This window comes from Chroicocephalus ridibundus, chromosome 2 (assembly GCF_963924245.1).
Source record: "Chroicocephalus ridibundus chromosome 2, bChrRid1.1, whole genome shotgun sequence".
In the NCBI taxonomy this organism is placed as follows: Eukaryota; Metazoa; Chordata; class Aves; order Charadriiformes; family Laridae; genus Chroicocephalus; species Chroicocephalus ridibundus.
This window is the reverse complement of record NC_086285.1, coordinates 70,748,460-70,820,548: the sequence shown is the minus strand read 5'-3', so window position 1 is coordinate 70,820,548 and position 72,089 is coordinate 70,748,460.

Sequence of the window (72,089 nt, the reverse complement as noted above, 5' to 3'; positions counted from 1 at the left end):
AACTAGCATCCCTAAGAGGAAGGGCACGTGGTTTTTGGTCTGTAGTATTCCAGTGCGACACACGAAAACCAGGTCTCCTGGATATCAGATATACTGCATGGGAGGAATGTGAAAGGGGGCCTGCATTGTAGAAGAAAGGGAGAAAAACATGCATGCACACGCAAACCCATGGTCTTTTTCTTCTCTGTTATTATTTAACAGGATTTTTCTGAACATACAGCTCCCCAGCAAGCCCTCTTACAGTTCTCAGAAGCTAAAAGACAGGTAGGCAGCAAGGAGCAATGTGCAGGCAAAATGATCAGGCGAACAAAAGCTGTGCATCTTGCTAGTTACATGATTTGTGCAAAAAGGCACGCTTCTTAAAATTTATCTCATTTTCTGCACCTACAGATTTTTTTGACACAGAGAAGAGGGTGATTAATCCCAAATATCATCTGAAACAGGATAAGCAGAAGGGGACTGGGCATGTATATGTCACCGGTAGTGTATACTGTCTCATATATATTAAATATGAGACAATGTAATAAAAATAAACAATACAGTATTGTGTCAGTTGCAACTCAGACAGTAACAAAATATTGCCACATTTTTTCTTACAAAGCTGGCTGTGGTGGCTGGAAAGACCCCTAAAGCATATAAAGCTCTTATCTTCCTACATTTCCCTAAAGAATAATAGATCAGTCAGTGCTCTGATGCTGTTTTAATAATGTACAATTTACAATTCATTTGGTTACCAAGCACTCACAGTATAATTAATTTCATAGACCCTTTCTACACATCCGCATGGTTTACGACAGTACAGAGGGGAGGTGGGGAAACTATGTCCCCCCTACTGTCATAGGAAAGTGCTTGGATGGCGTGTCACCTAGCTGGTCTGCAGGCAGTCCTGCCGCTCTAGGGGTGATGTGGCTCCATTTCCCCTTCCCTTCTGCCCCCAGCTGTCGCCTGCCTTTCCCATTCCCGTACATGAACACCTCCATGGGGGATGATGACCCGGGGATGAGCCCAGCTCAGCCCGCAGCACCCTGGTAGCATCATGCCAGAGCTGCCCCATCCCTGCAGGATGCAGCGGGCGTGTGTCCCAGTCCACTGGCCCCCAGACGTGTGGCAAGCACTGGAGCAAAAGCTAAGGTGAACCAAGCGGAAGTCTCAAGGACAAAAGGCAGGTGACAAGCCTTCTGTGCCTCTCCCTTTACCCTCGTGGCTGGGGACAGAGGATTCCGGCAGGAACATGCGTAGTGCTTCGGTCAGGAGTGACTGCCCATCCGAGGCTGTCGGTGCATGAGCCCAAGCCGAATAGCATTTCACAGAATCAAGACATAGAAACTGGAGGGAAAGACTCCAGAAGCCAGCAGAATACACATTGTTGGAGGTTGTATTTCCACAGTCCCATTATTTTTCCCTTTGTGGGGAATCTGTACAGTTGCCTGAGAGACTTAAATAATGGACTCTGTCTGCAATGAATGGAGCTGCTGTTCTGTGATGTCTCGCACATCAAAGCAATTTTTTCAAATCTACGTTTACCTCTTTGATAAAGACAACACTGGGAGGAATTCAGCGACTACAGAGAACCTGCGGGTCTGCGCATCCACCCAGAGCTTGCTTTGACAGCAGCGTATGAATCGCTATTCAAGTGCGGGTTTTGTTTCCATTATCAAGTAAACAGGGGTTTCCTTTTCTGAATTTTCCAAACATGCTTTTCCTTTTTGAAGCTCACAATTCCTATACAAGTACAGTGTATGTATACACATATATGGATACTCATGTGCGTGTGTACAAATATATATATGACCACATATGCCTGAGGGTTGAGCTCCCAGTTTGTGACGGTTCAGCACACAATCCTGCATACAAACACATGAGTACTCACACTGAAGTGCAGATTAAAGCTAGACTTACTAACTTTCTACAACTAGAGATTCAGTTTCATTCTTTTTTCCTAGATGTGAAAAGCTGTGGAAGGTACTGTTTTCTTCTGGGGACTAAAGAACATCGGAAGTCAGAGCAGTAAATGTTTGATTAACCCCTACGGGGGGGCCTGTGTGATTTTCACAAGGCATTAACTGTAAGAGGTACACCTTCTCTCACGCTGTCTCTGCAGCGGGCTATTCAGTCTTCTGGCATTCAGCCTATTGATTTGGTTTCCCGATCTCTAACTTGAACAAAGATGTGGTGAGGCAGAGGCCATGAAATACTGCTTTCACATCTTGTTTCTGTATAGGATTTGGCAGCCAGTTTGACACCGTATTGAAGACCTGCAGCTCTTATTTGTCACAGCCATAGAAACTTGACTCTTCTGTGAATCGGGGCATACCTGTAAACATAAGCGTAACCAAAAAGTATGATTAAGGACATCATGTATGTGTCTGTAAATACAACAGCAACAAATGTTATTATTATTATCAGTTATTCTTATTTGCAACTTAGTCATAATTAAAAGCTTGAGTGGTTCACGTACTGCAAGGTTCCCTTCACAACAGGACTCCAGATCTCTCCCCCGCAGCCAGGTTTGCAGGGGGTTCAAAGCAATGCCCGTGTTGCATGGCAGGGCTGATGGAGTCCTGGCCCCGCAGGAGAGCGCTGGCCTTTCTTCTGCTCGAGAGAAAGCACCCAGGAAAACCTGATGCGAACTCTTCTGAATATGTGGGAAGTAGTGAACCCGAAAAACCCTGCTTTTAACCTTTGAATATCAAAGGGTCAAAATCTAGTCTTCAATCCAGGTGAATTTTTGCCTACGGGCAAGGAATAAATGAATGTTTGTTTAATTATCTATTATCTGCTTTTTTACCCGTTTCATGTCTCTCCCATACAATAGTTCTCTTAGCATCATTTCTCTTTTCAGTTCAAAAATATTTTGGTTTGATTTAATGTTGCTCAAGAAATGAACACAACCGCGTTCATAAAATTCTTGCACGCACCAACCTCATTGCAAGACAAAACTGTCTACTTTGAATTTCTAGGTCTGTATCTATCACAGAAAAAGAAAAGCACAGCATTGCTAGGAGGCATTATTTGCTTTATTTCAGCATTTTTTTCAATACTGAAATCGAACAAAAATTTCTCGGACATTAAAGTAAAGTTGACAATGTTTAAACCTGCAATGGCTGAGCAGCATTGCAGAAATGATAGCATTTATCAGAAATGCATAGAAAGACATTTTGAAATTTGATCACCTAGTATTCTTTTCTCTGAAAAAAAATAATAAAATATCTGGCAATCAAATCCAAACAACAGCTAAACCAAATTTATTTCTTTTATGATTATTGGCGGAAGTCTTTTCTTGTTTCTTAGTCCGTATTGAATATGAGGTGGAAATGAGATGGCCTCTGCAGTGGAGAAGTCAGGGGTCCAGGCTGGTGTCCACATCATCCCTAGTGAGTCCTGTCAGACACCTTCCCTTGGATTCACTCCTTGTGAACCCACAGGGACTATTGACGGTAGAAGGTTAAATGTGCTTTGACGTCGAGGCCAGCTGGCACAAGATGGCCCACATCCATTCTCCTAATCCTCCTTTCCTCCCAAAATGCCTGTTGGGAATGGTCCCTGGCTACGTTAACACCTGAGCTGTGTCCAGGGATGTACTTGACCCAAGCCAAAACCATGGCAGGGACCGCTCTAACAATTTAACAATCTGGAAAATTGAGCTCCAGCACCTGGGGACGTTCCCTGGCGCTGTTTCCTTGACTGTCTGCACGTGGCCACACAGAGCGAACCGATTCGATAAAATACCAACATGAATGCCCTTTCAGTGCAGCGCTGCACATTGAAATGCACGACAGCAAACACTTTCAACGTGCCGGCCAAAATGTTATACTGAAGTTTTGCAAATCAACTTGTAAGGGTTGCGATCATTTTGAAAAGAGAGCCTAAAATCTGCCAAAAAAGGAGTCAGATCCCCAAGTCGAAGCGAAGTCAAGATAATACTTAAGTGGCTTATTCATGAAAAGCTACCACTTGACTTTCCACAATGAACTTGCCAACGTAAGGCTTCATGGAAGGAATGCAAAACAACCAGGCGAAGCTCAGAGAAAAAAAGTGTATTTTCGGTCAAGGACAAAATAATCATGTCATCTTGAGACGTGACAGGCCAACTTACATAGCTTTGATTTTACCAGCGTAACTACCTGGCACTTTCTGTGATCAAGATGCCCACAGCTGTAATCTAATGTGATCTGGAGCTTATTCACTGATCACAGCTGTGTAATTTCAGGTAACATGCTTCCCTTGTTTAGTTTTGTTTAACATTGTTAAATATATAGTCAGACCATCTGCACAGTATTTTTTTAAATTGGAAATTACAACCATAACTTCCTTTTTATATATCAATAAACTAAATAGCAAAATTTCAAAGGGATCCTTCTCTACCAAACACTGAAGCAGAATGTTTGTCCCACGCCACACCATTGCCTAATTGCACACTAATTGGACAAACGTGATTAAATATTTCAAGATCTTTACTAATTGCCTCTATTTTAGCTTTAAAATTTGCTTGCCACCAACAAATTTAATGACACTGGTGTCTAGTCATCAGCAAAAAGCCCAAGAGTTGCTCTTTAAAATGTACCTAGTCAGAATATTTACTGATTGTGCATTGTTGTTTCCAATGTAGCTTAATTAGAAATCCAATCAGTTCTCTAAGTCTAATTATACTTGATTTGTAGATTCAGACTATGATACATGATGAAGCTAAGCAGCTAACAGAAAACGTGCTTGAAATGTAACAATAAGAGAAATATTTTTAATGCATGCCTTGTTATCATTGTAGAAACTCCAAGTAATATATGAGATCAAACACAAAGGAAAATACAGAGATTTATGACTCAATAGATTTTAAAAAAAGCCCATGTTTTATCCTGCAGCAATATAACTGGTGTATGTCTAGTGTTTAAAAATATTTCCTTTGTTTGTTTACTGATTTGTTTGGACAAAATAGCAGCATATATTATGTGGATACTTTGGTGTCTGTGCTCGGTTGCACGTCTCTTACGACAGGGTTTTTTGCCCTATATTTTAAATGGCATTATGTATCAGAAGCTGGAAGCTGGGTTAGAGGTGGTTACTAAGGCAGCACTTCCCTTTAGCTGCGTCCCTACATCTTCAATGCACCCTTAATTTGCTCTTCTCTGCGAGAAATATCCTTTAGGGGCCAAGGGCCAGATGTTTCTTTTTATTCCATGCTGTGCAGGGAAACACATCTGCTCCGCTATTATTTTTTACCTCAGTCCCACAGTCTGAACATTGCAGCTGCATCCTCGCACCCGTGTTGTAGGATCAAACTAATAGCGTGTCACTTTTTGTAGGCAAGGCATTGTCTACAGTGTCCTTTTATTAGTATTTTTGTGTAGTGGCAAACATTTTGATCATGCGTAAGTAATGAGCAGCACAAACATTTTCTAAAGAACAGGGAAAACTTGGAGCAAGCAGAGGAGGGGGAAGGAAGTCCATCAGCAAGTCACCCTAAGACCCATGGTTGCTTCCTTCTGTTTCCAAGAAAGGAATCAATACACTTTTCCATTTAGTAAACGGTAGAGCTACCCAGGGTAAGAGCCTTTTTCAAAGCTACCTCTCTAGCTTGGTGGCTTTTAACATCATCTTCTGCAGACTTCTTGGGGACCACTTGTTGCTCCTAAAAAGTTCACTAAAGGAGACAAAGCTTGCTGTCTGGGAACTTCGGGTTGCTGTAGAAGACGCTCTTTCTCCACTAGAAAATTTTTAGGAGTCTACAAATTAGAAACAGTTAAAAACCATTTAGGTTATCTCCTATGGAAAAAAGCCACCGCTACAGCTGTGAAGGAAAGCATTATGGTCCCAGACTCCATGTGAGGAGAGGAGGAGCAAGGCAGATAGCAACTGACCGTTGGGGCAGCATCTTCTGGAGGCTGCAGCAGAAGGTGATTCAGACATGCTGACCCTTTGCTTTTAAGGGGACTCCTAGGGCCTTTATGCAGCTCAGGATTTTCTCTCCTTGCCTTTTTTATTCTAAATCTCTTCTTAAATCGAAAACCAGTCCTTCGCTGCAAAGAAAAAGCATAACCAACTGGCAAGTCTTTGTGTGGGGCCTACAGAAGACAAATGTTGAGAGCTCACCCTGCTAATTGCTGCAGTTCTCGAAGAAGCTAATTAATAAAGCAGTTCATGAATAAAAGCTGTTCCCCAAGTTGTGGTAACACCACTGAGAATACGAGGGATGGGGAGAGGGAGGAAGGGAAGGCAAGAGGGCAAAAATAAGGAAGTAAACATGAGGTTAGTGTTAACTTCAGCTCACTAAGAAATGCAGTGCGTAAAGTAAGCAGCCACTGAGAAAAAATTTTTTAAAAAAGTTCTTGGGGAAGCCATATGGCTTAGCTATGGGCAATGCAATCATGCTACTACATGGTATCATGGTTTTAAACGTTTCGGGTGCCACCCCAATGGGCTAGGCTACCCTGGGGCAGATGACAGCTCACTAGAAGCTCGGTCAGCTGTGGAGCCATGAGCTGGCCGGAGGGACAGCCCAGCCTCCTCCATGGCCCTCCAGCTCTGGGCCTGGTGGCTAAACTGCCTGGCCATGCTGCATTGACAGTCTGCCACTGGTTTTTGGGGTCTCTTTTGGGAAACAGATCAAATGGTTTTGCTTGGTGGCAGTGTGACCTGTTGAATGCAGCATGAAAGGAGACGGTGGCCTCCTCCCCAGCCTTACCAGCACCACGGTACGGCCTTGGCGCTTTCTGCCCGAAAGCCAATACTCGCCATCTTCCCAGAGCGCTTGAGCTCTGTAGATGAAGAGCACTGAACAGCAGCTGGCTATTATTTTCAGGCTTCCAGCATATTTTGTACCACATACAATGAGATAAATTTTAAATTATTTTTTTTAAGTAACCACTGCGACAGTGTTCTTTAAAGAACAAAAACCGTGAAGGAGTTGCTATTAAGAACTTGGCTCTGCTTTAGCGGCGATGTTTGAAATATTTTTCTATGTTGTTCTACTTAATTTATTGAGTCTGAGGGCTGGGTTCCCCCTCCCCTCTCTTTTCTTCTCTGCCCTTAAAATTGACGGCAGCAAGGACAAAATTTTTAAAAACAGTGAAATAAAATATTTCAGACACATCCCCCACACAAACCAGTGTTCAATATTTTATCTTCCTTTACTTTCTTTTTTTCATCTGTGTGCAATCAGCCTTGAAAATTTCCTTTGCCTTCAATTCTTTTACCTTTGATGGTATTCAGATTGCAGGCTCTGCCTTGGCCCCTCATGCCACACAGTCTTCTATTTATATTATTAAAATGCAGCACTTGCTTTTTCATTTTACTCTGTTTACAGGGTATTGCTTTTATTGATTAATGTCTCAGACTCAAGTAAAATGCTAATCACACAGGGAAAAAATTGTAAAAAACTCAATATGCTGATCTGTGGTGCTTGGCATTGGAAGTCACTCACTAACTTAGCTCTGATTTAAGCTTCAAATTGGAAGCGGCTCCACCCCACTAATGCGGTGGCTGAAAACCTGGACCTCTGTGGCCAAGGTGCACAACACGTTCCCATTTGTGCTCACATCATGGGGCACGTGAGTCCCAGAGACGAAAGACTAGAAAAATTGCATATTTAGCTTAATTTGCCTATAAGCATGGGTTTTGGATTCATTTATATTTATCTCTTTTCTGCCAAAATGGTGGCTGCCACATACTCCCTCCTTAGGACAAGCCTGACATACACATGTGTGTGTTCTGGCAGCCGTGACAATAAATAGCAAGCTGGCTCGGAGAAACAAATCAAACCCAGAAATAAATAAATAAATAAAAACAACTAAAGAAGCAGAAAATCACTCTCTGCAACTCGTGCAACACCAGCAGGTGACTGGACACTGCCACGTTGCTTCTGCAACGCCAACTGCTGAGCGCTTAAGAAGCAGTACGACAGGCTCAAGGTCTCTCAGCATCAAGAGCAAGACTGAGTTTTGTTGCTTCAAAGAGGAGGCAAGGTCTCCTTCGCTGCCCCAAGGAGAGCAGGCTTTTGACTACCGTTTCTGTGAGGAGCTCTTCCACAGCCCCTTCACCCCTTCCTAAGCAACAACACCCAGCAGCAAGACCATCTTTGGCACCCGAGCAAATCGCAGGCAAAGAACGCATAGGCGTGAACGAGAGCTGCCCCTTGCCCACTGCCGGCAGGGGAAGCAGCAAGCACTGCGGCCTCCGTCTCACAAAGTTGCGTTTCTGCACACACCTGGATGCTTCTCGCACGCAGCCCACAAGAAGCTGATAAAACTGACTGCGTGCAAAGTGCCGAGGTGTCAGTCTCGGCAAGTTCGGGACCCGTAGGATTGAGTCCCAAATTATGATAAGCTCTCAAAAGTATTTTAAATCTGTCCTTCTTCCCCTCAGAATGTGCTTACACTATGTACTTAATTGGGAATAAATGCTTAAATTATATTCCCCTCAGTGAGATATAAGCAAGAGCTTCAACTCAAATGCGGGTGTATGTCCTAACTTAAAGAGTGATGCTTTCCTGAAGCAGGATGTAAACTGTGACCCACATAAACAACGTAACACATTTAATCATCAAAAATCCTTCCTGGTGGTGCAGTGTTATGGTGAGTGGTTTTTCTCTGCTTGAAATCTTCACGTGTAATCTATATATCCTGTAGAAACAAAGCTAAGATGACTTTAGAAAGTGTTCAGAGCCTGGAAGAGGTTAATTGATGCTTTTATTTTTCTCCAAACCAGAGCGCTTTCTTTTTTTAAAAATGTTTTATACTTTTCCCATTATACTCTCTTTTTTCCCCTCTTTTCCTCTTATTAATAAGGTCTGGCCCTCTTTAACATGCAACAAGAGCCTAATGAGCCATGCAGGCTTCTGTAATTTCTTCACTGTTGAAAATGCCTGACACTAATCTATGCCATTTATACTAATAAGAGGTGTATCAGCTGATATTTGGTGCAATGAAAACATTTTAAATATACTTTATTGAATTGCAGGTAGCAATTTCTCACAAAGTTTACTCTGCTGTGGAAAGAGATGCCCTGCAAGGATGACAGAGCTGTGTGTGTTGCACAGAAGACACAGCTGAAAAAAAAATCTGATGCCCAGTGATATATTAGCTTTATATTTTATGTAAACATGTCAAAGAGATACTGCAGGAAAATCATATCCTCCATTTTTTCCCTGTGCACTATATTTGCAGTTTACATTAACAATGAAGTGCTGACCTAAAATATGATGTCACATTTTATACTAAGTGGACATTAATTAATGCTAAATTGCAGGAGAACTCGTCAGGAGTTTATGCTTTACATATGTATGCATACCCAACAATTCAGCGTGATTAATGATGTTCCCGTGAGCAGCCGGGATTTTCACGTGGAAAAACAGGGGGAAGGGTAAACGCATTCCTTAGAAATGTTTTTCCCTTGGTCTTAATTGTGAGCTTTACATGTGCAATTCTCCACCGTCTCGTCCATAGCACTTAACTCTGATAGACCTCCACTAATTCCAGTTGCAGAAGTGCTGGTGTAGCTACGATAGATGAAGGATTTAAGTGAGGCAAGGTTCGTTGGGAGGGGCTGTATGTCTCATTAGAGCTGCAGATGCAGCTGGAAAAAATAGACAAGCTTTTGGGCACAATATCTTTTTCTCAGGCTTGAAGCAAAGGCTGCAAATGGCTTTCCATGTCAGGCCCGAAGAAAGGATCTGTGCCTGAAACTTTTTTTCCCGGTTAAATCAGTCAATCTAATGAAAAACACTCCCTTCCCTTTCAAATCTCTCTTTATACACATATTTTAGATGGGCAGAAAGTGTTATCATCTCTGCTTCAAAGATCCTGAAAAAGAGAAACAGGGTTGGGCTGGGCTGAAACCCAGGCGTGCTGGCTGCCCGGGTGGGAGAAGCCCAGCTTCCTTCCTCTGCCTGCTCTGCTGCCTGCTACATGAAGACAAAAACATCCAAGAGAGGAGACCGCAATGATTCACGTTTCTGAAGATGTGCCCCAGGCACATAGTTACCCTGTGGTTTTGGAAATATAAATTCATACCTCCAGTGTAATAGGAAATACAAGCGCACACTGTGGTATCCGATTTAAGCCTCCTCCTATCTGCCAAGTGCGGGAAATAGAGCTGTTGACTCCCCAGAGGCTGCAAACTCACTCTTTTTGAGAAAGAAGGAATAACGGAGGGGAATAGCAGTCCTGGGAGAATGGATATGGCACAAAAATCCCCAAAGCGCCCAGCCCCAGCATATGGAGATGTGGTGCGTGGCCAGTGGCCCTTTGCAGCATATGGATCATGTGGTCCAGCTGTGGGGGATACCATAAGGTGGTCTGCAGCTAGATTTAGAAACTAGATGGGAGTTTTTCTCATCTGAGCAGGATGTGACCTCTTAATGATACTGGTGTCAAGGTGTCCCCCCTATTTTTAGCAAGCCCTGCCTAGAGGTCACCTCTCCCTGGCACACTGTTGTCCTCCAAGTTTCTTTGTTTGCCAACATGTCTAACTCTGTCTAGAGAGGTGTGAAGAGGCATCCCAACACCACTGTCAAAAGGCACATCTCCTGAGCTGCAAGGAGGGCTTTGAAGCTCACTGACTGAGAGGTGAGGAGGCTTGGTGAGGTCCTTCATGGCTGTGACAAAAGAGAAGAAAAATCATCATTATACTGAATAAGGCTGTGGGCATCTCCAGGCCAGGTTTCCTTTCCAATAGGACCTGCAGTTCTACTGGAAGCTGTGTGAAGCACTGTAATGGACAGCTGCAGGATCTACTGCTCCTTCTGGGCACTGATGAAGCACTGTCCCTCAATGCACAAGCGTAGATGTCCTTCAGGAATATCCTTCCACCTAAGGCGGGACCCCCGTGGGTGTTCTTGATTTCTGCCCACAGGACCAGACCTCAGTCAGGTCTCGTACATCCTTCCTTCAGAGAGGTCCTGGGGAGGGGAACTCCAACAACTTGTTACGTCGTGGGAAAAGAAAAGGCCTTATCTCTGTCCTTTGTAATCATAGGGTATTTTTACAAACCCAAGCATACTCACGTTTGTAATTTGGGGAGAATTGTTAACAGCAGCACTTGTTTTTCAGCTGCTTTGTTGTTCTTTGAACGTGCCCTCCTCTTGTGCTCATTTTCTCTATAAGGTAACCATCATAACCATGGCGATCATCTTCCTCTGGATAACTCTAGGTGCACTTTTTATTTTTAATTAAATACTTTAATTAAATATTTTGTTACACATTTTAATTACATATTTTCAATAATTTTAAAATATAAAATTGCATTTTTACCCATCTCCTAGTCTGGAGGAAGTGTGACAGCATCCAGGGGAGTCCAAAAAATTGCAGTTATATTGTAAGGTCTGCATTATTGTTTCTTTCTGTCCTTTGTACTCTATAGCTTGAGCACAGATTTGCCCTGCCCCCATTCCTCAGACTCTCTCCAAAACAGCAGTCAGACCTTTTTCCTTGCTTATCAAGGCTAATTTAGAACCCAGCAACTCACTCGAGTAGTTCAAGTATTTCTTTTAAAGTGTATTGCTTTGTATTTTTTAAAACTGGATTTTGTGTGCCACTGGCCTATCTGTTCGCCTTGACTCCTCTGAAATTGCCCGCTGTCTCCCTAGCCTAGATGGCAGCCAGTAATTTCTCACTTGCTACTTTCTCCATCACCCCTGTGCTGTCTGGCTGCGGATCCTAGATCGTGCCTGAGAGACCAGCTGTGGCCCAAGGTCCTCCTCGCTGTCAACGCTGTATGAATACACAGCAAGAAGACAACCCCTGCCCTGCACACTTGTATTCCTTGGCCATATCTACGTGGCCAGTGTCCCCTTGCGCCCAGGCCACATGGAAGGACTGGGCACTTCCTTTGCCAGCAGCGCTGGCCCACGTGGGCCAGCTCGGAGCAGGCTCGTGGCTCCCCACACCTGACCCGCGGGCCCTCCACAGCAGACAAAAGGATAATAACAAATGCAGGCGAGCAGCCTAGCAGGCAGGAAATTCAGCTCACCGCTTGCCATGGCACTCCAAATTGCTGATATTTTCCACTCGGTACATTCCCTTAAATATTCAGTGTCGGTCATGGTAATCTGTGTTGTAATGATCCCTCTCCTATTGCTCGCTTTTCCTGACGTTGCTGTAGCAATCCTGCTACTTCACCGGCGCTTAGAAAATGGATCTGTAGCCTCTCTTCCCTTCCTTGAATCCAGAGAAATGCCCTTTGATTTATCCTTTCAGCTTTTGTAGCGCCGGGGACAGAATGAATTGTGGGCTGTCTGGATCTGTAACTCATCCCCTGGACAATTACTGGACACACACATCCCAGCACCACTCTCCTCTTAACCTTCACCAGCCTAAGTGTGTTAACTCCCCAAAGATTATCAGGCTGTCTGAAGGTGTGATTGAAATGAGCTTGGCTCCTCTCGAGAAGCCAGTGCCCTAGCCTACTAAATCACCGGCTCTAATCTTGAGCACTTAAGCAAAACCAAACAAAATAATCTTCCAGGAAACACTAATAGCGCAATGTCAATACCCACATCATGTGTGTCAACTGCCCTATTAATTATTATCATTACCTGCCTTCATACATTGAATGCAACTGCGGTTCTAGCACTGGGGGAAACCAGCAATAATTGGGAAAAAGCCTACAGAAACGCATTTGCGTATGTGTACGTTTCCCCTCTCTCCCTGCATGCACATGTGTCTGTTCACCTACGCTACCTTGCACACCTGTATGTAGGCACGCGTGTATTTTGTATGCACACGTATACACTCTGTGCAACCTACTGATTTAGCCAAACGTGGCACACAAGAGGTACGCACCTTTTTTCCTGAGCAGATTAGTTTGCAAATGTTGCTCTATATTCTTTGCCTGTTGTTCAAATACATGCGAGCATACACTCCGCGAGGATATGTCTTATGCCCTGTGTCTCGACGTTTTCCGACAGATGTTGGCTAATGCGGTTGTAGAAGGTTCACTGTGGATGCAGTGAGCCCAATAAATCTTCCTCTTAAATGCAGACACTCCACCATCCCAGCATCTTATACCTATAATACATTTTAATTACTTGGCTATTCAAATTATACTAAATTAGATCTGCACGGAGCTGCATCACGGATTTCTCAATTTACATTTAATCCACGGCAAACAAAATAAAAAAAAAATAAAGGGCAGGCGCACTTTTTATTGGAACTTGCAGGAGCTACTGAAGTCTGATACCTTTAAAATTATTAAGTGACAAAGATTACTAGCACTAAGGTTCTACTTTGCTTCCCCATTAGCCATTTAGGTGACAGCTGCTGTATTACACATAAAGATGAACCATTCCTTGAGGGATGATAGTGGTTCCGCTGTGACACTACTGGCATAAAGCATTATCAGACCATAGCTGTGCTTAGAGCCATCACAGTCTCCTAGGCACCTATCAGTACCCTCATTATCTGCATCACAGAGTGTCTAGAAAGAACACTGCCAGGCTTCACAGCTTTGCAGCTCATTTGAGAAGCGGAAATTAAACGTCCCATGAGAAAAAACAGGCACATTGTAACAGCACCAGTGCTGTACACCAATAACATGTTGACTGCTGTTGCGCTGACTTCTGTCTCATTAATTTAATAGGCTCCTAGATTGGGGATGGGAAGGTGGAGAGGCAGCCTTTACAAGCAGATTACTGAGCAGGGCTCTCGGCGCTGATTGCGAATCCAGATTGGAGTGAGAACTGACACTGAGCACCGCCGCGCTTCAGACACCCGCCCTGACTCCTGCAGCTGCCCCGTGGTGACATAAACCAGAGAGAGGCGGCAAAATTAGCTCGTCACATCCGTAATCTGGGCTTAGATTACCCTCGGCCCCTGTGTGAAGTAAAGGAAAGCAGCACAGGTGCTTTCGGAGGCATCGACAGTAGCTGCGTGCGTGCGTGGGGGGAGGTGGGGGGGCTAATGCGAGCATGTTAAATGGGGACCGCTGCATTCAGAGTAGGTTGTGTTAGCAGAAGCGTTCCTTCCCCAGGGCAACGTGGGTCTGCTCTTCAAAAGGGGCTGGTTTGCTTTCTTCCTCTGGAAAAGTAACGTTCACTCGTGTGGTGATGTCCAGCAAAAGTCATAGCCCTCGCAGAAGCTTCTGTAGGACCCGAGGGGAGCATACATCTTCTGGGGGCCCAGGGATGACTTGCTACCTGAATCAATACTTTTAAACAGCTCTCACTTACGCTGAAGCCAGCGAGCGCACGTCAGGGAGGAAAAATGGCTGTGGGCTTCTACTCTACTCCCTTGCCAGACTTTACATCCAAGAGCCCCTGAAGGAATGTGGAGATTTTAAAATTTTCTATTGCATTTTAGTTAGTTGCTGCAGGTGATTTCATGCATTTCTGTACATTTAGGTTGATAAAGGCATTATAGGAGATGTCGGTGGAAGCAGGACTGATCTGCAAAGGTGTGTGTTGTGAGAAGCATTCGTTAAAGTGATCTCTCTGCCAACAGTGTGCTTGGGTATTTGTGTGCATCTATGTCCTTTCTTTATTTGTGTGGATGCGTGATAAAGAGAAGATAGAAATAGAAAGAAGGTGAACTCATTTTTACAGTCTCTGTAAAGACACTTGACTCATCACACAGGAGCTGAATTCCTTGGACCCCGCTGTTCTCTCCCCTTAGGTTGTGTAGGGGTCACTCAAGTGCTCCAGGGTGCGTGCTCAGGTATGGGACAGAAAAAGGAACCTACAGTATGAGCCCTTATTTTGGCATTCAGTAATGCAGATTTTTTTTCTGGATCATATAACAAAAATGCAGAAGCTGCATTATCTGGAAACACGTACAAACCAGTCACAGCATGAAGAGCAGGTGGGAACCTTGTTTTGAAGGCCCTGTGGGGAATATTGCCAAAGGAATTGCGCTTTGTGGGGCTATTAAAAAAAAAAAGACACGTGCACAAAGATGGTGTCAGGATCTGAAATATATCCCCACCACTTGGAAATGTTGCGGGTCCCTGAGTCTATACACTTTTTTGTGAGTCCCACAGCCACTAAGAAGGGAAACTTCCTTAAATGTCTCGCTTAATGTCATCCACATAAGTATACTGAGAGTTTTGAAACTGTGGAAATGAACAGGAATAAATACCGCAGGAAAACCTTTCAGGAATTTTCCCCCAGCAACTGATTCCTAGGGAGATTTCCCAAAAGTCGACAGCAGTTACAGACGTTACTCTTGCACACCTAAGATCTGATCTGGCTTAAAGAGCAATCATACGTACTTTTTTTTCTTCCCAGGTTCTTGTACATGCACTTATTGCAATAAGCGGGGTACTTTCAGCTGCTTCTACATTGTTCCTGCGTTTGTCTTTTGGGCTGATATTCTCCAGATCTCCTTGGACAGGGGCAAGAGTTTAGGTCCGGGGCAAGGGTTGGAACAGAGATTGGAAACATTGGAATCATCTAACCACTAAAAGCAAACTTTCAGGTGCTCGTCATGTGTTTAAACTCCTAAACCCAATTTTTAAAGCCCAAGAGCAGTGGATGCCTTCTCCCTCATTATTCAACAACGCATAGAAGAGATAGGCATATAGAAAGCTTTTGTGTAAATGTGCAGTGATTTGTTCATTCATGCAAGAACATGTATGGTAATACCCTGGGATCCTAGAAGATGTTGGGTTCAGTGGTATCAGAAACAGGTACTTAATAGTAAAGCCAAGGAACCTACATGAGGGGATTTGACTTGCTTGAATCTCACATTACACACTGATTTGTTGCTGATTGCTGTCCTTAACCGTGAGACTAGTTTGGTTTCAAAACCATCTCTGGGCAAAGGTAAGTGCATAGATCCCACGAAGCTGCTGCAGATTCACATGCATGGGAGTAAGAAGATAATATGTTTCCGTAAACAGATGCGCATGAATGCACCTTTCCTTCATTTACGTGTGGAATCAAAATCATCTTCTTTTTCCATATCAGTCTTTTTTTTTTTTTTTCCACGGGTGAGGTAGGACCATTTTTTAAACTAAAAAGATCACAAGAAGTTGTGTTAACTGAGTGTGACAACGAGGGCACGCTACTGTTGGGTCTCAGTCTCACTAGTAGTGAGACCACGCTTTTGCTGCTGTGTGGGTGAGTTGCAATTCACTATACCTTTTGCCACAAAAGTCTACATTTTAAGTCTTACAAAACAATTTTTCACCTAGATACACCCAGCTGGGAGAAAGATTTGACTGCAAGAAACCTGGGTAAGCCTCAATCCAGATAAAACAGCAGGAATCCCTTTGACAAAAGATCAAAGCAGCTGAGGTACATGAACGGACACAGGAGCAGAAGGCATCACCTGGGTCATTGAATTTGGTTCCTCACAGCCACGAGCCAGCTAAATCCCATAGCGGTCTGGGATCCGGGAGCATTTCCCAGATCCCCTGTCTGGGAAAAAGACATTGTCTCCTGCTGGTGATGCCTGCTTCCAGTGGAAAGGAAGCCTCAGGGCAGCAGGAGCACAGGCTCCCCATCACTGTCATCAGCTCCCCAGCCTGGCTCGCAGCCCTGGCACCCAATGCTCTGCCCACCTGCCCCTCCAGCACAGACAGCCTCCTCCACCTTGGTGCCACCCCTATGTAAGAGACCACAAGCCACGTCCCCCAGGTAGTGATCTGTGGTTGCTCCTAAGGCCTCCATCAGCTTTACCCTGCTGAAGCATCATCTTTCACTCCCTTCAGCAGTTCAAGTCGAAGGCATCTGCTGCTATCCCAGCTGCCTTGAACGGGATCTGTACAGGCAGCTTCTCAGTTGCAACACACCAGAGGGCCAGACCTCAAGTCCAGACTTCAGGAATACCCTGAGACCTGCCAAATTCACAGACAGTATCTCCACATCCAGAATCCACTCTACCTCATTGCCTATTGACTGTAAGATGGAGAACAGGAAATTCCTTTTATTCCCCTTAGGAATCTGGAAAAGCTTTTAAGTCCAGTAACTAACGTTGGACCCGTTGCACCTTTGTGTTTTAGAGTTAAGCAAGGCAAAGGTACAGGTTTGTAGAATAATGTTCCTTTTCCAGACACAGGGGAACAACCTTGTTCTAGACCCTAGAGCATGGATGTTGGAATAATAATGTGAAAATGGCAATAGATGGTCCTCTTACAATCCCAAATATGTCAAGAAACATTTGTATTAAAATACAGCGTTACCTTACCTTCTTATCTCCGTTTGCTCTGCTGTATATATCCTCCCATCAGATAATTTTGGACAATACACATGGTATAAAACTGTCTAGGAACCTGTGCTCACATGGTGGACAAAGGTGCGTGGGGCAAGTGTATAGACTAAAGGCCTCATTGTGCATATCTCTGCAGCTTCCAGACCATGCCTCTGTTTAGACACCGATGTTCCCTAGCCATTCGGTGGGACTCGGATGCAAGGTATTGAGAATCATTAATTCCCGCATTGAACTCTCAGTTTATAGCTTGTCCTTGGAAGAACTGATTCATTTAAAGCAGGGGCACAGCCATTTGTTTTCTCTGCCAGCGTTTCAAACTCCAGGTCAGAAGGCTTAAGGATTTTGGAAAGAGGGGATAAAGGGTTACGTAAGTCTAACTTATTACCGTGTGCCCTCAAGATATGCAAGGTGGCTTTCACTGACGTCTGGCATCTGGTTTGAGGTGCACGAGCATTGCTGCAGCCCAATCCCCACTGATTTAGGTGGTGTTATGGAAGATTTACACAAGTATAATTGAAGGATTCTTTTTTATTTTGAAACTGTTCTGGGTCAAACCCTGGAAGAAAACATATAGGGATTAATATGAACTTATCACCCCTCCATTAATTTCCAGTGACAGACCCATTTCTTTCTATTCCAGCTCGCTATTGCTCCCAAGGTAGTAAGTTAAAAAAGCCAGCTCTGCCCATCTCAGAGGTAATTGAAGTCATGTCTTCTTCATTCTTGGTGCTTTAGGCCCCAAAGAAAATGGACCGTTATTTTGTCCACATTATCCAAGAAAACCATAGCAATTCTGATAGAAATAGAAATTGAAAATAATCTAGGCAATCTGTTTATATGGACTGCACTTTGCCTGCCTAACCAACTGGAATACAACCTGCCTAACGAGCTTGTTCTGAATGCAAGCTCCATTTTACACAGCTTGCAGTAAAAGGAGAAGATTTGCTTTACCTATTTTTGCTTTCCAGTATGTCACCTGGAGTCCCAGATATTATTTTTCTTTTTTTTTCCTTGCCCCAATGAAATGTCTCTCTCTTTGAAGAATTTCTGCTATGTGAATTATAATCTCTGCTGGGAGAATTAATCATGTTGTCAGTTTATAGCCGGTATTATTATTAATGCTATCTAATTGACTTATTTTAGAAACACATATTAAACATACGCTTTAAAAAATAACCAAAACAAATCTATGTACAAATCTTTCAGGAATGGGAAGAAAATACGGAAAAGCAACAAACTTCGTAGTCATGTCTCGCATGCTGGATTCTTCCAGACTCACAGCTGCTCGAATGCCTTCTGCCAGCTGAGTGAAGAGTTTGATGTGATAACAAAAGAGCTTCCCTGGAAAAGCCAAAAATACGTCTGTAGCGCAGCAGCTGACCAGCTCAGCAGCACGGGTCACTGCAAGCACAAACCGCCTGTTTCTCTATTCATTCCTCTAGCTCCTGACTAAATGCTGAGTCAAGTTTAAGGGCACAGACATATTCAGACCATTCATCACGAGTGCCGCAACCATTTCTGTCCCTTGATTTTGCAGGAAACCCCGGGCAACAGATACCCTGGGTCACCCATAGCTCTCTTGTAATTAAATACCACAGTGGCTGCAAAATCTGAATGCATAGAGACACCGTAGAGGGCTTCTGAATATGGTCCTTTATCTTGTTAAGTGTCTTTGGTGGCCTGGGACTCAGGACCTCTCTCTTTGCAGGGATGCCATCACTAGCTGGATTCACAGAATCACAGAATCACAGAATGGTTCAGGTTGGAAGGGACCTTAAAGATCACCTAGTTCCAACCCCCTGCCATGGGCAGGGACACCTCCCACTAGACCAGGCTGCTCAAAGCCCCATCCAGCCTGGCCTTGAACACTTCCAGGGATGGGGCATCCACAGCTTCTGTGGGCAACCTGTTCCAGTGCCTCACCGCCCTCACAGTAAAGAATTTCTTCCTGATATCCAATCTGAATCTACCCTCTTTCAGTTCAAAACCTTTACCCCTTGTCCTATCACTATGCTCCCCGATAAAGAGTCCCTCCCCATCTCTCCTGTAGGCCCCCTTTAGGTACTGGAAGGCTGCAATAAGGTCTCCCCGGAGCCTTCTCTTCTCCAGGCTGACCAACCCCAACTCTCTCAGCCTGTCCTCATAGCAGAGGTGCTCCAGCCCTCCGATCATCAATCCCTTTGACAATGAGGTGGCTCATGTGAGGCTTCCCCCATGTGACAGCCACCAAGAGTTGTTTCTTTGAGGTCCAAGCCCTAAACGCTCGCCCTTGGCCCTGCTTTTCCCTGCTGTGTCAGCCAGCATTTATGAGAGACGGTGGGAAGAACATCTTGATTGACGTCCCCCTCAGGGAAGGAGAGGGGAGAACCGTATGGTATCGGCAGTGAGTCACCCTGCTCAGATTATCTTCCCCTCATAAGATGCTAAAGATACCTCAGCGATGTTAACTCAGGATGAATAAAATTTTAGGATGATGATGAGGATGGTCTTAAGCCTTCAAAAGTGGCCACATGCATGAATTTTTCAGCCAATCAAGGGAAGTGGTGGGGAAGGGGTGTCCCCCTGGGTGACTGTCCCCGCTCCGGGACCCATGTCTGCCCCATCACGCTCCCATGCCAGGGAGCGAAGCCTGCAGAGTCAGTGCAGGGCATGCAAAGGAGATCCGCACAGAGGATAAGAGAGCTGCAGTGTGGATTGTAAAAGAAAATTATGCCCCAATAATAGAGAAACACGCAGGCCTTTCGCTCGGTTCACAGGCTGCAGTGCTCTAATATTATTAACCTGATTTATTTCAAGGAAAGGGTCACTTTATGAAGCCACTGTGTCTAAACTTTGTGCAGATAAAAGGCCGTTAACAAAAGGCAGGCTTTGGGAAAACAAGCAAAACTCGGGCTGTGCACTCAGTAAGCACATTTTCTAGTTTTCAGTCAAGAAGTCATTGGCAGTGTCAGTGCTTGAAAACTGCATGGCTCAGACATTTCTAAACCCTTTTAATCCATCACAAAGGGCTCCCTTGATTGTTGCTTTGTTTTTCTGCTGCTGCCCTACAGTATGGCTGCCAGTGTATATTCCTGATAAGCAGTGAGCTATGCAGATGCTGCTAGGTTTCCCTGCCTTCGGTACAGTGCAACCTGCCAGCTGCCTGTGTGAGGGACACAATCATGTGTCACGAACAGCCAGGAGAGGTGACACTCTGTCCTCCCCTTGTAGTCCAGGAAACTTAAAAGAATACAAGATTAATTTCCATGGGCTGCATGGTGCCACCCATAAAAGTCCCTATTGCAATAAATGGGGAGCTCTGCTTAAAAACCGAGGATGCAATTAAGCCCCCGCAATATTAATGCCATTTTAATCCCCATGGATTCAGACTTTGGCATTACTAATGCAATTAATTGTGATAAAAGAGAGAGAGCACCAGCTCCATGGGTCTGAATATACACTTCAACACACAATACATCCTGAGATGGATGGGGAAGCTACGTCTCCTCTCCTGTGACTGAAACTCCAGCACAGCCTGTCCTACTCGAAAAAGCACCACAAAAGTCTAACGGACATATTCAAAACCATCAGGATAAAGAAGAGCGCAGCAGGTAGCAGAGAGGTCTCAGCACACCAGCAAGATGACCACCTGAGGAAAACGTCGCGTGGATCCCCCAGGAGAGTGCAGGTCACACCATGTACAAGCGCCTCCTGGCTAAACTACCAGGGAAATGAAGGGGACAACACACTTTCCAGTAAGCAGAGCAATGGTCTCTCATTTTCACAGCTCTGCTTAACCTCTCTTAAATGCAGTGCATTAGGCAGCGCCCTCCTCGCTCCCCCCCTGCAAATGGGGTTTTGGAGGCCCCAGAGCTGGCCAAGCACCATGAAGTGTAATGTTAGCAGAGAAAACATCCGAAATGAGAGACCAGCCTGACGGGAGCCCCACCAGCGACTCTGTGCACTTAGCCCAAAAAGGAGCATGGATAAGGGAGGGCTACTGCTTCATCCCAGGTGCAAACCTTGATCAAGAGTCTGGGAAACAGCGGTTTTACTCAAAGCACCCCCTTCCCTTGCTGCACCCCAACAGTGAGCACATACGTATGTTCAGGATGCTCAGGTTGTCTTTATTGCTGGCTGCAAAATGTTGTGGTTTTATCTGTAGGACACGAGCATCTGCTGAGGTGGACCATGAACCAGTTATGAACCAGAGTAGATTTAGGTTAGATATTGGGAAGAAATTCTTTACTGTGAGGGTGGCGAGGCACTGGAACAGGTTGCCCGGGGAAGCTGTGGATGCCCCATCCCTGGAAGTGTTCAAGGCCAGGCTGGATGGGGCTTTGAGCAGCCTGGTCTAGTGGGAGGTGTCCCTGCCCATAGCAGGGGGTTGGAACTAGGTGACCTTTAAGGTCTTTTCCGATCCAAACCATTCTATGATTCCTTCTCCTCAGCCCTGGAAAGAGAGGTATTACGTGTTCAGCTACAAATACTTTTTTTTTTTTTTTTTTCAAATTGTGGCTACACAAAGAGAGGAAAAGCAGCGAGGTGCCCTGTATGAACCAGGGTCCTTGCAAATGTTACCCTGAGCCCTGCGACATGGCACAGCCAGCACTGTTGTACTCATATCTGAGGTGCAGGACAGAGGGCTGAGCAGGGAGCGCAGCAGGAAAGCAAACAGGAACGTATGGAAACAGGAAGAAAAGCAGAAGGTGGGGTTTAGGAGAAAATGAAATGTGATCTGCTGATTTCTGAAGATCCTGGTGAAACATGGATGGACCCTGGGTTAAGGAACATCTGTGCACGGGGAGGGCTGGGCGATACCGGGAATAAAGTCAGCAAAGGAGATGAGAGTGAACACATACCTTACATTCAAAATCCAAACGGAAAGACATTTTCATGTCACTATTTTAATTTTAGTTGTTAAATGTCCAACATTAGCAACGAGAAATAGCCACCCTATCAATTTTTAATAAATACTAATGACCTCTTAAATTAAATTTCTAACTTGAAAAATATCATCAATATCAAACATTTGGTAGACACATGAAATCTTTACAGCTATGTATTAAGGCCGCTTACTGCAATACCTGCGGTACCAACTTTTACAGACGTCGCTGGTTGGTTTGACTCCCCGCTGGCGTTTTCACAGCTCAGCCCTAGCCACCAGCCCCCTGCGGCCGCAACTTCTGTGGCGCCGCTGTTCCCACCCGGCCTAAAGCACCAACCAGCAAATACCGCAGAGGTGCTCGGGTCTGCACGGCTCTTCCCTGGCCGACATCTCACCAGCAATGACAGAAAAGGGGTGTTGAAAACCCTGACGTGGTTTTAACAATCGCCTCATGCAATCTTTTGGAATGACTGCAGAGCGAAACATCAGATTTAGGAAGAGCAGCTGGTCTTTACCTTTTTGTTACTAGCCTCAGTCTTTAGTGCCTCTTTTGTCTTGAAACAGGAGGATGTATTAAATAGGATGTAAAAATGTTCCTGGCATCCCCAGAAGCAGCACAGAGAAGCTGAAGAGCGTCAAACCCAATATCTTTTTCTTCTCTTGCCTTTGAATGCCGCTGCCTTATTTTCCAGTTTGTCTGCTAAATGTGTTTTCCCCATTATAGTCACAAGCTCTTTGAGACGGGGGCTGCATCTTCTACTATTACACTTTTCTTTCAGAGACCCAGGGCGAGGTGGGGCACTTAATATGAAGTCACAATGATATGAAACAGAACACGAAATTATTCCTGTAAAGAATGGAAAACTTGGCAGAGTAAACCCACTGAGATGTAAGATTTTCATCGGGGTTTGTTTTTCTGTTTTTGGAGGAATATTCTGTATCACAGTATTTTCCCTGGCCTGACCAATGAGTATTAGCTGGAATAAAATGGTATATTAATTTCCCTTGACAATAATTGGAGCAGCCTATGATCTTAGCAACCCTCTGGGTATATTCCTAAGGTCAGAATGAGAGTGTCACCACTGTGTTGCTCTTTTGTGCCACTCCCTGCACATCTCCAGGAAAAGCTACTAATCCACTTAAACAATTACCTTTCAGAGGAAGAGGCAGAGGGCTTTGTATGAGGATACCTAATGAAAGACTCAGCCTGTGAAATATTTGAAAAACTCGCAGAGCGAAGAAGTGGAATACAACTATTATCTGACATGCAGCACCAATGAATAAAATCGTCACCAGACTGAAACCGCTTGGTATTTTTATTCATGTCTGCACTGCAAAGTGGTTGAAGCCTAAAGCTAATGAAGGAAATAATATGCAATTCATCATGGTGTAGAGAGAGAAAGACAGACAAACATAACTCTTGTCACATCAGTGCCTTTCAAACTTCTCTTTGCAGCAGCTTTTGGGAAAGGACTGTATTCTCTGTGCCACTTACCAGCTCGCTTTCATCCCGTGAAAGAACCATCTCCCAAAACCCCGCTCAGGCTGTAAACAGGAGAGCAGAGGGCTTCCTACGGCTCGCCTTGCACATGCATACGAAATAAGGAAGGATAATCAGTAATCATGCATGACTTTAAGTTAATGGGGCATAATATTGGAGGCGAATAGTTTAAGCTGCTCTTCCACGTATTGGGGCAGTGCGTACCACAAGCTGCGCGTCCGGCGCAGACCGCTGCTGTGCCTGGTAAGGGATGATGAGGTGCAGGGACGGCGCCTGACTGTGCTGGGACCACATCGCCTTAGTCTGGCTTGCCTGGCTCTCCCAGAGAAAAGGTTGCCTCTGGGAAAAAAAAACCTCACTCTTTGGTGGCCTCTGTGGACTTTCCATCTCTGCTAGGGGTGAAAGCTCCTTCCCCTGTCTTCCCACGTTCTGCATGGTACTGGGAAAGTACTGGATGTGGGAGGAACTGCCACTCAGTCTGGGGCTGGCATTGCCTCTGCGCCATGCACGGGGGTCCTGGAAGAGCAGCCTTTGCTATTCCAGCTTTGGGACACTTAGTTTCCCTTTAATGCCATTGCTGATCTGGAGAGGGCTGCACTCAAAGTCGTGGGGAAACAGCAAAAGGAGATAACTTGCTTAAAGGAAAAACAATGTGTGATTTTGGATTTAAGAGCCCATTTAGTATATTCACTGCCAAGAACTCCCACAGAGTGGATCTACCCCAAAACCTGGGACTTCATACTTGTTTCTGGTCAGCTCAGGCACCTCACTGGGGCAGTGTGTTTTGGGCATGGGGTGACCTCGGAGGGCATGGTCCCACACACAAACCCTATAGTGCATCCCACAGGGCCAGCCTGCACCATACTGGCTGAGCTGGGGGGCCATGGGGGGTCACGGACACCTCACCCTTTCCACATGAAGCCTGGCAGGCTCATGTCGAACCCTGCAGAGAGCAGTTTGAAACAGCCTCATGTATGGTGGTGGCTTCCTCCTGCCATCACATAGCAGGGGGCACTACCCATCCCCACTCTGTGACCCCCCCCTCCCTGGGGAGGGTCCCACTTGGGGACAGTTGTTGGAACAGTGGGTTTGGTGCTGGTGGCAACTTTGCAGCAGACACACATGCTCGTTTTCAAATTTTTCTGCATCTTTTAAATAGCCGGACCTGCTGCTTGCCTGGGTATTTGGGGCACTGTCAGTGCGCTTGCAGCTGCAGATTGGCACCTCTAAAATTTTAGTCGTGATTTCAGTCAATTTGCACATTTCCAAAATGGAGCAAAACCTCATAAAGCACAGCTCTAATGCATATAATACCAATTTGCTGAATGTCAGTGTATACTGACCTTCTATTACAAACACTGGCAGATGGCCATTCCTTTAGTACTCAAGAGTTGCTTGAATAGAAAATCAAGCGATGGCTTAGCCTGCGTTTCGCCTCTGCATCAGTGCCCATAGCAACACGCAGTGGTAGCCGCCTGAATGCGATGCCTCTGCCACCACCAGCTCTTTTCCAGCACAGCAAAGCCATCGGTGATCCCATGGCTACCATGTCCAGTTCTGTCAGAGCTACAAAATAGCGAGAGGGTCCTGTTGGGAAGAAGGCAGGAGCATGTGGGCTGCCGGGCGGAAAGCCTCAGCCCAGCCACAGAGAACCGTGGGCAGGAGCTGCGGGGTCCCTCTGAAAGCCGGAGAGATGGTTGTGCCTGGAGAGGAACGGCAGCTTTGGGGTGCTAGCAGGGGAAGGAGAGCCAGCTCGGCCCAGTCTGAATGTCACGGAAAAAATTGACCATCAATGCAATCTAATAGCAGAGGGAAAAAGCTGTTTGAGAAGCTGGGGAAGGCGGGATCGGGTCAGACACTTGCTCTGCAACCTGGCATGTGTGACCAGCCTCTGCACAAGCACCAGCTTCCTCGGACTTTGTGTCCACAAAAACTTTGCAGCTATTTTCTTATAGCCCAAATTGTCTATATTTGGGGTCTTTTTCCCATCCGCCCCATGAGGCCTATTTCCAGAGCCGAGAGCCTGGCAGTGCATAGGAACAGTGTGTGTCCCCAGTACAGGTGATGCATACCTTGCATCGCTCCGAATTTGTTCCTTCCCTTTTCAGTATCCCTCAGGTCTTCCATACCAGAGCACAGGCAGCCTGCACATTTTGGAAATTATGAATGCACTTGTGGCTGCTCTTGGAAATTGAAAGTGGTGCAGTGAGTCGCCGAACGTTGCAGCATCCTGCACTCTTTTCCTCCGGGACCATGCTTTCTCCCTCCGATGGGGAGCTTCTCAGAGGTTGGAGGCCAAACTGCGTGAGGCTCCTGTGCGGCAAGGAGCAGAATTCCTGCCTCCCGGCTTGTGGGTGAAATGTGTTTGGAAAATAAACTGTGGGTTGAGGAGTTGCATTTCCACACACCGCTCTGAACCTGTGATTGAGTTTGTGAGCCTGCTGGCGGGGCCACCGCCATCTCCCAAGCGTTCTCAGTTAGTTTCAGATGCTCAGAATCTCAGGGATATTCCCTGCCAGACTCTGGCGGTTCTTTTAATAGGCTGTGAAATTTTGGAATCAAACTATTTAAGCCTTCTGACAACACAACACATCTCCAGGTGCCTTACTCCACAATAAACATCCATTGTACGGCCTTCTCCCCTTACAATGCGGATTAATTTTAACCCTCACAACAGCCTAATGGAAAGACCGTGCTGCACTCCAAATGCCAAACACTTGCTGAAAGCGTTCTTTTGTTAGCGCCTCCCGGTTTAGTCACCACCAGCTTCTGAAAAGATTCCACAGAGTTAATGTTTCCATTTCTTTTAATTCGCTCGCAGTGATGACACAGCCATAACACAGCTGTGTTCCAGCTCAAAGGAGCCGAGCGCGGATGCTGCCCACTGTTCCTCGGCCCCTGCTCCCTCCCTGGCTCGCAAGCCGGCCTGGTGCTGTTGGGAGGATGCGGTGACATTTTCCTATCTGGGGTGGAAAAGTTCTTTTAGAGGAAGCCTCTTTTTTTTTTTTTCCTTCCTTATTTCTTATTTCTTCTTCTTTTTTTTTTTTTTTTTTAATTTGACATTTTCTCTGTGAAAAGCTGACCTAATTTTCAGGGAATAATGTAAACGGTTACACACTCGAAGCATTGCGCTGGAGAGTTTATAGATAAAGCTGAACTATTTTATGGTTCAATTATCCCAAAGTACAGGGGATCCCTGTTGCATTAACACTTCACGAAGATAGTACAGTGGGGGCTTCCTTGCTCTTTTCCGTGTGAGTAAGTTAGGATTTGCCAGTAAAACCTTCACTGCAGCTTTGTTACTACAAAAGCCATTAGCACCGCTACTTGTAAAAGACACATTAAAGATATTTTCTGCAATGACTGTGTCTGGTATTAGCATTCGTACCCTTTCCCTGCCCCATTCTGCAGAAAGTTTTAAATTGCCTATTCTGATGCACAAAAGATAAGGTGGAAAAGAGTCATTCAGGGATGGGAAGAGGCAGAGAAAAGGGGACGAAGCAGTGGCACAGGGGTTGGCAGTGGCATAAACGCTGTGGCAGCGGCTGGTTGCCACTGGGCTGCCTGGGCTGGTCCTGAGGACATGTCAGGACATGGGTGTCCGGATCATCCTGACGTGAGTGGCACGCAGCAGCGAGCAGTCCCTTCCCGCTGCAGGACATGGGACAATCCACGCTGGCAGAGCCCCCTTTCCTGAGGCGTGGGCTGCGGAGGAGGCCGTAGGAGACTGCCCGTCACCCTCACACATGCCAGCACAACTTGCAAGATTGGGTTGTGATAATCTGTGTTTCATTCTGTATTACGGTGCATCAGGTTCACCCCAGCAAATGGCCAAGCTGGGGTTTTTAGCTATGGACTTAATGTAGTGTGCACTGGACTGAAAATGTGGGACAAGAGGGAACAAATTGTCTGGCCTGCTCTGCTTATTTAGGAGTTTTCTCTTTGGTGAACTGGGCTATAGAAACCGCTGAGACCATGCTTGGGTCCACTTTTCTACTGACCCAAATAGGCGCGTAATTCCGTCATAGATTTGGGGGTTTAGCATCAGCTTTTCTTACATTTCTGGGGTTTTATTCCAAAAAAGCAGTTTTTTACATTTTTTACTTCATGTATTCTGTAGGTCGATGCCTTCAGCAAGTAGAACCGTGCAAGAGGGTTTTTAGGAAAAGATGTACTACCATCATCTCCCTTGCTGGTATCTGGTATGGCTTGGATTTGGCTCCCAGTTCTCCAGCCATATCTGACTGACATAGAGATACGGCTCGTATTCTTGAAGGAATTTGTTGTTAATCCGTTGCTGGTGTGCGCTTTCATTTCTGTAAGAATCTAATTAGGTTCAGTGATTAGGAGTGCTAATGGGCATAACAATCCCACAGAAATTTACCTTTCAGAAAAAGATGGGCAGCAAAAACATCCAGCAAAAGAAGAAAAAGAAAGAGAGGAAAAGAAAAAAAACCACACTACAATTTTATGCAGGGTAAAAAAAATAAATAAATAAATAGCCACTATGCAAATGCCTCTACCTATCTATCTGAGATTGTTGTAAAGACAAATTAGTTAATTGCTGCAAAGTGCTTTGAAAATGAAAAGGGATATATAAGAGGTGATTATTATTATTCACAACAATCTGGTAGGTGAAGGCATCTGTCTATTTTGCTTTATATACCCCTAGAGCTTTCCCAAAGCAACATTACAAGAAAGGAAAAGACCCGAAATAGGAGAAGAACAATCCCGAAAGGGAGAGAAAAGGCCTGTGACATTTGTGAATAATAAAAATAATAAGCTACAGATCAGATTAAAAAAATACCATCAGGAGTATAGAGTAAGAAGTCTACACTGAGGTGCATTTGAACTGATCTTAATGGATATGGAGATCATCAGCAGTGTGCTGATACTGCTGAACTGACACAGAAAATATTAATTTAAATAGGAATATCTTACATTAAATCTATAGCTGCATTACGATGCAAGTAAGCCAACCTTCTGTGCTCTGTGCTTTGGCCCTTTTGGTATTAACCAGAATGTCTGGTTTGTGTCCAAACTCCCAAAAATGACAAAGGGCAAAGTTTTTATCCCTTTGCAGGATCTGATGCAATTCTGCAATCTAAAATGCACAAGGATGATGTAATGAGATCGGTAATGTTGACTACAACTAAATCACACGTTTGTCTCCAGAAGTTGTAGAATAGCATCCAAGCCTCTGATTACTTGTATTATGTGTTAACTCCCCCCACATCGGCAGTCACGCCAGACCCCAGGGAGCTAGTCATGTGCTTATGCTAAGCGCATGCAAAAGTGCTAGCAAGATCACTACACTAATTTTCAGCATCAGAAAGTAAAATAATGCCTATACTGAGGAAAGACTCCTGATGAGTCTGTGGGCTACAGCATTTCATAGCTGTGGAAGAATTAACTCATTTTTCCCTTTTTTTTCCCCCTTCTTCTCAATATAGCAGCTAAATTATCACTTGCCCTAGCTATGAATCACTTCAGAGCTCATTCCTTAAAGGTACACAAAATTCCCCCAGGTGTTTTGACATAATTCTATTACATCTTATTTCTGTTTAATATTAAATTCTTTCCTGCATGTTTAAATAAACCTGGAAACCTTTTTAGGGAATACAGCTTAATGGGGAACTAAGAACATGCGCACCAAATGTCACTATCTTACATACATTTTATTATTAATGGTAATTCATGCAGAACCAGCCACTTCACAAGGAGAGACTAAACACTTACCTAAAGCTAGGTGCTTCTCTCTGACCTTAATTTGTTTCTGTACTTGAACACTGGATTCCCTTTCAAAAAATAATTATTCCCATAAAGATTAAAAACCAATAACACAGTCTCTTTCTGGGTGACTAACAAGCACAGGGTTATGAGGGAATGCTAGACATAGAATCATAGAATCATAGAATCATAGAATCATAGGGTTGGAAGGGACCTCTGGAGATCATCTAGTCCAACCCCCCTGCCAGAGCAGGGTCACCTAGAGCAGGTTACACAGGAACACGTCCAGGTGGGTTTTGAATGTCTCCAGAGATGGAGACTCCACCACCTCTCTGGGCAGCCTGTTCCAGTGCTCTGCCACCCTCAGGGTAAAGAAGTTCCTCCTCATGTTTAGGTGGAACTTCCTATGTTCCAGTTTGTGCCCATTGCCTCTTGTCCTGTCCCCGGGCACCACTGAAAAGAGCCTCGCCCCATCGTCCTGACACCCACCCTTTAAGTATTTATAAGCGTTGATAAGGTCACCCCTCAGACGTCTTTTTTCCAGACTGAAGAGACCCAAATCCCTCAGCCTTTCCTCATAAGAGAGGTGTTCCAGTCCCCTAATCATCCTCGTAGCCCTCCGCTGCACCCTTTCCAGCAGTTCCCTGTCCCTCTTGAACCGGGGAGCCCAGAACTGGACACAGTACTCCAGGTGCGGTCTCACCAAGGCAGAGTAGAGGGGGAGGATGACCTCCCTTGACCTGCTGGCCACGCTCCTCTTGATGCACCCCAGGATGCCATTGGCCTTCTTGGCCACAAGGGCACATTGCTGACTCATGGTCATCCTGTTGTCCACCAGGACTCCCAGGTCTCTTTCCACAGAGCTGCTCTCCAGCAGGTCAGCACCCAACCTGTACTGGTGCATGGGGTTGTTCCTCCCCAGGTGCAGCACCCTACACTTGCCCTTGTTGAACTTCATAAGGTTTCTCTCTGCCCAGATCTCCAACCTGTCCAGGTCTCTCTGTATGGCGGCACAGCCTTCCGGTGTGTCAGCCACCCCACCCAGCTTGGTGTCATCAGCAAACTTGCTGAGGGTGCACTCTATCCCCTCATCCAGGTCATTGATGAATATGTTGAACAGGACTGGACCCAGTACTGACCCCTGGGGAACACCACTCGTCACTGGTCTCCAACTAGACTCTGTGCCCCTAATCACAACCCTCTGAGCTCTATCTTTCAACCAGTTTTCTATCCACCCCACTGTCCATTCATCTAACCCACACTTCCTAAGCTTCCCTATGAGGATGCTGTGGGAGACCGTGTCAAACGCCTTGCTTAAGTCAAGGTAGACCACATCTACCGCCCTCCCCTCATCTATCCATCTAGTCATGCCATCGTAGAAGGCTATCAGGTTAGTCAGACATGATTTCCCCCTGGTGAATCCATGCTGAGTACTTCTGATAGCTTTCCTTTCCTCCACGCGCCTTGAGATGACACCCAGAACAAGCTGTTCCATCATCTTTCCAGGGATGGAGGTGAGGCTGACTGGCCTGTAGTTCCCCGGCTCCTCCTTCTTGCCTTTCTTGAAGACTGGAGTGACATTGGCTTTCCTCCAGTCCTCAGGCACCTCGCCTGTTCTCCAGGACTTTTCAAAGATGATGGAGAGCGGCCCAGCAATGACTTCCGCCAGCTCCCTCAGCACTCTCGGGTGCATCCCATCAGGGCCCATGGACTTGTGAATATCTAGATGATCTAATTGGTCCCTCACTCGCTCCTCCTCAACCCAAGGGAAGTCGTCTTCTTTCCCTGTTACTTTATTCAATGCCTGGGACTCCTGAGGGCTGGGCCGAGCAGAAAAGACCGAAGCAAAGAAGGCATTCAGTAACTCTGCCTTCTCCACATCCTCCATCACCATGGCTCCTGCCTCATTCAGCAGTGGGCCTACAACTTCCCTGGTCTTCCTTTTGCTTCCAATATACTTGTAGAAGCTCTTTTTGTTTTGCTTGATGTCCCTAGCCAGGTCTAATTCCAAGGCGGCCTTGGCTTTCCTTGTTTCATCCCTGCACGCTCTGGTGGCATTCTTGTAATCCTCCCAAGGGGTCAGTCCCTTCTTCCACTTATTATAAACTTCCTTCTTCCACTTGAGCTTTTTCTGAAGCTCCCTGCTCAACCATGCAGGTCTCCTGCGTCCCTTGGCCGATTTCTTTCTCTTAGGGATGCACCGATCCTGAGCTTGGAGGAAGTGGTCTTTGAATATCAACCAGCTTTCTTGAGCCCCTTTACCTTTCAGAGCCCTAGCCCACGGGATCTCTCCAAGCAGTTTCTTAAAGAGGTCGAAGTTAGCCCTCCTGAAATCCAAGGTTGTAATTTTACTTCTTGTTGTTGTTTTGTGGATAGTACCCATGATCCTGAACTCAATCATTTCATGATCACTACAACCTAGGGTGCCCCCAACCTTAATGTCCTCCACCAATCCCTCTGTGTTTGTCAGTACCAGGTCCAGGAGTGCTCCTCTCCTTGTTGGCTCCTGTACCACCTGTGTCAAAAAGTTGTCATCAATGCACTGGAGGAGCCTCCTGGACTGTGCATGCCTGGCTGTGTGGTCTTCCCAGCAGATATCGGGGTGATTGAAGTCCCCCATGAGAACCAGGGCCTGCGCTTGCGAGGCTACCTTCAGTTGTCTGTAGAAAGCCTCATCAGTCTCCCCATCCTGATCAGGTGGCCTGTAATAAACACCCACAACAGTGTCCCTCATATTTGCCTGTCCCTTAATCCTCACCCATAAGCTCTCAACCCGCTCTTCATCCGCCCCTAGTGAGAGCTCGATGCATTCCAAATGCTCTCTCACATAGAGTGCAATTCCACCACCACGCCTCGCTGGTCTGTCTTTCCTGAAAAGGACATAGCCATCCATGACAGCATTCCAGTCGTGTGAGTTGTCCCACCACGTCTCAGTAATTGCAATGAGATCATGGCCCCGCAACCGCACACAGACCTCCAGCTCTTCCTGCTTATTCCCCTTTATTCCCCTTATTCCCCATACTTTCTTGGTGGCTATTCCAATAAACTAGAGGGTAAGAGGTCTCCTCCTGGGTCAGGATGTGGGTGTCCTGAGAGAAAGGAGGTGGAGGATGGGGCTTGTTTCTTCCCGTGTGCTTCATGGTGTTTTCTCCCTTGCCTGTAATACACGTTTTCTTACAGCTTCTGCTATTGGTTCACTTGGAGGGAGCAGACAACACCTTAGGTTTTCCTATGGTAAGGCGGTCTTAATTTAGGTCTCTGGTGACAGTAATTCCAGCATTTCTTCTTGATGGCCCGTTCATTTCCCCATGTGAAATAGCTGCAGACTTTAGTCCCACTCCCAGGGAAGAGGTGTCCTTCTTACAGATGACTTTTCTAACTGAGACAAGCATTCCGCATGCCCGAGGCTGGATGGGCCCAGAAGCTGAAAAGAGCGTGATCAAGAGCTCGTCAAATCCCATGGAAAAGCTCCCTCACTAGGAGGAAGGATGGGATGTCTGGAGTGGTCTTCCAGGATGAGGAGTGGGGAGCTTCTGCTGTTTGGCATCTTATGCCCAGGCGGGAGAGATTTTGATGTGGTCTCTCTCCTGATAAAATTGCACATCCATCCAGGCAGGGGCACATCTTGGGTTTTGTCTTCTGCCTGCCAGAACCGTAGACCCACAAGCACTTTTGGTAGCTCACAGTCTCTCAAAAGAGGTTTGTAATTTGCCCAGAGGAGCAGGGATTGCAGAGGGAAAAGGGATAGGTTAGCTGAAACAGGATTTCCACCCCACCACTTTCAAAGTTGGTGTTTGCTAAGGAGATTCACGCATTCTTCTGAGTGAAGAGTGAAAACACTAATTGGAGTGGTATGTGGTCTTTCCCACCAGTGGTCATGAATGATACATCACTTCAGACATACCGGCCTACACGCACAGAAGTGGAAGGTTTGGCAGTAAATCCAGATTTACCTTACCTGAAGTATTTACGCATTTAACATTGCCATAAAAGCTGGATATAGCAGTTCTTGAAGTATTTCTTCCCCCCTGCCTCTACCGTAAAGCAAAGGCAGGGATTTTTCCCAGTTAACCAGTTGGTAGTCTGAGCCCCCACATCACAGGGGACTTGGCTAAATCAGCGGCAAAGGAGGGATACCCAAATCATAGGCTCACACGGAGACTGTTTTTACACCATTTTTCCTCTACTTTTGGAAAAGATAGATGTTCCCACTGTGGGGAACAACTGCAGAGGGAAGAACATAAACTGATAAGGGTGCCAGAAAACAACAGGAAAGACAAAACAAAGATTCTTGGATTAAAACAACCCTTACATAAAAAAAAAAACAAAAAAAAAAAAACCCAAACAGAACAGTGCATGATGCCTTTTGCAGTCCTTTGGTATTACATAGCTGTTGGCATAAAAAGGAAAGCTGCCATATAAATTGAAGCTGCTTGTCAAGAGGCTGGAATATTATTCTAATAAGGCATCTACCATGATCCTTTTCAGAATCTAAAGGCATCCATCAAAGCCAGAGACAGAAAAGGATGGCTTGGAGTTTAGATTGCTAGGCACTGTTTTGGAGAAAATGCATTATGTTTTTTTTTTTCTTCCAGCGATGCAAAGCTGGAATTTGGACAAGAAAGATTCTGACACTTTCTGAGTACGGGAAGAAGTGCTTGTAGATGTGCTTTGTATTTACCATCCCATCTTTGACTGTGGCATAATCATAGAGATCTGCTCTTAGGATATTTCTTGTCTGGATAGCAATTAATGAGCACTACAAGCAAATAGTGTTGAACCGACACCGTGTGCTGACATCTATGTCTCCAAAACTTTGCCCTCCCAAGTCCAAACTATGCATTTAAGGTGATAAGTAGGTTTTTTTGTGTGAAAAAAAAAAAAAAGGAAAAACGGAGGGCTGAGCCAACACGAACGCACTAAGGACAGTGAGAACGCTCACTGAGGACATGGCACAAACAGCACAGACAAAAAAACTCTTGTGTGGCAAGTCTTCATCTAAAACACTTTGGAAACTGGGATAAGCATGACTAATTTCCCCACCAATCGCAGACAGAGCTTTTGGTTGAGCTGGGTTGCTGAGCCCCATAGACGGAGCCCGGGTCCTCATTCATCACCTGGGCTCTATGGCTGCGAAGTTTAAGCAACGTCCTGCTTCTTTCCTGTTTTTTCACCTGTGAAACTTGCCCATTCCCTGTCTGCCTCACGGTGAGATTACGAGGCTAATTTAACTGCAGCTATAAAGCTCTTCTGAGATAGTTGGAGAAAAGGTGCTGTAGCAGCCATCATGCTCTTCGTTATCATTAGAGGTGGCATTTGAGTGCCAGCTGAGTACTGCGGGAGTCGGATCCAGGCATCAGCTGTGGCTATTCGTCGTAATGACCCAGATGATGAGAGTGGCTGAATGGGGAACGATTTTGGTGACCTGCAAAGCAGCTCCATTAAAAATGCAAACTCTTGTGCAGCCAGAATTTAATTCAGTGCCTGGAGAAACCAAAATCTTCTCACATCTCTTTATGAAGAGGAAATTAATTAATACTGTTCCTTCAGCAGCACTTTTGCTAAAATAAACCAAGAGAACAAAAGGGACTGATAAAGTTTCTTGGAGGGTTTTGTCAGGAGGATGGAAGGCAGCAGGGGTGAGAGGGAGGCTTCCCACCACCCCGGAAGGATGTTGTGACTTTTTCTTCTGCTTCAGTCTCTTCACCTTTCTCCCATTCCTCTCGCTAGCGGGACAGCAGCACACAACCAGACCCATGTCTCTGGCACAAAATCTTTATGGTCACCTTGTGAAAGTGGGTGGCCCTGCTACCCACCCAACTGCAGCCCAGTTATCCCACCCACTGCCCCCCAACCCACATTTTCCAGAGTAATCTTGCACGACAGAGGCATCATGAGGAGGCAAAGAGAGGCTGGAGTTTGCTTCAGGAAAGGATACAGCAAGGGGACCCGCACCTGTGACAGAGCCAACTTGGAGGTACCTCCCCACTCCCCCATAATTTCCTCCATGGCATCTAACAGACAGAGCTGTGTGAATAAATATTTATACTAAACATAGTCAGGAATGAGAATTCATGATCTAAAATTACACAAATATTTGTGAATCTAGACACTATAACTCAAGTGGCACTTAATCTCCAAGTGCAACCGAAAATATATAACTTCTCGGTTTACTAGCAGTGTCAGCTCCCCAAGTGTGGAGCTGAATAATTTAGGGTGGAGGAGAACCAGAGAGTGGTTGAGCATGGAGTTTGCTGGGGAGGAGAAGAGCTGCCCTCCAGCTTCACTGGTGACTTTTCCTGGCCAGGCAGGCAAGGGAGGCTCCAGGTCACCTTTGGGACAACCCCCATAAATGCAGAGAAAAACCAGAACCACGCACACAAAACCAACGACCCCACAGGGAGAGGAACGGGGGGCACGCAGGGGTGCGCGGTGCTGGAGCCTTCCTGTGGCAGGGGAGGCTGCCCAACACCTGCCACTAGCGAGGCTCAAATCTGAGAACTACAGCTGTAGCATAAAGGAGGATTATCACCCATCCAAACCAAATTCAATTATCATATCTATGCTGCTTCTCTATTTCTGTAACTGGAAGGCTATTATTAGGCTCCCTCCCTCCCTCCCTCCCTCTCGCTCCCTGTTTTTAATACAACTCCAAGTAATGCTGCTGTAAAACATTCAAAAAAGTAAACATTAGCTTTAGGCCATTTGATTATCAGTTTCCCAGAACACTTTGTTCTGCCCTGCTTTACTCCATATTCCTTTAATACCCAAAAAAAAAAAAAGAAAAAAAGAAAAAAAGAGGTGGGCTGAGATGGGTTTAATGAGTCCACACTATAGCGGTTCCCCTCTCTGCCTCCAGTGCTGGCCCTGGCTCGCTCTCACGGTGGTGAAAAACACCAGTTTACGCTTGGATGGAAAAGAAGCAAGGAAGTAGGTTTTTCCCTGGAAACCAGGGATACTATATTCCCTCCTGTCCTGATTGCTAAAATATTTCTTAGCAGGCTTCCCATCTTCACCCCTCTTAATGACTAGTCCATTTTCCATGCTAGAAATGGGAAGTGATCAGAGGGTGAAAGTACCTCTCAATAGCAAAGGGCAACGTGGCCCATGACATGGGGAAACCAGTGCTCGGCAGCCAAGTGCACCAGGAGTCAACATCCAAGAAACACCTTTGGTGCCAGTGTCCCTTTCTGATGCCGCTCGTTTCCTCCACAAAGCGCACTGGTTTTCCCCCGAGGTGTCAAGATGGGGATGAGGAGCAATGTCATGCATGCTCTCCTCCTGTGGAGCTCTGTGCCCTCCGCACCGACGGCTGACACTTTGCTGTGATGATAACCTTATATATATTTTTTTGTGGAATGGTGCTATGCTTTTTCCTTGTGTTAAACAAACGCTCTGAAAAATTCCTGAGCAGGTATGGCCCCTCAAAAGTGCGGTGAAATAAAGCCTGTGAGTGCTTTTTCCATGTATGTGTGAGCTTTAGGAATGTGGGAATGAAAGCGTTAGAAAGAGCTGAGTTAATCCTTTGGGACAAGCAATATGTCTTCTGACAGCTTTTAACGTGCCCACTCGTGAATAAAACACAAAAAGGCTCAAATCCTTGCTTAGTTCTTGAGGAACTACTACAATACGAGCAATAAATCATAATATTATACCCTACCTTTTTGGTTGTAAAGGGGTGGTTTTAGCATCACGACTTGCATTTCAGAAGCTGCTGGTTGACTTAAACTCCTTTATGTCTCACACAAATCAGAGAGTTTCATAGGTAATAAAGCATTTGGAGCAAAATATAGCGATTGAAGAGGTAGGGTCTCACTTTCATAGTCTTGGGAATTAGCTAGGAGTGAAGACTGGCCTCTGTGCTACAAATTCAACCCGCAGTTAGCATCACCATTAAAGATATGCGCCAGGGATGCACTGGCTGGAGCAGGACCATAAGCCAGGTGTGCTGAGGTCTGGAGAATCAGTCTGCTTAGAGAAACATCCTTCCTCTATTTCTTACATGTGCATAATTAAGAGAGTTGGGTTCACTGACTTTGCTCGGATGAATCAGCCCACGACCCCGCGCACACGGATTGCTGCCTCTTGTAGCGGCTGGTACCAAATACTCCACATAAAGGCAGGGGTGAGCATCCTGCCTTGCAAACACAGGATCCCGCTCAGCCCTCCGCTGCAACGGGCAGATCTAAGTGGATTTTGGTGGCTGTGTGTTGAAACTGGGAAGCTGAAGATTTAGTTATTCCCTGCTTCATTCTGCTCAGCTGCAAATATTGTACAAATATTGTAGCCAGCCTTTTTAAAAATGAATTTTAAAAGCTTTTGGACAAGGTTCTTATTTACATCATTCTGATTGTGTAAAGGGACAGAAACGAGCCAAGTTTTTTAATTATCGACTGATGTAGCAGTGAATCCGGCATTATATGTGGAAGTATTTCCTCTCTGGTTTTTTTTGGTGAAGTGCAATGGTAACACCACGTAATATTAATGTGAGTTGCATGACCACTGTACCACACACCAGAGTAAGACCTTCTGGGACGTTAAATGACTTCTGCGGTAGGTGCTTGCCACCCTGTTCACGTCTGTAAGCCAGGATAAGGCATGGGGTTTAGCCATACGTTGTTCATTAAATACTGTGAGAGTTGCTTCATTTCCTTTGTTTCACTACCACTGATTAAAAATTTATCAGCGATGCTGCGCAAAGGTAAAGTGACAGGCACTTTACTCGAGAGCCACCTTCAAAATGAGAGGCACAGAGAGAGGCTGGGGAGGGTCTGGGGTGGAGGGGGAAGTGGGATGGGGACCGGGACCTCAGCAGCAGCGGAAAACACCCAAGGGAGACACAGAAACCATCTCTTGGAGAGGGGGGAAGAGAGAGAAAGGTTTTGGAGGAGGAATGAAATAACTTAGAAATGAGCATTGTGAGCTGACCTGCCCTGGGAGATGGGGGCTGGGGTGGGCATCACCGCAGGGGCTGGGGCACCTGTGCTGGTCCTGCCCTTCTCCCCCACCGCTGCCATCCGGGGGAGGACATCGCCCGGACACCCCTCCGCCAGCATCGGCAACCTGGGATCCGAGTGAGGTTGGCTGACATGGTCTGGGCGAGGAAGAGCCTGCCCCCGGGATGTTGGGTGAATTTATGGTCTTTTCCTTAAATCTCAGCGCTATTTTAATTTCGTGCAACAGGAGAGCAACCGGAGTGGCCTAACAGCTGGCACAGTTTTTCACTTCAGCTGTTTAATGGGGTGGCTGCGGCTTGGTTTCCACCGGCGAAAACTAGGCTGAGGCCAGAATCAAACCATCCCTGTAAGCAACAGCTTCAGGTCACCCTCGAGCATCCCTGCCACGGGGAGAGCTCGGCCCCGCTCGAGCTGCTCCTCCTACACGCTCCTCACCATGCTGAAGCATGCCAGTTACCTGTTAATGCAAAAAGAAAAAAAAAAATCAAAAGGAAAAAGAAAAAAGAAGGAAAATAAAAGGAAAATAAAAAAGGAAAAAAAAAAGCAAAAGAGCTCAGCACTGTTGTTTTGTCATGGTGTTTATCGTCGTCCAGTTTCCTCGCTGAGAGCAACAAGCGATCACGAAATCGATAATTCTCTGCGGTATTTTCTCAGCAGCGTTTCCCGCAGAATGCGAATGTCTCTTTTCTTGCAGGCAGATGGACAGAGCCTGCAGGATCACATTTACTGGAGAGAAACCAGCTTTGAAAAGTTTCGACAGCCGGCATGGTATCTGGTCCATCTCTATCGAAATGAGTTCATTATCATTCATTTTTTGCCAACTGCCAATCAGTTCTTAAATCACTCTTCAAATTAGGATGTTGCAAAAAAAAAAAATAAAAAAATTCTCTGCAGATACAGTTTCAACATTTACAGGAATATTTCAGAAGTATTGTTCCAACAGCTGATGCTATATAATTAATGTATAAAGTAAAACAAAGAGACAACAGACCTTCTAAAAAAGTGGGTTTTTTCATTATGTGGGTGCAAAAAGCAAGCAGGAAAAGATCCCAAATTCCTTCACCTACTCATTTATTAATTAATTGTATTTCAGAAAAGATAAATTTATTATTTGGGGAGACTGGTCCTCACTGCCCATGCATTAGTGGGGTTTTTCTTCAAGGTCTGCACAGTTTTTCTGCAGAGATTCTGATTTTGCACTCGGAAATGTATCATCTTCCTAGTGCTGGTCCCCTTAAACAAGTGTTTTTCAACGTATAGTGAAGAGACCCGCATTCAGACTGTCATACTGTTCTACCAGATTAAGGTATTTGCATATTTTCCTGGAAAATAAACTCATTGTCACAGAGGATTAATAGGAAATAAAGTCATCAGGAAAACGCCTCTTTTTGGTGCAGATTTTAGCATGCAAGCCCATGTCTTTCACCTATTTATAATTGGTCTGTGTTTGCTGATTTTGCTGTTGTTGGAACACAAAGTTTTGTCACTTTTTTCCCCTTTGACGGTAGGAAATACCTCAGCAAAACATCGGAATATCACCTTTTACGGTCCTTCCCGTGAAAACAATAGTGCGGCAAAATCACAGCCCATCAGCTTTCTAAAGTATCCTGACACCTCAGAAAGAAAGATGCCAGAAATGTGATGCTATTCTGAAATGGTACAACCTGACCTTTTGCCTGAGAGAAAGGAGGGAGAAACAAACAAAATAAAAGCAAAAAAAACCCACCTTAAAATATTTGTAACTAAGTGCCTTAAAGATAGACTTCAAGTCCAGCAAAAGCAGCAATCCCTATGGACGTGTGGTCTCTGGCTTTATTATTCCATGCAGACATTAAGGCAGACAAGGCTTTCAGTGCACGGTTAAGGTGTGGTACTCGTTCTTTGCTTTTTACAAAACTGAACAACGCGAATAGCAGATCTATCCCTGCATGGTGTACAGGGACGGGAATTATTTCCTGGTGGACACTTGCCGTTGCCCAGCATCCTGGTGCCTCACACGGGGCACTGCAATTGCGACTGCAATTTTCTGGCCGTGCCTAAATTAATCTTCCGAGCTCGTGCATGTGGGATGAGTAGCATCGTTGATTTTGGGGGTGAACGTGTGCACATATACACAGAGGCATCAGCATTTTCCCTGACAGGAGCCTAATTTCTCAGTTTTGCCCAGACTGGACTGGCTTTCTGAGCCACAACAGGACACGAGTCACAGCACAACTTTAAGTTAAGCAACATGAACCATGTGCCAGCATAGGATGTGAAGATGTGAAAACGCTTAAAGAGAAATTGATTTTATAAGGAATGCCGATGCCTCACTGAAGTTGCTGTGATAGATGGCTGAAATGACTACCTGGGCTGCTTTAGATGCTAGAAGTATTGCTAGCAGCTGAAAATTTTAATCCCCAAATAAATGAGGTTCAAACGGCCTTCTTCCCAAGTGAGCAGCTTCATGCATTTTGCTTTTTGTTGGCTTCCTTCTCCCCCCACCCTAAATTTATGTCCTGTGGTCTCTGCGATATCTTTCTTCTTCTTCCGCAAACCTCTGTTTTTTTCTCGTCAAGAAAAATAAAAGGAGGTAAACAGTTAAAATGCAGAGAAAAGTATAAAAATCAGGAGGAAAGGGTTGTTTATTTTTTCCCAGACAGCTCAATACAGTTTGGAAGAAAAAACACCAAAACACATATTCTTTTAAAATACTTAAGAGAAAAAAACAAAAACAAAAACAAAAACAAAAACCCATTGCTTTTCAATCAGCTCTAACATTTGCACCGGTTAACAAGAGCATTTGCAAATGTGTTTAAAAGGCATAAATGCAGGTTAACGTTGCGTCTCCACGGTGTTGGCGTTTCCGAAGTTGCCACGCGAGTCGCGGTCTCTTTGCCACGCACATTTTGCAACAAGACAAAACGTTTTCTCCCCACCCTGTGGTTTTCCTTCAGGTGTCACATCCTTCTCCTTTGTCTTAATCCAGCACTACCTGCGCTCGCCTCGTGGCACGCCGCCTCAGTGCCATCCATAGCGTCGTCTTTATTTCCTCGTTTGTGCTAATAAGGAACGTTTAGGAGCGGCTCCGACTCAGGCGCTGCATTAATGAAGCTCTAACGTTTGTGAGGAGAGGTTCAGCGATGTTGACAAGTGACTTAGCTGATCAGAGAAGCGCGGTTGGGTTGGAGGGAACCTGTGTTCTCAAAATGTGGGAGGTGAATTATCTCGGTATTCAAAAAAATAAACAGAGACAAGTTTGATGAGTTTAAATTCACAGAAGAGCTTTTTAATATTTCCTGAGGTCCTAATCAAAGAAGCATCTTAACTGGTCCCAAAGGGAAATGAAAGATGAAAGGAGCTGACACTGATGCCCACTCTACCTTGCTTGGCTGCTACTATCTTTTCTTTCTTCCTTTTTCACGTTACTAAAAATATCTCGACGGGTGAGAATTAGCAGTAGGATATTAATGCAAAGTCACAAACAAAAATCCATTGCAAAATGGAACATACCTTTAAAATTTTTAACATCTAGTAAATTAAAATCGGGGAAACTGACATGGATCGGATGAAAGAAGATACAGCACCTCTAGCTTATGCCAACTAAAAATAAGAATTATTAATGAAGCTAGGCTTTCTTCTGCTGTGCACATTAATTATTTATGATAATAATACTCCGCACTGCCATATTAAAGAATTTTCTTCACCCAGCTTCCCAGAAAACTCCATCTTCTGAAACCCTCAACATGTTAAAAACCGCAAAAGAATGAATTCCTTTCAGTGTATTTATTATACTGGAAGATGAATATAGTCTTGGGTTATTAAACTGGAATGAAAAACACATCTTATTAGAACTTACATGGTGATTTTTATTCTCACTAGTTTCATATAAACTTAATGATGCAGACTGCATTTTTATGCTCATCTATTTTAAAATGGTGCCTGGAGCAAAAAAAGCTTCCATTAATGCCAGTTTGGTATTTCAAATACAATTTGATGTAATTTACTTCAAATATATGTGAACAGAGAAGGATAATGTTGAGAGCATTTTCTGGATTCAGATCTGGGTTAGCTCATGGCAGTGATTTGTTAAAACACAAGTTTTATGCAACAGAAAAAAAAGAAAAAGAAAACTAAACAGTTTTTTAAAAAATAGGGTAAAATTAATATCTTTATACAAAGGTGGTTTTTTAAAAATTATTTTGAATTAGCAGAGTTTAAATAATTAGTCCTGAAAATAACATCTTTATTATTTATAAATCAACAACAAATGAAACTCATTTAACATGACTATGGGACCATGTTTATTTAGAGCTGTTGTATTTGTTGCGATCAGCCTACAATAGACTGTGATTGATTTTTTTTACATGTACACATTTATTTATTTAGAATCCAAGCTTTACATAACTGTATCTTTTGCAGCACCGTATGAATATCTCCATCCCTTTTGGCCCTATTCTTGCAAGGCTTGTATTTTTTATTTTGTGCTATTTGCCTCTTACCGCTATTGGAGTTCAGTTTTCTCCTTTCAGGAGTTACACTGGCAGAGGCACTTGTGCTCGAATGCACGCAGCAGCGTCTGCAGGACTGGGTCCTGGGGTACGACAGGGGCAGAGGTCTCATGCAAGGAAAAAGGTTTTTACAGCCGAGGAATTCACAGCCGAAAAACACCCGTTGTGGTAAAAATGTGTGGTTAAAAATGATAAGGGGTGTGTGTGTGTGTGAGAGTGGGTGTGTGGGTGTGTGGGTGTGTGTCTGTGTGCAATGTTATTCACAGATATAAATTCACAGATGTGTTACCTGCATATGCACAGAGTGTCACACTTGCAGTGGATGTTGCTGTCTCAGGGAATAGCATCCTGAAATGGAATCCATTACCGTGGGGGCAAGGCACTGGTGTTGCTTTCTTCCTGCACTGTTGGGATACCCTGGCAGGTGTTTGCGTCCCCTGCTACACTGGGACACCTGTTATTTCCATAAGCAAGGAGAAAGCATAGTCACTGCCTCCCTGCTTTTATTGAATTTCTACATGTGGGGGGTTTTTTCTGGTTTGTTTTTTTTTTTTTTTTTCCTGGTTGCTTTCAGGGAGGGAGGGTGAACCTGAGATCAAATAAGAGGCTTAAGGGTAACATTATAAAAGCACTGGCGAGCTGTAGGCACATAACTCCTGTGCCGAGTCTTTGTGCCTAATTCCTCCAGGGCATTTGTTAAAGCTTACTCCTCATTATGAATTTCCCAGGCCTTTTCCACACTCCATGCTCCTGAGGATAAATACTCCCCCTGCCAGAGCTCCCTGCGTGGTAGCCTGGCAGCTGGTGGTCACGGCTCTACCCTCTTTCCATGGCCTGCTGTGGAAGACCCCACAAAATTTAGGCAGCACGAGTTTGCCCTGAGCAGGGCTTCTGGGACCACTGATGGGCTGCCATCCTGTGCAGGACAGTGCCTCGGAAAGAGGGGCAAAGGGTGAGCTCCACAGGGCCAGGCAGCTGGAGAAGACAGCCCACCCCCCCCCACCTTCTGCTTGTGAGGCTGGAGAGAGCCCACCCCAGGGCTAGGGCTCTCTTCCCAGGTGGATCAGAGCATTTTCTGGGTTATTTCCACCAAGGATAAAATCCAAGGATAAAAAGGACATTTGTAAAGGAATCCAATGGGAAAATGTTCCTAATTGTTTTTCAGGCAAGGACTGGACAAAGAACTGTTTCCCGAGAAAATGTGTCACAACATAATTTCACAAAGCAACACTAGCTTTATGAATGGGTTCATAAGTTTCAGTGTACGCATCCAAATTGTTACAAGGAAGATGAATGCCTAAGAAAATTAATGAGCATATTTAGCGTCTAGTAATGGACTCTGTTCCTGCTGCCTGTGACAATGAAGAGAACCCCGCACGTGATCTCACAAGTTATACCATTACAAAGATTAAAAATCATCAGCATTTCAAAATTCCATGTTAGAAAATGTTGAGGTTTTTTTTAAAAAAATCCAGATGTTAGAGCTCTCAAGCCAGCCAACTCCGTGACCTGAAATGCACATCTTCAGTTGTGCAGTTCTTCTGTGCCATACCTATACAATGGCAGAGGCACAGCCTGGGCCAGAGAGATGTTTGTTGTACATTGGAAAGGAGAGGCATTAAGACGCATCATACTATTAAAAAAAAGAAATACTGCCTGCTTGTTCAGTTTAAGATTTCATTTCTGTAGAAACTGTGTGTCCCTTGTGACACAAGGGTGCCCCTCATGAGTCAGTGACAGCACCTACAGGCAGGGAGCTGGGGCTGGGTCCCGTGCTGGGTCCCATCCTTTGTTTGCTTCTGCCCCTGACAGTGAGGGCAAGTCCCAGATCAACAAGTAACCACTGAATTCTGCATTCAGTGATTGCAGAGTCTTTTGGAAGCCAAAAGGAGGTCACAGCTTGGGTGACAATGCCGGTGGAGGCCAGCTGTATGAAAGGCAATCAGGTGTTAGTACCTCACATTGAAAACCGGGTAGTCGGCTTGAGGGATATTTTGGCCTTTCCCAGTTTCCGACTCTCTGTATCTGATATAACAAACAGGATGACCTCTGCAGCACACTCTTCTCAAGTTGGTATTAGACAGACACAGATACTGAAAGCAGGAGACCTCTCCTTTCATCTTCTCTGAAATGGTCAGGTTTTAGGATTGCTCTTGGAGAAAACTTTCTCTACGGTGAACCTGAACTCATCATCACTTCTATGTCTGATATTTAGAAGACACCTATTCAGGCAGGGCAGACTAACAGGTACTTGAAGATGCTGAGCCTTTCGGCTACCATGAGTTACACTTCAGATATTTGGGTCCCATAACATGTAAAATACCTATTTTTTTTAACAAACAGGAAGAGAAAACCAGATAAAACACTGCAGCCATGAAAACAGCCTAGCACAGTTCCACCTTAGATCAGCTGTTCCTGAATTAGATCATAAATGTAACGGGTCAGTTGTCTCAACTGTCTCAAATGAACTTCATTGCACTGTCTCACGCAAGCTAAAGTTCTGGTGCAATATCTATGCCAATACCACAAATACTTGGTGGGTGTTTCCAGTACACTCCACAGCTAGCACCTGCTGGGCCGTGGAACAAAACAAGCCCACTGACATTCAGCTGATTTCCATAAAAATTAAGGCAATGCTAAAGGAAACAAAAAAGCCATGTAGCATGTAAATAAATAAATAATATTTTTCCTTATTTGCCAATACGAGGGGAAGTGTCCATAATTAGAACGTAAGAATGCTCTACAAAACCATCCGTATACAAAACACTTTGTCCTTCCATATACTTTGCTAGCTTACTCTGATCCTATGCATTGTCCCATCCTTCCAATGAACACCTCCATTGCCTGCCAGCCTGGTGGCAGCAGGTGCACAAGCAGTTGCTCAGGCCCATATTGATGCTTTTGTCCCCTGGAAGGTGCCAACCACATCCCCAGCTGGCATGGGGATGAGAGGCGTAAGAGGCTCTGTGCACGAGGCCGTTCTGAGCTTGAAGCAAGTGGGACACTCATGCCCATATGTGAAGATTAATCTTGCAGTCTGGACTCATCTTCTCTTTTTCCACCTCCTCTCCCCTAGCTGTGATGTTTTCAAATGAACTGGAGAGCAGAGGGCACTTGCCCTTGGACCTCAGCAGAATCCAATGTCAAAGTATAGAAAAAGAGTTGAAACCTGTGGCACTTCCTTCTGCCTGTATCGTTAAATCCTGTACAAGGAAGGGAAGAAGGTGACATTCGGGTACTGGAATATGGGTAGAAGTCTCTTCCTCTTTCCTGGAAGACAATTGAGAAGTAGGTGAAGTGAGAAGTAGCAACGTATCACTGCTAATTTACAGCACTTGAATATTCTGGTAAAAAAAAAATATCTAATTTGTGATTTACTTATTTAGATGAAATTTTAGTTCAACTATAATGTCTTCACCTTCCCAACAGTAGTTATATATGGCATGCAGCGTAGATAGAATGAACCTCTTGCAAATGTAGAAATGAGTTAAAAAAATGGATGTTCTGTCCACCCTACTTTACTACCGCTGTGATTTAGTAAAAGACTAGTTGCTGTCAGATCCAGTAATTTGAGACTCATCTTACAACGAAGTATATATGCTGATGAAAAGCTGCTTTAGCAGCAGAGAGACTGCTAATTGTTTGATTATACAGGTCTTCACATTAATGAAGCACTATTCCATGGATTTGGAGCATGGCGTGCAACCAAATTACCACCCCAGCACTCAAGCTGTGAAATCTGATTATTCATTAGCCAGTCAGTGAGTGGTACAAACATCTTTTCTTTTTTCAAACCGTCAAAGGAGAGTGACTGCTTTTTTCCCCCCCACTCTTCCCTTTAAGAATATGAGGTTTTGGACTTTTATCAACGGTAGGAGCTTACTCAAGATTTTAAGGATAAGCGTGTTATATAAAGGGGGCTCCTGTTTTCTCCAAACTCTGCTCTTCTTGTATAATTTATCCTCCATGTTTACTTAGTCCTGGCCTCCCCTGAGCCTGTCACTAACTGACAATTGTGGTGCACTTAATAAATTGAGAGTAGACTATATCCTCCCTAATTGACAAGAGTTACTAAAAGGCAAGAAATCAAAGTGAGGAAAGCTCACAGTGCATCTGCCTCTACCATGCAGACCTGACTGAAGACGGATAGCGAAGAAAGTAATTTCTAAACTTCTTTTATTATTATCTCTTTATAAACCTTGATTATTTTTTTAAAAGGGAAAATTCCTCTCTTGTGTAAAGGATGTGATGGAGAAAAAAAATCATTAGATACTACTAGCAGAAAGGAGACTCTCTCTCTTTCTTTCTTTCTCTTTCTTTCTTTCTTTCTTTCTTTCTTTCTTTCTTTCTTTCTTTCTTTCTTTCTTTCTTTCTTTCTTTCTTTCTTTCTTTCTTTCTTTCTTTCTTTCTTTCTTTCTTTCTTTCTTTCTTTCTTTCTTTCTTTCTTTCTTTCTTTCTTTCTTTCTTTCTCCCTTGAATTTCCCTGCCCACAGCAAACCTAACCTAAGGGAGATTCCAGCTACGGCCAGTCTGTTTTGTACAGTGAATGTAGCTGGGATCAGTTACAAAATGAGATGAGTGGAAATCCTTCCTCACATAGTGGAGAAGTACTGACATCTCCAGCAAATGGGATTATCTGTAATGAGATTACATACAAAGAGATTAAGATGTGAACTGACACTCCTAGGAGATACAAAAGAGGCTCCTGAGACAACAGAGAAATGAGGTGTCAGAAGCAGAAGGTGGAATTGCTTCCTTGAGAAGGTTTTTCATGATAATGATAATGATCTTACCCGTATAATAGTGCCTTTCATCCAGGAAGATCCCCAAAGAGCTGTACAAATGCCGTACACCAGTTCTTTTCAGACCATCATGGAAATGCTTCCGCCTCTGGTCTGAGTACAGCAGCTGTTTAACCACATACAACCTGACCTCATAGCAGCACTGGGCAGGGACTATTAAGATAAAGGCTGATTCCAGGGAAAATTTAGGACACCAAAATATAGCTATATAAATCTCAAGTCTGGACATAAGGTCATTCCACAAAACTGTATTTTGGTTTTTGGTTTCCATTTCTTTGGTGTTTCACCTCCTTGTTTTTCACCATTTACATTGACATGTTTAAATAAGAATATTGAATTAGTTTCTTAAATATATTAAAAATGTACCATTTCTCTTTTTCAAAAATTGTGTGGAAAAATTAAGAGACCAAAGCAAGTGGGAAAGAACAAAGCTGTTGGAAGTATTGTTGCGTTGAAGCTTTATCTCTGTGTTCAGGTGCATCTGAAAGCGCAGTGCATCAATTGGCTATTGTCAAGCAGATGATGGACACATTAGACCTACTCATGTCTGTTGACTGACACAGTTTTAAAAACGTGGCATCTCATATTTGATTGACAAGGTTGTGATGGAAGTCACCACAGGCCAGTGCAAACAGAGGAGAGAGCGCTTACATAGAGTAACCTATGACTCAGTCTGGGGTGGTTCATTTTTCGACTCCCAAACCATCACATTACCTACTGAGCCTTTTAAATTCTCTACTTGAAGCTGGCTGGCAACAACTTTGTATGAAAAGCCTCAGAAGACAGACAGTAGGTGTTGTCCAGAAGAAAAAAGGGATAGAAAAAATCCCCTCCTGTGCAAGCTCATAGCTCATCAGAAGAAATATCTGTACTTCAGGCATGGCTTGACGACGTTAGAGAAGCGTATGCAGTCCTCAGATACAGCTCCCCTCTCTCTCAGTGCTAAATTACCATCGTTGTTCTTAGTAGATTTTATTATTTTTCTTGTCACTCTTATAAATGGAGTTTAACAAGAAAACAAAATGTATTGAGACAATATGGTCTATATGGCTTTGCAGCTAAACAAGTCTCCCTGTCAGATTCTTTCAACTCTCTGGCAATGAGGATAATGAAACGTTTTGCTTGCTCCTCCGCTCTCGTGTTTGCTCTGCCAGGCAAACCACCGCCAACAACACCCGAAGGACAACTTGCTTTCAGAGAGGGGGCTTAGCACTAGCCCGGGGTATTACTCTTCTCATTCCAGTCTCCAAGCCTTAAGTCAAGTTTACTAATTCATCGGTTGCCATGTACCAGAAGTGCTAACTGCTCACAACAGACCCCAATGCTGCATCCTCCGGCACCATGTCTCTTTTCTGCGAAGGAGGTCTGGGTCCTGGCCCTGCCTGGGCTGGTCTGACAGCCTTGTCGTGACTCCCGCCCGGCAAACCGCGTGGTTCCAAGTAAAGCTCTCCGTGGTTCGGTGTCCCTGTCTGCAGCATGGATAATAACGCTACTTATCCTGGTAGGGGTGGCTTTTATTTTTCTGTCAGTCACAGTGCACAAAAGAAAAATACGAATCTTTGTACCATCCCTCAGGCATCACAGGCTGTTAAAACCAATACAAGTTACAACTGGTTTACCTGCTGCTACTGCCATTGGTAAACCTACCACCAAGATCCTGAGGGCACTGTACACATGGGAGATCTCGTCTCCTTTGCTCTTCCACATTTGAACTGTGTCATCTCACCCTGGATGAAAACCCACATCCTTATTGATGCTAACAATGCTTTCCTCATAAATGAAGTTATTCTCTCTTCTTTTGTTTTTCCATACTGAAGTCTTCAGACACTCACATTAGGCCTCTAAAGACACTTGCCAGTATGATCATGTAGCTCTAGGTGTTTGGGGCTTTTTCCTGTAACTTTATAATATTGTATGGGCAAAAGCACTAGGTTGACTTGTCCTGGAATAAAGCTGCTTTGAATGATGTAGCTTGGTTTACATGCGCAGCACATCCAGACTCCTGCTACAACATCGCTTGTTTGCTGCCCCAGGCTGTGGCTACCTGAGGAATGTTTTTCTCACCTGACCATCCTACTAGGTCCACCCTAGGACACGGCACAGGGTGATGTCTGTCTATAAGCTTCCTCATGCTTTGGAACCTCTCCAGGAGGAATCGGACCAGACACCTGCCTCTTGCCTTATCCAGTTTGGTAAGGATCTGAGACAGGGTGCATATGGCAGCCCTGCCTCTCAGCCAGCTCAGGTGCACCATCAGCTGTCCTGCCCTGGCTCAGCACTGCTCCCACCCTGCCCCAGAGTGTCCCCTGCCAGTTCCAGCACCATCCAGCCAGATTGATTGTCTTCTGTGTCCCTTTCTGTACCAAGAGGCATGTCAAGGAAAGGAGAGCTGAGGCTCACCAGGTGCTTCTGAATTAAAAAGCTGCCAGGGCTGCTCACCTGGGTGTGAACGCTGCTGCTGCTGCTTCTGCTGTCAGTAAGCAGCTATTCCTGGCAAAACCCACCATGTCCCAGCATGGACAAGAATCCATTACCCACTGAAGAGGGTCCTGCTTACCACTCTTGCTCTGCAGCATTCAACGATTTTGATCTCTGTCTGGGCTACCGACAAGTGCTTCCAGTCCAAAGCAAGAAACCCAGCAGCTTTCATCACCCGCACAGAAGCTTTCATTTTAAAAATAATGCCTTTCAATGTCAGCTTGGCCAACAGCTGCTTCTAGAAGATTAGAGCTTTTCTCTGCCTTCTCTGGCAACCCAGATGGATTTGTTTGCCTAGTTTACATTGCACTGCATTGTTCAGCTATCTGTAAGCGTGATCAGCGCTGGCTTCCAATATTTCAAAGCCTGTGGCATCATCATCATCTAATACCAATTATGGGGGGAAAAAAGCCTCTTCCAAGTAGCAGCTGTTGAGTTTGGGAGGGGCAGTGGGGTACCCTTTGTGCCTGCACATTTAATCAGCAAGATGAGAGGTATTGGCGCTCACATGACATAGCACTTTCAGGACAAGATACTGCATCTAATCTATTCCCAGGATTTTCCTGGGTACCTGTCCCAACAGCGCCTGCAATGATGTTTCTGTATCATCACTGCTTCCCAGGAATATCCCAAGATGGCCAGAGGAATGTTTCCCGACTGGCTTCATGTGTTTGTCGTGTCAGCTCCACACCGCCCTACGCGATGTCCTCCTGACAGTAAGTGGGCTGATGCATGATTGCCTGAGAAAAGAAAAGTTACATTGGATTTATTAGCAACCTTTGTGTGCTTCAACTTCACCCTCTGACCAGTCTTACAGTATGATGAGCATGTGCTTAGATGTCTCCTTTCACACATTCAAGGAGGACAAACAAGCACAGACTGCCAGATCCCCCCAAAACTTCCATGCTTTTGTGCCTGCAGCTCAGCAGCTAAGTCAGTGTATTAAGCACCACCACCAGTGGTCTGGTTTTTTGGAGCTGCTGAGGACCCACAAGTCCTGTAGGCATCACGTACAGATTCTCCCTGCCCAGCTTCTTTCCCAAAATTTTTCACAGCTCTGTTATTATCTTGCTTCTTTCCTAGCCTGCATTAACTTGCAAGTGTTGACATATGTACTTCACTGTACAGCACGAAGTCCAGTCACTCTGCAGAAACAGTCCATGACAGATCCAAATGCCTAGAACAATACAGATTTTCCTTTACTTCAGCTTATGCCACAACAAAGCTCTTCATGAGTCATTTGGCAGAGACATTGCTCAGTCAAGAAAACATTCCTTAACTTGGGGACAATAAACAGCCCTATTACATATGCTGCCACTTCTTTCCTTTGTTTTATTTATAAGACCTTTAACACAAGAATATCAGCTTCCCTGTGATTCTTCATATTTCTCATTATTTACAGGTATTAGGAATAGTTCATTCCACCTGCAAATCAACTGTTTGCATGCATATACATGCAAGACACTATTTTGAACAGGCAGACACAAGCTGTGAGGGACACACTTGAACACTGGAGATGCAGACCATAAATAAGTGCAGCCCACTAAGAGATTATCATTTTGGATAGGAACCAATGTTCAATCTGGGGGAACATTTGCACCGCCAGATGTCATAAAACTTGTTATTCCACATTCCTTATGCTGGAAAGTGCTACATCTGGCTCAGGAACACATCAAAGGCTATGTCTACACAGCATTTTGCAGGCGGACTCGGGCTCGATCTGACTGCACTCCAAGCCGGTCAGGACCCATGTGGCCACAACAGTGTGGTGCCAAACCCCAGGGAATCAGCCCAGATGAGAAAAAGTGTATATGAGAACAGTCAGAGTTCAGAGCAAGTGTGCCTCCCTGCAAAAATGGCTGTAGATATATAGGCTCAAATTTTCAGGAAACCTCGATGGCGTTTTAGACTTAAACTTCTCCATCTACATGGCTGGTAGCAAAAAGTAATGAAGTTTCTTTTCATAGATCAATAAATTTCTCTAAACCCCTTTGCTACAGTGACAAAAGATGCTTTTATGAAAAGCCAGGAGAGCTTGACAGACAGACACCTACTTCATGAGAGCTCATTCAGGAAGACCCACAGAATCACAGAACAGTTTGGGTTGTAAGGGACCCTTAAAGGTCATCTAGTCCACCCCCCCTGCAATGAGCTGGGGCGTCTTCAACTAGATCAGGTTGCTCAGAGCCCCGTCCAACCTGACCTTGAATATTTCCAGGGATGGGGCATCTACCACCCCTCTGGGCAACCTGTGCCAGTGTTTCACCACCCTCATGGTAAAAAATACGTTCCTTCTATCTAGACTAAATCTACCCTCTTTTAGTTTAAAACCATTACCATGTCCTATTGCAACAGGCCCTGCTAAAAAGTTTGTCCCTATCTTTCTGATAAGCCCCCTTTAAGTACTGAAAGGCCCCAATAAGGTGGTCATGGCATGGATCATAGCCGCCTGTGACATACAACCTCAGTTCAAAGCAGCGGAAAGAATTAGCATCTTTGAAACTCTTTGTCCAGGAGCTCTCAATTTTTTGCATGCTGAAGCTTTTCACTTTTTTGAAGCAGATTATATCTTCAGAAGTTCGGATAGTATTCCAGGTTGGTTGCCGAAAAATTATCAACAGCTGACACATGAGAAGTTGGTCTGTGATGAGCCAGAATAAATTTGGTGCGGACGCTCTGATCTTCACCATAGCAAAATTACTATTAGCTTTCTTTAAAAAAGAGTATATTCCAAAACTCAGTCTCATTCATTTAATGAAAGAGTGAAAAGTTATGTTTTATACAAGCTCAGTTATCTTATAATATCAGGCAGACTGCATTTATTTATCACCTATTTCCATGTGCTTGTAAGGCAGTTTGAGTTTTCCTTTTCCCCAGTTAACTGCATTTGGACAGAAGTCAAAAGTTTATTTAAAACATGAGAGAAGCACTGAAGAAGCACAGAAGCAAAATAGTGTCATGTCCTTGATTTTGTCATGTGTTGAAGCAGCTGCCAGCCCTGGAGCAGATGGGAAACCTCAGCTTCTGATGCTATTTCATTAGGTCTGCTCATGTTGGGAATGGGCTCCAACAGCTTGAGATCCACCTGATCTTTGATGATTCTTCTCCAATGCTCCCTTCATGGAGGGATGAACCTTATCCTCCATTTCCATGATGCCGTGCAATGCCGAAGTTAAGACTCAATGGCCTTGGTGACTATTAGGCAGGTATTCTTTATTGCAGCGCCGGCACACAGGGGATTGCTCCACCTAATGTGCACGCCGACTGATTTAGAAGTACAGATGCCCAAATGCATGCTAGGCATTTTGTAAGTTGCTTGCAGAAAAACAACGGCCCTGGCCCAAAACCTGCTTTCTGTGTGAATGCAGATCATGAAACACCAACCAGATAGGTGACAGTTTTCTTCAAACATCCTGGATTTCCACAGCAATGAAACATAGCTATTTCTGGTCTCCTTCTAAGGAAGTCAACAGTGTGATCTCCCCACCTGAGTTTAGGAGTGGACTTTTGCCTGGTGAAATAAGCTTGGTGTGTGGGTTTGTTTATGCAGACTTGAGCATAACTCGTTTCCTCGGGTGAGAGCCGTTTGCCCAGACTTAGACAGTACAAATGCATGTGATTTACAATGAATTCAGTGGGAAGTCAGCATCTGGATCTGCAGTATTTCAAATTATTGCTTCATACTGAGAATGACGTGCCTCAGCTTTTAAAGTGTTTCATGTGAGATACCCAAAGGAAATTTTGAGCCTACAGAGTTATCATTACTGAGCTACTGCGACTACTATCTGTCTTAACATTTCACTGTAATGAAGTAATATTTAAGTTACCACCAAGTAGGATCTTGCAATACCTCCTTAAGCCAAAGGGCGGGTGAGCACCAGAGACGGTTCCAAATTTTGTCACTCCAGGGGTGGATTTTGCAAGTGGCCCGTTTCTCCTCAATCCCAACCATCCTGCCACACTGGATAATATAACTTGCACCTCTCTCTGGCATGCGCTGTCCATCAGCTGTCATAAAACTTGGGGCGACATTTTATTGATCAAACCTTTTGGAAATGTGCCATTCCCAAGTAAAGCCTCAGCGTGATAGAGGTAGCAGAAAGCAAATAGTTATTCCAAGGCAAAGCAGTTCCATTTTTTAGTCATGGAGTCACCATTAATGTACTACTGTCACCTTTCACCTATATTGCAAATTTAAAGCCCCTAAAACAGCAACTGACAAAACATTATCGTAGAGGAGGACTGTTCAGATCTCTCTGGGTGACACTAAACAGTCCGTGTCTATGTTACACCGCTGGGAGCCTTCTTCTAGGGCAGATGTACAGTAATTGCTACCAGTCCCAGCAAAATCCCAGTAAGCACTGAAGATGAAAACAGGCAAGGGAGAGGGAGACCTTTGAAGAAACAAAGGCTACAGCAAGGGAATTTGGCCATGCTTTACAGTCATCTTCTGGCATTTATCTCCAAAATGAGAGGAGCACTGCAAGACACCGGGGTCCAGGCAAGGGGCACGAAGGGAGCTACGGTGCTTCCCAGCCCGGTACCAGCAATAAAATACTGAACCTGGAGTTCCTGAAATAAACGTGCCTTAAAAATGGTGGAGATTTCCTCTTCTTTGAGGGATGAGGACTTCTCTGGGCAACCAGAAACCCTCTCATGATGTGAAAGACCTCTTGAGGCCATGGAAGACCTCTTGAGTTCTAGGAAGAGGAAAGGGTATTTTTGCTTCTGCTTGTGAGGAGAGATAAGGAAAGACTACTTGAAAGGCACTCTTTACTTGTGTCTGGCAAGTAAGGAGTGAGATCTGCTTGAACAGTCCTAAGCAGAAGACAGCTCTAGTCATACAATACCACATTATAAGTCCATCTGCTTCACAGAAAGTTATGTTCAGTAGGTATTTACAGATCTAATTTCTCTCTTTAGTTCTTTTTCATCAGGATAAATGTGATGAACTTTAAGACGCAGGAAGTTGGGAGAGTGAGGACAAAAGAAATATAGATGAATTTCAAGGTAAAAAAGTACACTCTATCCTCAATTCACTTAGCTTAAGTACTCTATGAATATCTGAACAGCTGGTGATTTTGCATATTGTATCATCTGTGCTGTGGTATGGAGGTAGAGGGATATGTATAATAACAACAGGCTTTGGGGCTTAACTGAGAATTGCCCAGGATTTTGTTGATATAAACCAGCTCTCTCAGTATAAGGGTAGATTTTATACCCAAGTTTTCACTTTTCGCGTTTGAATTTTCATTACAATGCTGATTATTATAATTTCCTAAAAAAAACCCAAAAACAAAACAGCAAAACCAAAACACAAAAAAGGCAAGTCATCTCTCCAATAGAAACAAGAACAATGCCTTTTACTGGAGTTTCATGAATGCACTTCAATGTCACTTGAAAGTCTCCTGAATAGTCGAGCTGCTTGGTTTCTATGAAACAGCCCAGGAGTCTCTCTCTCTGTCCAGCTCACGCAGCTAAGTTAAGCTCTTATTAAACTCAGTTGTTATTTTTCTAACAGATTCTTAATTACTGTTTTTTGAAGCAACAATCATCCCACGCTTCGCATTCGCTTTGTTTCTCCACCTCTTCGTGCGGTGCAAGCATGTGGGCAAAGCGTGGGAGGCTCCAAGAGCCCAAGCAATTGAAAATTGATGCGGCGCTTTAAAATAAAGGAATGATCCTTATTATAAAAGGGGAAAAACAAAGTAGCACACTGAGATAAACAAAGACGCACAGACAATGCAAGGAAAATAATATTAGCAGATGTTGAGCCAGCCGTTAATGATCTGTTTTATATTTAAATCTATTGCTTGAATGCTGGAGCCAGAACACCAAGGAGCGAGAAAGAAGCCTGGCAGCAGCCACGCACTTCGCTTTTATTGCTCTGACTCCAAGCATTGATGTTGCCTTTTTAAGTTATCAATATAATTTTTTTTCCATGCGAGTTGAGTGTTGATGGAAAAGCAGAGCTGATGCCACTGAGAGGGAAGGGGTCTCCTTACACACCCGGCAAGCAAACCTCCCCATGCACCCAGACCCCTGCAGCTTCTTGGAGGACAGTGCTTGAGGCTTGTTCACTTGTAGGACCCGGACTGAACCCTTCATGCACACCTCTCCTGTGAGGACAGGCTGAGAGAGTTGTGGTTTTTCAGCCTGGAGAAGGGAAGGCTCCGAGGAGACCTTACAGCGGCCTTCCAGTACTTAAAGGGGGCCTACAGGAAGGATGGGGAGGGACTCTTCAGGAGAGAGTAGAGTGATAGGATGAGGGGTAACGGTTTTAAACTGAAAGAGGGGAGATTCAGATTAGATATTAGAAAGAAATTCTTTACTGTGGGGATGGTGAGACGCTGGAAGAAGTTGCCCAGGGAAGTTGTGGATGCCCCATCCCTGGAAGTGTTCAAGGCCAGGCTGGATGGGGCTTTGAGCAGCCTGGTCTAGTGGGAGGTGTCCCTGCCCATGGCAGGGGGTTGGAACTAGGTGGTCTTTAAGGTCCCTTCCAACTCCAACTATTCTATGATTCTATGTCATGAAGGAGCCGCAGAGATCAGATAAAGCTTGAAAGAGGCAGATGAGCCTGTGAAAATGAGAGAGAAAAGACTCCACATTCAGGTTGTAACCAACCTCCTAAACTGCACAGTGTCTGCACTTCATCAGGGACACCTGCGCTGCACACCTCGGGGTCATTTTGAGTAAAACTGCAGGCCCTCAGCACTCCCTGCAAGGAGAGGCAGCTGGGCGAGCTGCCGCTCGATTGCCATGTGAAGATGACAGCGTGGTGACCTGCCCGTGAGGAAAACCTGCCTGGTGCTCTCAGCACTGTCCATACGGCAGAGGGATGTCCTCTTGCCACCAGGAGCAGTGACAGCTTCCCTCTGCTCATGCTGAGCACGGGCTCGTTCACCGCACGGCCAGACCAGAACTTAGTCCCCCGTTGCTTTCTGACCACCCCACCTGCCTGGCCAGCAGCCACTGCTTGCCAAAGCCAAGCCCTCCCCGCTGCTCCTGTAAACCTGCCCTGCACCAACAAGCCCAAGATATTCTCCAAGTCATAATCCAAGGCCTAAAACCAAGGCGTTGCTGAAGAGGTGATACGTCATGTCTGCAACGAGCAGCTCCATGGAGTTATTTTGGCATGTGGGGCAGGTTGGCACAGAGCACATCCCCGCTTTCAAGACCCGTACAGCTTGTGCCGGGTAACAGGCGCCACAGCTGCGTTTTATACTGGTTCCTCCCCACAAAGGATACCTCAGTTTTCAGCAATTTACCACTCCAGACATGTTTGTTGCAAAGCAACGTGATGGATAAAAGCTCGAGGGAGAAAAGCTCCCTCGTTCACCATTCAGTCAGGGTCAAACATTCAATTGCAAACCTGCAAGCATCTACACAAGAACAAAATGTCGTAATATCATCTCAAGATCAAACTTCAGCTAATTTAGGCAGCATCAGAGAGAGCTGGGTCTCTTTTGATGCTGGAGCAAGATCCTCCCCCCAAGATGGATCCTATCCCCAACACCACCCACACCCCTGTGGGGTCGAAACCAGGTGCGTGGGTCTGGACAGGGCTACAGCACCCTTTGCTCAAGTCCCAGCCTGAGCTGTGGCGACCTGGGACCTGCTGCATCCTGCAGCGTGCCCCAGCTGTTTGGACTAGACATGTCCGATGGACGTGGTCAGCTTGGCTGCTCTTCCAGGCCTGGGCTTCTTGGTCTATGCCAGAGTTCCTTGCTTTAAGTTTCCTTTTGCTTTGCATGAGATGGCTGCCCTGTCCTCACCCACCCTGTCTCCTGGAGCAGCTCCTAATTTTCCGCCGTCTCCCCCTCTCCTTTATATTTACATTTGCATTTGCATTCCCTAATAAATACACTGCTTCTACCTTTCAGGGTGGTATTTCCTGCTTATGCTATTTTCAGGACTTCGGTAAAACTTTGTAAATCACTGCTCCTGAGGAACAGATACTACCCAAACAGTCTGTTAGTTCCACAGTTGTCTGCTTGCTGTCAGCCTGACATAGACAGGGAACTCCATAAGTAAACACAATAGAAAAAAAAAAAACCCAAACCCAACCTAAATGTAAAGGGCGTCGCTCCAATGTTTCCCCCTGTGCTTCTCGGTACCCAGAGGAAGGGTGCTGGGCTGCTCGCAGCTTTTGACCCAGCTCCAGACCACCAGGAGCAGAGACTGCCATTGTCAACTACCTTCTGTCCCCTCAGGGGCAGGGGTGTCCTCACTAGATCAAAGGATCTGTACCAGTAGGGTATAGATCAACGTCTAATATTGATATCTAGATATATAGACCATTATCTAATATCTAATCAATATCTAGGATCAACTAGACATTGATTCCCCATTAAATTATTGGATCTGTCAGGCTGTTTGATTCTCTTCTGTTACTATGACTGTAATGAAAACATCATTGCAATCTATTATTTATACCAACAATTCATACCAACCACTACCTAACTTAGAGTAATAATACAGTTGCTTTTAGGTTTTTTAAAATAGAAAATTTTAATCCATTTTACTTTTGTCACACTGATTTTAGATCATTGCATGTTTTTCAGTTAGAACAGGACAATTTCATCCAAGACATGCTCTGCTTGCAACACGAATTTGTGCAACTTCCGTGGCTCCTGCTCCACCACCCATCCACCTGGACCCCCATGGGCCTCTGCGGCGTGACGGGCCTCTGCGGCGCGACAGTCCTCTGCGCCAATCAAAATGGATATGGCAGCAAGTCAGGAACTTTGCAGATGCCTACCATGAATGTACAGGTACTTTTGGTCTTCACACTTGAAATCTCACCCCTGAAAGCTGTCAAATTTTTTAAAAAAAAAAATAATCAGCAATTACATCACTTTCATTAATACTCATTTCACCTCGTGTTGATGCCAGTAACAACCCCGATGTTACTGGCCCAGAATCTTCTTCAAGCCAAAGGTAATTTTAGTCAACGGGATTGAGCGAGTAGTTGCTTTTAATACTGACCTTCACCTTCCTGCTTCACCGGAACTCTCCCACTTTTCAGAGACAAGAAAGGCTCGGCCAACCCATAAAAAGCTCTTCAGTTCAAGTTATACAAAAATGTTAATTTAAAAACATTAAATAATTTTTGATGCTCTTTAACATCCAGAAACACCCCTTCTGACCTGACATGTGTACCCCGACAGCCCAGAAAAATCAGACCCACGGCTTTTTGGTATCTCCTTTTCCATTGCCTGTGTTTGCAATTATCTCCCAACGAAGAGAGTCATGTAAAGTCAAAGGAAACAGAAAGCAGATCTGTGCTTTGAATCTTGCACTCACCACACTTCAGTAACACATTGCCTTGCAAGTCACTGTTGTGAACGCTAACATTTGGTGGTGAACAATTGGGACAACATTACTGTATCCATTATATATTAATAACAGATGCGTGTGTATCCTATTTTTTCTTCCCTTTCTGTCCTCCCCTCCCCTTTTCATTATAATTAACAAGGCAATAAACATGTAAAACTTAAAAATCACAGAAGTGGAAAACTGATAAAGGCCTCTGAAATGATACCGAGGGAAAAAAAAGAATCGGTGAACCAGAAGAACGTATAAAGTTATTGCCATCGAGCTTTGCAGAGAGCACAAAAAATGGAAGAATAATAAATAACAAGGGCAGGTCAGTTTTCCAGCAACAGCTAAATCCGAGGTGAGCTGAGCTGACTTAAACAACCTGTGTTACAATATAAACAAAGGGAGAGATTCCTCAGGCAGGAATAATAGATGCTCTCCAGGTTTACGGGCTGGGGAAGGAGAGGTATTTTTTAAGGCGCTCAGACGTCCAGGAGCGTGGCCAGCTGCACCCAGCGCCGTGGGGCAGCCAGGAGCAAATGTCCCACCCAGCCTGGCTCATGGGGACCGGGGTCCTCCCGCAGCCCATTGTGCCTTGCACACCGTTAACAGAGCGCAACAATGACCGGCTGAACGGCGACAGTGCCCCAGGAGCGAGAGGGGAAATTCAGCCTCCACTGTGAAAAATGGGAATAACCGGAGAGAGCAGTGGGTTTTTGAGGAACCCCGCTGTGGTAAGTGCTAGCTTCGTCTGTCTCGTTAGCCGTTGCCCTGCCACCTCGTCCCCAAGCGTACGTGCGCTTCCACACACAGACACGCCGGCACACACAAGCCTATACTTCCCCCCAGCTGAAAGCAGGAACTCCTAGATAAAGTGCATACGCCGAGGTCTTAAGATCAGTTTAATGAACCATCATGACTAAATTTGGCAAGATTTCCCAGCTTGCTTCTTTTCTGTACCTCAGACTGTTTTGATCCATTTGTGAGAAATTTAGTTTTGGCAAGTGAAAGTCCTTTATCACTGCCAGTGGTTAATCTGCGCTGTGACACATTCATTCAACCAGAGAAAATCCAATATTGACATTTGTACCTTGGGGGGAAAAGAGGTTAAACGCTGGATATAAAATAAACTCCTGGACTGTGGCAAGCAACCGTATAATATCTATTTCATGTATAGGCGTGTTTCTTTCCCTGAGAACTCAGATGTAGCTCGATCACATCTGGACTTCACTATTACTCCACATAATTGGTCAAATAGATGCTATTGGACAACATCTGGAAGTGGCTCTGATAGCCCAACTCAGCTGTTCCAGCCTTTTGGTGGTCCACTGAGAACTGGCTGTTCACATGCTGCTAAATCTCTTCCTTGTTTCCACCTGTTAAATAGCATTAAAAGGCAGCTTAAAATACATTAAATACTCTCCCAACATTAATTTCCTCTCTAAGCAATTACTGTCTTGGCCGCAAGGATGTTTTGCAGTTCTGGTAAGACGGAGATGGTCTGTGTGGCCAGACATTCACACATGGGAAGGACCGACCCCACAAGTCTCACTAAAACGTGTTGTCACCGTTAATCATTTTCGTTACTGCTGTGCCTAAGAGGCGGCCAAAAAAATGAAACCCTGTTGCGCAAGGCAGTGTACAAACGCACCGTGGTGTGAGGCTCTGGCTCCGAAGAGTTCACAGCCCGACAAGCCTTCATCACCCTCTTCCCATCTATTTTTAAGTCATTCATTTGATTCCTAGAGCTGGGTTTAAAAGTTCTCAAATTTGCCACCTTTGCATATATTGTGCAATGCCTTTATCCATAAACGGTCTTACTGATTTCCAGAGACCTATTTTATAGATTTATAAGCTTTTTTTTTAGGCACACATGTACCTACATTTGGGTAGGCATGTATATTCTGTATTTCAGACTGTACACAGGTATAAATATGTTAGTCTAGAGAATATTTCCCAGAGAAAGATCAGAGCATACAGAATTAAATTATCTCTCTCCAAAACTAACTGTGCTTTATCTTGGGTGTAGTGCTGTTGGAAATAAGTGTTCAAGCTAAGCGTTTGTCAACATGAACAAAGGTATCAAGGTAATATTGCAATAATAATCAAAGCTGGCTGGTTTTTTGAGCTGTGATTAAGCCTTGCAAACCATTTCACTTCACTTAAAAACTTCTGAATGGCCAAATGACTTTTTTTACACTTTGCCATTGAAAAGAATACGGCGGAAATGTTGGAAGTAACCTGTGATTCAGATTTAACCAAGTTTAGGCAGGAATTTGAGAAGTGGCCAGAGCTAGAAATAAGCCTCTGTTGCCAATTATTCTCACTGACGACAAACAGAAACAGGACCCTTCATATAAAGCTAACTTTTAAAATCTATTAACTGCTTCTTTCCCTTACATCTAGAATTTCATCCGTTAATAAGGAGCCAAATCAAAATGATGATGCTATCACATCGACTGTCTGGTCACCCTGAACTTGCATTGCTCGCCTACAAAATTCTTTACATGTGCTGAGGCCAGAGCTACTCACCCTGAACTTTGCGTATGTAACACAGAAGGGCTTAACCTATGACAAAGACAATAAAGCCAGGAATGGCATCCTGACAACTACGTTTTCCTGATATAGTCATTGTGATTAGAGAGATAACACAGGAAAGTGAGGTGAACATCAGAAACTGATAAACTCGGATGCAGATCTAATGATTAAAAAAAAACTTTTCACAGCTCTAAATGTGATTTCCGTAGCAGGGAAGATACCAGCCACCCAGAGCTGGAGTGACGCAATATTCAGTGGGGCTTAGTCCGATCAAAGGTATGAGCATATCTTTATTAAGAAACACTATGGCCAACAAAGCTGAGGAAAATCATCACAGAAGTAACACCCAGAACCAAGGCGAGGGAACCAAGCATTATTTACCTAGACAACAAGAAAGCTTTTGAGGCAGCAGCATACAAAAAGCTGATTCATATGAGAGGATTGCCACAATTTACTCAAAAGCATAATGTTTTCATTCTCAATTGGGAAGTAATTTACCTGATTACAAAAATAAAAAAGAAATAAAAAAAAAAAATCAAGACCCTCTTCTGCAAAACTTTTACAGTAGAAAAGCATTTCAAGGGGTTGCCCTGAGGATCACCTTATTGGAGCTCAGGTGAAGGCATCTGTAATAAGAGAAATGGAGAGGAAGGCGATCATATCTGTAGCACACGCAAGCAGCATTAAGAACCAAAATTTAAGAAAAGGCTTATATAAGAAACCAGGTCAAATAAGGGACATAGGGATATATAGGCATTAATAGAGAGGAGTGAATGAGTCTGATACTGAGGACAAAACTGCAAGTCCAGAACAGACCTGTGAAAGCATCACGCTGGTGAAATGAAGGTGAGATGAGCAGGACAGAAACATCCTGTCATGGCACTTAAAAACGATACAAAACTGTGTATTCTGCTAGACACAGGATGTGAATCGGCAGGAGTTTTGCTCAGCAAGGATCACAGACACAAAGCCTTCTCTTCGTGGATGTTAACTAACCACACACCCGTCCCCAGGGAACTAGACAGGTGGCAGAAGAGACAGCATGTCCCCAAAGCTGACCCCTTCTCAAATATAAAATTCTATCAGGCAATTGAAATCAGTGACACTACAGTGGTGACCCGGTCACACAGCTGAAGACAGTGTCATGGAATCACGGAATTTTTCAGAGTTGGAAGGGACCTCTGGAGATCATCTAGTCCAACTCCCCTGCTAAAGCAGGATTGCCCAGAGCACATCACTCAGGACTGCATCCAGGCGGGTCTTGAAAGTCTCCAGAGAAGGGGACTCCACAACCTCCCTGGGCAGCCTGTTCCAGTGCTCTGTCACCCTCACCGTAAAGAAGTTTTTTCTCTTATTTGATCGGAACTTCCTATGTTCCAGCTTGTGTCCTCCTAAATCACCCTGGCAGGAGCCAGTGGTGAGTCAGAGCTGTCACCTCATCATCTCATTGTCTCTGCAAAGGGGAAGGCTACATTTCCAGTTTTGCTTGCTTTCACCTTTTTTCCTGTGTTTTATATTCACAAGCATGCACAGCTTCTGCGGTGAAGGACATAGAGACATATACACATGTACATATAGTTTGGTTTCTGTTAGGTACTGAGGGTTTGGTTTCACCAAAGTTGTCCCAGTGCCCTACAGGGCCACATAGCAAGGAAATGATATCTAATCCATTCTGTATTACCTGGTTCCTTTAATGTGGAGGCTATTCCAGAGATAAAGAAGGTGCATTGCCAGCATTTCCTAGGTACTCAGTGGCTATTAAAACTTTAGCCTTTAGAAGAAAAAGGTTAAGGTCTATTATTATCCCACAGCTCCTGTCAAATCAGACGCAGCCATGGTTTCCCTCTACATTTAAGGTCCCTCTTCATGTGCAGGGAGCACTTATTACCGGCATCATCTTCATAATCTTGGGATGGAGGCTCATCTGGACCTGGTGTCTTCCTAATCTTCATTAACTCTAATTTCATTATCACCTGTCCTGGAGTGACCCTGAGATCACTCACTACTTCTTTCTTCCTCCTCGGGGAAATGAATTTCTGTTTCTGTTCTCAGCTACTGAACTGCTTTCGTGAGCCCTGCGGCAAATAATTAATATTAGCAGTATCCCCATCGTCTCTCACAGTCCGGGTGCCCCACCCCACCTAAAAAGCTCTGCTGCCTTCTTGACTCATCTCTCTGTTTCTGATGTATGTTTTTAAAAGCCTCTAGAATACTCAGCTTGGCTCGGTAGTCTTATTTCATCCCTTGCGTGAGCTTTTCGCACCTTATTTTTAAAAATCCATCTATTAACCTTCCTATTCCTCACCTTCCTTTCTTGCATTTGATGTTCACCAGCTCTCAGATGTCTTTTGCATGACATAAGAACCAATTTTTCCAGTTAATTATTCAACCTCTTCTCCTGGCTCTCCCCTCCCCCTAAACGAGAGTGTTACAAAGATGGGCTCGGGATGACAGAGCATCACCAGTGTAAAGAAACAGACTGAATTGAAGGTCTTCCCACAAAAGAGAGGTCTCAACCAAAAAGCTCAGACCCCACCACCCCCCAGCTACTGCAGGGAAAAGTTTTGTAAAAACCAGCTTCCTCCCCGGCAGCGGCAGAGGATGCTGTTGTCTGATAACGTGGCAGGGCAATAACATTTTATTTCTGTCCCGCACCTAACTAATAGGGCTGTTTGTTTGCCACCAAACAGAAACAAGTAGGGGGGAAGAATGATGATGACCGAGAGAGGAGGGAAACAGAAAGAAACCTTTTCTTCAGCTCTGCGTCTTTGACAAGCATCTGAGGTAATAAACGGGGAGTTTTATGAGCTAATTGCGTTTTAATCAATTTGAGCTCTTAACTGCATTGGAGAGGCTGCTAACTTGTATTAGATTCATGTATGGTTTTACACTGCGTCCCCACCGTTAGCAGCTTTACGATAACGAAGCCCCCGCCGCCGCCGTCACCATGGGCTGTTGCTCCTGCGGAGCACGCGGGCAAGAAAAACTCCCCCGGACAAAAACAAAGAGGAAGAGCAGGATCCTTTGCATAAGCCAGGCGAAAACGGAGCGATTGTGCTGCACGACGTGGGGCGAGAGTGGAAGTTCGGCGGCTGGCAGCAACCCGCGGCCACCGATCTTTGGAGAGAGAAATCCTGGCACAGCGAATTTGGGAGAGTCCAATAAAAATGTGGAAGTGAAGGCAGAAAACTCGCTCCTCCCGGTTGTGTACGTGTGTCCACACAACCAGCATATGTTAAGCCTTTAAATGAACATTTGGCCGTGGAACAGTAGCTATGGCAATACGCAGGCACGAATTTATGTACTGTACATACATATCGCATAGAAAAGCTCTCTGTTTCTGAACCGGACTGACAGCTGCTTGAAATTTTCCCCTTCGCTTTCCCTAAGGTCTCAGGTGTGGGATTCATGAGCCAGTGTCTCAGCTAGAACAGGTGTCTATCGCTGTGTAAATAGCAATTAGGCCCAAATTTCAGACTTTTTTCAAATCCCTATCTGAGGAAAAGCCCAGGAATAAATAGTTGCTGTAACGGCCAGGGGTATTGTGTAGCATTATAGCCTCCAGCTGGGCTATTACATACTATAGACGGGTGAAGAATACAAGCACCTGACAGATGTGTTCTGTTAGCTTCATTAGAAAAGAAACAAAGAAACTCCTCAATTAATAGCAGTGGAGCCAAAGGGAAGGGGGGTGCGGGAGGGAGGAATCATAGCCTGTTATTTAAACAGAGTCAGGGAGCCTTTCACTGATGGCTTAATATGATTCATTAATAAAAACAGCTTTTTGAATGCCCAGTTTAAGTCAAAAGAAATCACTAGCGCGTTTTTTTTTTTGTTGGTGGTGGGTATTTTTTCCCTGCAAAAGAAGGGCAAAATGACAAGCTGGAGTTGCTGAATTCAATTTGTGCAAGGCTGGTCCTTCTCAAAGCCCCCTTTCCGTGGGGCATTCGTCCCTCGGGGTGGTGGCACAGTCCTCGGGAATCGACAGGGTCACATCAAGACTTCGGGTGAGAGAGATTTGCAGGGGCAATATAGAAATGTTCCACATCTCAACCGGGAAGCCTTAACGATTTTAAAGTGTCAAAATGGAGCTCTTCAATATAATGGAAATCAGATGCGTCTAGAAAGTCACACCTTCCCATCACAACACATTATTCCTGTTCTGAGGGTCTGAATGACCGGTAAAACCACGCTGAGCATAGTTCTGTGTGCCACTTCTTTAAAAGCGATGTATTTCATATCTCTATTTAATGCAGTTTTAATCATAATAAATGCACGTACAAACTGTATTGTACTGCAGCTCCTTCTTATGCACAGGCATACAACAGGGTTAAGGATCCTGCAGCTGGCTGCAGAAACCACTTCTCTTCTACTCCTAAAAATAAGCTGAAGTCATCCCCACCTTTTTATAACAAACAGCAAAACTCAAATGCGACGTAATCCTTAAACTGCAGTGCTTACTGCTGTCACTGGCGGTGGCAACAAGAACTATCTTCCCAACACACATTTGAAAGGGAGGGAGGCATTTCCAGCATTTACAGGTTCAGGGAGCTCACAATATGAAGCCGTGGCTGGAGGATTTTAAATAGGAAGAAATTGCTGCAGCGCCTCCATGGGGTGGCGTAAAATAAGGGTGAGGCAAAGGATCGTTCAGGACCTGAGGGTACGGGAGGAGCCGTTCGATGGAGATAGATAGCCATCATTTGCTCCCTGACCTGCCAAACCGCGCCAAGAGAAGACCCCGCCAGATCTACCAGCCTCTGCCTGGGCAAGGGGAGGGTGATGGAGTGGCTCTCGCACAGCCATCTCTGGATCCGTGCTGGTCCAAGTGTGATGACGGCAAAGTCAATGCACTGAGCTGGGGGGTTGGTTGGGTGAGATACGTTACAGAAAGACTGAGGAGACCAACGATACCGATCAATTCCTTTTGCATATTTCCCTACAAGTTGTTTCCCACAGCGCACTAACGGATGTTTTGTCAAGCCTGCCCTTAAGCATACCAAACGATGGGTCTTCCATCACCTCCCAAGGGACGGTCGTCCACGATCAAACAGATCTTGCTGTCAAGAAGATTTCTTTTACATGTCCAGCCTAATTTTTCCTATCCTTAATTTCATCCCATTACTCTTAGTTAAACCCACTCCTATTGTCCTAAATAATTCACCTCCCTCAGGAATTTATCCCCTCCATATATTTGTAGGCTATTCTTTTGTCCCACTGTAGTCTTCACTTAGCGAAGCTATCTATATTTAATTCTTTTAATCTCTCTTCATAAATTAGTCCCTCCAGCCAGTGAGGGGAAGGGCATATTTGAGACGTTATTCAGTAGTGAGCTAGGATGCTCTGTTGCGTTCTGGGGATATCTAGAGCATGGAAAATGCCTAGGGGAAGCCTAAACATTCATATTATTACTTTTTTTTCCCATGTGTTTGAACTGCCATAGACAAAGTGATATTTCTGAAGGAGAAAAATATAACTAAAGATCTCTGTTTCATTCTCCCCTTTCTGCCCCACTGTTATAAATGTCTGCTTTGTCCTCAGTTAATAATCTCCATCACCAGCTGTCCAGCTCTTGCTTACAAGCTTTGCCTTCCTTTACACCCCAACCTTGGATTTTTATGTCTGGGTGAAAAGCAGAGATTCAGACAGTCAATGTAAAAACAGGTTAAACTATATACAATAATAAACAAGTGCACTGCTGCTGCGGCACGCTGGGGCTTTTTCCATCAGGCATGAAGAAGCTGTTTACTTGTCATGGTTTGTGTACTTGTGACAAAGTTATTGCTTTTCTAATGTACATAAATTCCCCATTAATTAGATAGCACCACTGTCTTCTTTTTCTTCTTTTTCTTACTCTACTGATAGAATCAGACAATAGCTGCACTCTCACCCTTCCCACCCCAAACTAATGACTTGGAGGATTCAGACTTACGAGTTAGATGCAAACTAATGACTGGTTTATTTGAATTGCTGGTTTCCTTCCTCAGGCAGTTTGTATGACAGAACTGGTAGAAAAGTCTCCCTTTAGGAGAACACTGTATAATTCTGCGTGTCTTACATTTGTTTGCTGCAAATCGCTCTTTGTTCAATCAAGCTCTACATCTGAAGAAAATTAAGTGACTTATACCAGGAGACGAGGATGCTGTAGTCTTTGAACATTTTTTTTTTAAAAGTAGTAGTTGTAGTTGTTGCTATTGTTATCATTTTCATTATATTTGTACTTCATGGCACTTTTCCTGTGTAGCTTAAACACTCCTTTACCACCGACTGGAATTTTACACTAAAACTTACATCCTACCACAATCTCAAGGTAACCATTAGTATTTGTTAAAGGGACTGTAACAATATTTGACTTTTGTGTTGAAAACAGATTTTCAATTATTTTAAATACAACCAAAGACTTGGAATGAATGGGCCTGTGCACTGGAAAAATTTAAATATCTAAAGGAGAAATGCAGAATCCAACACATGAACCAGTGCCCGTAATTGGCTCTGATACTTCAGCAATTTATTTATTTTTCTCTACAGCTGACTTAGTTAATACCATAAAATGAATTCAGTACTTGCCAAAATGCCTATTGCAAAAAAAGTTGAACAATTCATATTTGGGTCATACAAACCTGAAAAACATTAGACACCAATAAATGATGTCTTCTGGAGGATGTGAAAATAAACAGACCGGCATGTTAATGTGAACCAGCCCATTGGCTATTATTTTTTCTGTTTGCATTGTGGCAACACATAGGATCCCTTTTGGTTATAAATACTGTACAAGCATGAAATCCCAAATAATACTTAAGATTTTTTACTCTAAGGAAAGTAATTGGATTGGATGAAGGTAGGGATGCATGTGCACATGTACAGGAAAAAAAACTATAGGTGACATGCACAAGGTGTCCTAGGAATGCCTTCTTTCTCTCAAGTATTCCTTCTCTTCCACCACAAAGCCGTTTGCCTGTTCAATGACAGAGCGATGGCTTAACATGGCTGGTGGTGGCTATTTCCAGAGTTAGGAGATGCCCACAAAGAAGACTTTATCCACAAATTGCGAGAGCCTTAGTTCCTTCCCCCTGGAGTCTCGGGGCCAAGCTCCTGGCACGGTATCCCCCCGCCTCCGACGGCTTTGTTCCAGGAGCACAAAGTGCACGTTTACTTCTCTTGCTATGTTTATGGGTCAACTTGAGTGCAAAATGCGAAAAGACAGAGGCTGGAAAGTGTATTTTAATCTCTGGATTTGTTATATTTTCTTCTTTCATCATACTGCGTTGCAAATTATTCTAGTTCTATTTCTCTGGTGTATTAAACTAGTGCATTGCCAAGTCTCAGCTCTCCATTCAGGTTCTGGCATCAAAGCCTTAGGCCAATTTTATTTCATTTGTATTTGCTGTCAGAGCAATGTCTTTATTCTAAAATGCCCTTCTCGTATCAACTTCTCAGGTGGCTTGACAGAAGTAGAAAGTGTGAGGAAGAAAAACCCTCCCCCACGCTGCAGTCGGCAGTATTGCTTTTATGTTTTCACCCTCTTTGAGGGGGGAAATGTACAACACACATCGAGAAAATGGAGTTCAGGACGTCATTTAGCAATAAAGGGGATTTTTTCCTAATCTTAGGTAGGCACTTGACCTATTCATACAGCCTTTCTATCTTATTTATACGTATGTGTATATATATGTCTGTATGTATATAAAAAGCACACACACTTTAAAGAAATACTCATGCTGCTGTTGCCCTGGGCTAATTTATTTTCAACTGTGAGTGGCACATTTACTCAGTCACAAACAAAATTTTAGTAAAGGAGAGCGAAAATCCATCACGTCCAATTATGATGACAATGCAGTGCCGTGCAGCCAACGGTCAGATTGGGACCAGCCACATTTTGCTTGTGGCCATCAAGGATTGCCATGGCGCTTTCTTTATACGTGGGTAGAAAAGTGATTTAAGCTGGATGACAGGAAGCCCAAATCATCTTGTCATATTAAAGACTGTCAAGGACCCACCTCAGGATGGAAGTGTTTGATGTTAAATATAACTCCAGAATTAGGTAAGGTAAGGACGGCTGTAAACAGGACATCTTAAGCATCACAGGACAAGGGGAAGCATACGAAAAGTTTATCTTTTGGCATTGCACATTAAGCAGTAATCGTACTTGATAATAATAGTTTTTCATCTTCTGTTTAATATTCCCTGTTGTGTCCAGCAAAGGACATCTCATCCTAATGATTTTTATTTGCCAAGCACAAATGCGTGCTGTCTACAAAATCACATGCACCTAAACACATATATAACCAAGCATTCAAAATCCATGTGCACACATACACCTCTGTCTGCAGCATCCGTGCATTGGTGACACCAAGGAAACCGAAATCCCTGGGTCATGTGCTTTTGACAAGATCTTAGCAAGCAGCAATGCAGCCTGTGGTGCAAGAGGAACGCTGCGGTGTCGCCATCCCCCCCACACTCTGTTCTCAGAATAAATGATTCTCGCCCCTTTAAAAATAACAATGCTATGGGTCGCACAAAATACAGACACCTTCCTAAGAACAAACACATGTATACATGTTTTGAAGGCTACTCCGCATTAAGTGCTTTGGTTTTGGGTAGCTTAATCTGTTTCCTCACTGGTTTAAGGCAGAACAATGGGTTTCACAACTGAGGAATGTGCATGTTAAAAGCAGGGATCAGATGAGACCTCTGTACCAAAGCAATGAGTTCCACCAGGGCATTTGAAATAAATCTAATCTACAGAAATCATCGCTGTGTTTAGGATCCCGCAAAATGTTGTGCCTTAGGAATGGAGTATTTCAGAAAGTAGTTGGACAGTCCCAGTATTTCAACATCAACAGCGCGGAAAAAGAAACCTCAGTTCACTGTATTCTTGCTAAGTGAACGCAGCTGACTGCTGCCTTGCAAGCGGTGATGATTCACATTCCTCCAAAATTGTAACAACTTCCAGTAATGTTTTCATTTGACAGCCCCGGGACAAACTTTTTCATTCATTCACTGTTTTCTCTGAAGATTTATGTCAAAATTAGGGGTGAGTAAAGCCTGCTTCTTTCCGTGCTTTCTTTTGCTTTTCCCCACAGCTCTGCTTTATTCTTTGCTGGAAAAACAAGTCGAGGTGAAAGAAGAAGCAACAACAACAGAAAACAAAATTATCAAAGCAGGTCTCAGTAAAGTAAAAATGGAAAAAATTGAAAGTAAAAGGTGATTTTGTTCCCCATTTTGTCAAAGACCTACTTTTTCCACAGCCCAAGGAAGGGCAGAAACCTCTCTGCAGTCTGCCTAGATAGTGCTGTCTGGGTGCATATTCGTATTTCAGATACTACAAAGACAGATGTGAGAGAAGAGAGATTTTTACAGCAACTGGATGAGAAAAACTATGGGAGTGAATCAAATTTTCTTTCTTTGGTTGTGCAGATACGGAAATGTAGCATGCATTTATATTATTATCTCTTTATATATTATTCATACTATAATGTGTTTTGATTTGCTGCAAATTACAGAAGACTTAAAATACTAATTTTAAAAAACTTTCCCTGCCTGTCTCTCTCTCTCTCTCTCTCTCTCACTGACATACACTTATTTTCTATACAATAACTCACTCCAGCGATCATTAGAAGAATATACTGTCAGAGCTGGAAAGCCTGAGATGATGCACTGAAGGGCCACTCCTGCAGCTACTTCTACCAGCGTCATACAGGGGTTGATAGCAACACCTTTGTGTTTCTTTTCTGGCCTTTATGCATTTCTGTGTGCTGTATTTAAGGCAACATACTCAGGGTGAAATCTAGAAACCACAAATTTGTCTATGTCCATAGGAAAAAAAATATCCTGTGGACATTTCTTCACACATACAATGTAGGAGCCTGAAGCCGTGACTTTAAATGAATTCAGTATCATTATTTTACTCATGTCAGATCAAAAGTTTGAGAAACAGTATCTGGATAATGGAAGTTTATTGTTGTTATGATACAAATCAACAACGATATTAAGCCTAAAATCTGTTTACCACAAAGAAAACTCCCCATCTCCCAAGCATCCTGGTACATACAAATTAAACATACCCATACCTGAGATTCCACATGAAAACCGAGGTGTCTGGAAGTTAAACCAAATGAAATCTTGTTTCATTAATTCAAGCCCATCATAGAACTGTCTCTGCTAATGTCTACATTTAGTCAAGACTACTTTTGACATTTCTATAAGCAGTGAAGAGGCAACGGGAGCAGTCTCCTCACCTACTTTATGAGAAGGAAGAGTTTTGGGG